The sequence below is a fragment of the Strongylocentrotus purpuratus genome, unplaced genomic scaffold (genome assembly GCF_000002235.5).
Source record: "Strongylocentrotus purpuratus isolate Spur 01 unplaced genomic scaffold, Spur_5.0 spur5_scaffold_12, whole genome shotgun sequence".
In the NCBI taxonomy this organism is placed as follows: Eukaryota; Metazoa; Echinodermata; class Echinoidea; order Camarodonta; family Strongylocentrotidae; genus Strongylocentrotus; species Strongylocentrotus purpuratus.
This window is the reverse complement of record NW_022145597.1, coordinates 11,997,446-12,048,001: the sequence shown is the minus strand read 5'-3', so window position 1 is coordinate 12,048,001 and position 50,556 is coordinate 11,997,446. Positions and strand designations below refer to the sequence as shown.

The following is a 50,556-nucleotide window of genomic DNA, read 5'->3' as shown; positions in this document are numbered from 1 at the left end:
GAGCGGTTCTAGAACTAAGCGATTTTTAAAATTATTGTTATTTATGATAATATTTTGTTTGGAAGTGTCGTGGTCGAGTGGTTTAAGGCGCTTGACTGGAGATGAGAAGGTCGAGGGTTCAGAATCCCGACACGGCACTAATAATCCTTTGGCAATATATTAACCTGCACTTGCTACTCTCCACCCAGGTGTCAAATGGGTACCCAGTAGGATGCGGCCGTCATTGTTGGTCAAACAGCTTGTGAGCGTCAAGTAACGCCCGGCTGGAATGCTCCCCAGGGAGTGGAGATTGTGCACACAGTGTGTGCGGGAAAGCACTGAATCCAGTGACCGGGGTAATAGTATATTTGTAAGCGCTTAGAGACAGTTGTATTAAGCGCTATATGAACATTGAATATTATTATTATATTATTATTATAATTATAGGCCTATATAATATTATCAATATTATCTTATATATATATATATATTTCGGGGGGGGGGTGGGGATATGGAGGCTTGGGGGTTCTTGCATTCATTTCCTACTTATAATCAAGGCTCTTTCTGGGGATGTGATCCCCAAGCCCCCCTCCCCTCTAGAAGCATTTCTTTATTAGGATTGAACATGCAGGACACAAATCGACCATGAGTCCACTAAACTGTCAAAAGTCATTAAAATAAGAGAGATCAATTCGGAGGTCTGGAGTAAATACACCTGCGTCCCCTGTTTGACAAGCAAGAACATTTGTCTGGTTGTACTTTATTGCGATTCAATTGTTATAGAAACACATTTTACCAGGCGTTAACTCTTTACTTTTCCACATTAAAAGACGAATTGTTAGTGCAAAAGCTGCTTTAGGATTTGTTATTAATCTCACAGACATTCTAAAAGAGTAATTTCAAATTCTCTCTCTTGAACGTCATTTTCTTTTTGTTTATTTTTCGAATGCTCAAAATGTTCAGTTTTCAGCAGATTACTCATTATTTTCTCAGCCTCACTTTTGAAGGAAAAAACAACAATGCCAAACGAACAACTGCACTTCCAACTGCTGTTAAAATAATCGGGATGAAATGAGAAAACGGCTACTTTTTGGAAATGCATCATCGATAGCTTAAAAGCGCTGAATTGTGTTCTTTTGCCAAGAGAACCAGTATACTTTGTCTTAACCCCCTATTAAGGAGGTGTCAATTGTTTATTTGTACAGTTTACCGGGCTGGTTAAATTGTTTCATACACGTGAATTGCTAGAAAACACTTCGAAAGTTTTCAAAGAAGCATCATTTAAAAAAATGTATAAGTAAAACTGAAAACTTTGGCTGTTTGCCTACAGCGCTCTAAACATTCATTACTTGAAGATATAACGCTCCCATTTCCCTATAGCTCAACCAATAATCGTACCACCCCCTCCCCTCCCGACCCCCTCATCCGTGTCTATTAAATTCCTATTTTACATTACCTTCCGAGATTCGGGTACAATGGTATTCATGTGCGCTGAGCCGTTTACCTTTCTTTTAATCGAAATGCAATAAAGGCAGAGCCACATGAACGAGTAGCATTATATTTTTAGTTCGATTAGGAGGAGTTATTATACTACAAAGGGGCTCACGAGTACAAAGAGTGGTAGTTACTTCTTCTAAAGAGTGGTGGGATGTAGGATATGTTATGGACTTTCTGCATACACGGAACAACGTGTAGATTAGTTGTGCCCTTTGGAATCCTTCACATTGTGCAGAAGCAAAGTTACATGTGAGTACAACTTACAAGTAGTTTTATCCCCATTTTGATAAAAAAAACCCATTGCATTTAAAGAGAAATATATGATACTTGAATATACAATACTTCTCTGATAATATGGTGTAGGCCTATTATGCGTGAATTTCCTGACATGACTCTCTGTATGGTTAAGTATTTAGAATTGTTCGAGTCCCACTCCAGGACGTTGATTTCCTTCAGCAAGAAATTCATCCACATTGTGCTGCACTCCATCCAGGTGAAGTAAATAGGGACCTGGCAGGAATTTATTCCTGAACTTACGCAGACCGCGTGGGAGCTACCTTGCTAAAGCCAGGGTAATTGTGCCGCATTATTGTAGAGCGCTTAGAGACTTCTGATAAAGTAAGTGTTAGGCACTATATAAAAACATATTATCATTATTGTTACAGCATCATGTTCGCTGCCCTTGTTTATTGGAATTATTAGGAATGTCTAGAGTTCTCTTTTAATCACAAAGCATGCGTCTTCCTGTCTGAAACATTTCAGCTAAATTAGAGCAGAAATATGGGAGATTATAACATTTATTTTTTGACCAACGTTATATGGCTGCAGTAATTATTAAAACCATATAATTGAAGAAGAAGAAAGAACTTACTTCTGGCTCTATCATGTATCAACACTTTTATATTGATAATTTATTTTAGTAATTTTTGTTTGAATGAGTAATTTCTTCGCTGAATGAATATCGACATCAATAATGCAGAGCATGCATTATAACATGTATACTTTTTAACACAAGCTAAGATATGAGGTGATAACATGAACCTCGATCGTTGACACCCTTCGTGCCTTATACAGGCGTGTATTGTACAGCTATATACATGCCTGTTAGCATTGATCAATTCAATCATTGAATCGTATCGATTCCGTTTTCGAAGTCGACCTTGAATAACGAAAGAGAAGAAGAGCTAATGATAAAGAGAGGAATTAAACAAAAAAGGGAAGGGAATTTGAATAAAAGTATATGAATTTAAAAAAGGTTGGAAACATACTGCAACAAAATATATGATAACAAATTACTGAGCTGTAATAAATAAATAAACACAAATATGTCTTCCTATTTTTAAGGGTTCCTATATAAAATAAAATAATTATAAGTTTAAATAAGATTGACGGGGGGGGGGGGGGGGAGGGGGAGGGGAGGGGGTGGGTGCAAGGTCGCTATAACACCTAGAACCCCCAATCTGTAGATCTTTGTTACGATGTACAGTACATGTATCTGTCTTGATTACGAGCTCTATCTCTAAAATCGACCGGCCCGTTTTCATTTAGGGGGCATTTGTAGTTCACGCATGGACGCATGGATAGGCGTCATATTGTGTAAACGTATCCATGGTGACAACAAAGAGGATTACAAGGTGTAGGACGATTAATAACTGGGAGAAAAAGCTAATGTTCAACCGGATTACCATAAGCTCTTGTCAGGGGCCTAGCTACAGGATACAAGGGACGGGGTACATACAATATAATAGGCATGGGCGTCAATCCTTACGTAATACCTATTGTTCAGGGGGGGGGGGGGTGAATGAATAGATCACCCCCCCCCCCTGAACAATTGGTATCAATTACAGATTTACGCCCATAGGGCACTAATTGGAATGAATTGGAGAAAACAAATGGGGGCCACATAGTGTGTGAGCCGCCACGGAAAAATGGCAGAAGTGTAGGGAAGTGATAGAGAGGAGAGGGGGACTATACAATTTTTGGAGAACATCACCCTACACCTCCTACACTTTCGTACACCCTGGCCCCTGCCGTTTTTGTAACTAGATTTATTACAGAAGCTTCCCCCTACTCCCAATGATTCAACCGACGATATTCCAAAGGCTCTTTTTTAATAATGCGCTCCGATAATGTCATCAACTCCAGTGGAAAAAATGAGATCAATAAAATGGAGTGGGAGAGAAAACACATTTGACACAAATAATGATTATGTCTCTTTGGACGATAAGAAGATAGACCAGGGGAATCTGGAAGAAGAAAAAGAGGGGAAAGAGCAATCCTTTTTCAGAGAGAATTTTAGCTACTTTCTACTATTTCTACGACCTACTTTACAAACATACATGCAAATAATGAGAAAACATGATTTCCAATTTTACCAGAATTCATACTTTAATGGCTTCTCATGCTATGAATTGATCAGCAAGGAGTTGCTCGCCTCGTAACCATGGTAACACCTTGCTATAAGAAAGAATATCACGGTGGTGTTTTTTGGTGACAAGGACGGCTCAGGATATGCTCTCAGATTCCTCATGTCTTGCAAAGAGTTTAACATTTCTGACGCCATATTGTGCATGCCCTTTATGCGCACAGTGGCATTAATTTGTACATTTTAGCAAGATTCATAATTTTTTTGTAAAACATAATCCCAAACTTCATATTATGCAATTGTTATGAAAATAAAAATAAAATAAAAATAAAATTAATGTAACCTTTACCATTTATCTTCCTTTCTCTCTTTCTCTCTCTCCCTTCCTTTCTCTCTCTTCCATCTCTTTCCCTTTCTTCTTCCCATCTCTCCCTCTCTTCCTCTCTATCTTTCTTTCTCTCTCTCTCTCTTTCCTCCAAACAATGTGTACTCAATGCATTCTCAGCCCTTCGTTCATTATGTAGAAAAATGACAGATAAATGTTTTTGACTCATCTATCTGTTTCTTTGTATTTTTGAAGGGGTGGGATGGGACGGGGCTTTAAAGGGGTGGGGGATTCGTTCTAATTTGGCATGATCCTCGCTTAATTTATTTTATAATAAAGACAAGAGATGGAAGCTTTAATAAATTGTAGGGTGCCTTGAGCCCCCCCCCCCCCCCCAATAACCGCCACTGATGCTCTTTAGAAGAGCACTTTACTTGAAGATTATCAAGTCATTATTGAACGAGAATTTTGTTGAAAGGTCGTCAATTCACATGTGTTTAGATTTCACTTTTGATTTTTGACTGATTGCATTTTGCAAACTGGCCAGCGATTGTCTGACAGAGATATTTTCTCCATTGAAGATCGACAAGGTTTTTGTAGAGAGGTCAACTATCCTAAAGGGAGAGGGGTGGGATGGAAAGGGGTGTGGGGTGGAGAGGGGTTAGGCGTGAACGAATCGGGTATGCGCATTCAAAGGGAATGCTCTAAGTAATTTGAATTACTTTTGTTGAGAGAGTGTTACATGTGTTTACAAAAGGCTGTTATATATGCCGACAACATGTCTAAATTAATTGAAGAATAATAATACTAGTGGGCTCTTAATGATGACGTATAATACGATTCACATTTATGTATCGTATAAAACAGAGCACAGTAAGTACGCGCATTTTACTCTTAAAACAAAACCGTAACATATCAACACAAAATTGGCGGTTTACCTTGCCAAACCTGAACAAGCCTTGAGTGTTTACATATGGAATATGTCAGACTTGGCACTCATGGCGCTCCCGTATATTCACTTGGGCGATCAAGGAATTATTTCCTGCTAGGTACTTTACTTGGGTGAAGAGTGGCAATTGTAGATAAACACATTGTCAAAAAGAAGTTGGTGATGTATACGTGATTCAAACACAGTGCCTTGTTAATCCACAGTCCGGTGACTTATCCATTATATCTTCATCTGATGACTGAAGATAGGATTGCCATCATCTCCACCCCCTTCTTCGTCTGCACCCCTCCTATGCACCCCTTTTGCCTCTCTCATTGCTCCTACAGTTTGTGATGATTAACTATGATTCATAGTCCTCACTGAGATGCAGATTTTCTTGGCATCGGAGTCTACCAAACTCACCGACCATATGTCTTTATGCCACACTGAATTTATGGTGGTGCATAAAATGGAGTACCCCGCAGCTCAAGATTATTTTGTGGAGAAAACCTGATTTTCTGCTCCATCACAGTCGATTCACGTTACATTCCCTCGTGAGTATTCATCGTTTTACATGTTGGTTCACATTCAGAGGAATGGCTCCCAAGGATCATTTGTGGCATATTATGCATATGAGAGTCCACAGCAATCAGCTTTTCTGAAATATGATAGCTGACGGCTCCGGTATTAAGCTGACTTTTAACTGTGCTTGCAGGCAGTGGAACTTTTAGAGGGGGGGGGGGGGGGCTTGGGGAGCTTAAGCTTCCTCCTTCAAAAGAAGACTTTCACTAAAAATTAAAAAAAGTAAATAAAAAATAAATAAATACATGAATGTAAATAACATATGACGAGGTACTCCTTCAAGTTTCAAGTTTCAAGTTTCAAGTTTATTTTTTTCACATTTCACAAAAAAAGAATTCACATGATTGAAAAAAATTGAACATAATATGAAATATACTAAAAGTGTCATATTATATGATGAATTCTTTGAAAAGACGTCGAAATTAATTGTAATGAATAGAAGGTTATACAGGTACTCGTAAAACGTGAACGCATGATTTTCCAAGCCTCAAAACCCCCCACCCCAATTTTTTTTAACTGCTTGTGCCTTCAATCCTGACATTTTAATAGAAATAAAGAAAGAATAGAAAGAAAAGGAATATACGAAATGTTGGATAAAATATACATACACATTGTATGTGTGGGAAAGAGTCTGGCCTTAGGGTGAAGTGACTTTCTTCCCCCAATTAATGAATTGAAAATGTTAGACCGATCGCATTTCCAGTTAAATGTCGGATTAGATGATGAGAGAGAGAGAGAAAGAGAGACAGAGAGACAGAGAGACAGACATAGAGAGAGAGAGAGAGAGAGAGAGAGAGAGAGAGAGACATAGGGGGAGAGAGAAGGATGGTAAGATACATGTCCCGTTGCATGGGGGCATTGTAATATACGTAAGAACAACTCGACCCCTCCCCCTTCGTTGCACTTTGTCAATATTGATACATTGACAACTCTTGTCTTTATGATCCTCAACCCGCGGGCTAATTACGTCCTGTCCTGGTATTTTTCTTCAATAAACAACCATTTTGATACTGATTTAGAATGAGCTCCTAAATATCCAAATACCAAGGGACGGTTGAAGATTTCTTTGGTTTTTCTAGTACTTGATAAAAGAGAGCTTTGTATCTTATGCAAAATCCTACCTCAGTTTAAAAAAAGAAAAGGAAAAGAAATTGAGCCAAAATTTTATTTTAGGGGTAGCTATGGGGACATCATACACCTCAATTTTTGTTGATTGCACGTCGGTGACGTACGGGGAATTTGAACAGGCACTTGTTAGCAGTGCTTTTATCAACATAATTTGCACTGGTTGCTGGGTAATGACCGCGGATGCCTTGTGACGCGAAAACTATACTATCGATATAATAGGGAACTCGATCGCATTTGTGCCCAAGTTCATGGATCGTCTGCGCGGTGCTCATATCAGTCACGCAATGTAGAGACATCAGATCCCACGTCACTATCTACATCTCCGAGCTAAATTGGGTGTTCTCTTTTACATGTCTCGAGTTGATTATACCTGTTGAAACACTGTTGAATGACACACTGTATGTGGATTTTTCTTTTCCATCATTTCAAGCCTTGGAACCTTTAGAATGATTTAATTACTGCGAGTGTACTACGTAATTCATGCTGCTTCATAATCAACTTCTTTGGGTAGTATTTTATCATAACTTTTGCGAGACCATTCCACCCCTCTTTTTCTTAAGGAGGATATCATGTTATCACGTGCTATATTCTGGAGTTCGTCGTCTGTTATGCGTTTGGCAGAATACACTGATTGAAATGGTAAGAACACAATTATACTTTCACTGGATTAAATGTTCTTCAAACCAATTACGATTTACACTGTCGTAAACAGATTAGAGAACGGCGAAGATTCCCTCTGAACGTTTTTGGTATTTATGTTAGTATTCACGGACTGGCTTCTCGGATGGATTTGTGATAACGTTTTTAATGAATACGAGCTTTTGTATTGGCTTTCAATGAACTAGTCAACTCGATTTCGTAATGTAATCAATTGTAATGCCCACATCTTTGTTGAGCGCTTCCTTACAAATTATTTCATTCACCTGTTACGAATTATTGTATTCCAATAGTCTGCATATGAATTGCGTAAGTTGTTAGGTAGGGCCGAGCAGTATGGCTTGTTTTACCTAATATCACATGATTTATGCAACTCGCATTCTGACTATTGAAATACGATTGTTCGTTACAGGTGAATACGAAGCACTTAATCAAGATATGTGCATTCAATTTAATTACATTACGGAAATGGTATGTTGAAAGGATGAAGGGAAAATTGATCCAGAGATTACGCGCCACTCGGTATTGTCCATTCATCGGTCGTTTTGATAACCAAACGAACTGTAGGCTTCTCGACGTAAAAGGGGCGAGTTTTTTTTAATTCATGACAATGTTAAAATACAAAGCAATTTGCCCATTTTCATCTCCGTCATCAACATCATCATCATTAGCAAAAACAACATCATTATTATCGCCTCGGCTTCGTCATTGTCATCATCATTATCATTATAATCAGCAGCAGCAGCATATTCATCAGTGGTACTCATCATTTTTACCATCATCATTCATCATCATTATCAACAAGTTACAACGACAACTCTATCATCATTATCATTATCATCACTGTTATCATCATCATCATCATCATCATCATCATCATTACCATCACTGTCGTCATTATCATCACCCATCATCATCATTATCATGATCATTATCACCATCTTCACCACCATTACAATCATCAACACAAGTACCACGAACACCGATCACCATCATCATCACAACCACCACCACCACCATCATCATCATCCCCGTTTTCCGTTTGACAAAGCTATAAAATCGGAGATCATTGTTGTGAAGGGCTACGAAGTATGATTTTCACGGCATGGGGTCGGAGGGTTGCAATTGGTGTACATAAATTTCATCGCTGTTTACATGGTTACGCGGAAACATGTGATATATTTGAGAAGATGAGTAGTCTGGCAAAGACTTTATCATGGATCCAACATTGACATCGCCGCCAGAGGTAAAATACATCATATTCAAAGACTGCATTTAAAACATATGTTCTGCTGTACGTGTAGGTTGTAAAAAAAAAGGGAGATCAGAGTATTCTTTCTTACAAAATGTCGACCTCTTTGAAGCAACAGCATTAAAATGAAAAATAAAACAAAGGACAGCTTATGTCATGGCTCTAATATTGCCAGAGACTGTGTTAAGTTAAGAGATATTTGCGAACAGTTTTCTAATGTAACCTTTTAAAAGATCTCGAGATCAGAAAGAAGAATGGAGAGAAGAAAGCGACAGAGTCAACGTGAGGTTAGAGAGAGAGAGAGAGAGAGAGGGGGGGGGGGGGGGGGGGGGGGGGGGGAGAGAGAGAGAGAGAGAGAGAGAGAGAAAGAGAGAGGAGTGACAGAAGGTGGGGGGGGGGGTAGAGAGGGAGATCAAGTAAGACATATAACAATATCGTAGTACATGTACTCTTTACATCCTTCAATACATGCATTGATGTCAGCGTCTATTTCTGAAAGGAGGGCGGCAAGATGCAAGATAAATGCATGTAAATGTACTTCAATCGAACGAGAAGCACTATAGCCAAGATTGTTCGGTCAACGAGTTGGATAGCGTAAATAAGAGAAAGATACAAGAGAGGGAGAGGAGGGGGGGGGGGGGTGTTGGGGAGTGGGGGAAAGGGTCAGGTGACAGAGAACGAGTGAGGGGTGAATGGGGTAGGATGCCTTTTAAACAAAGCGATAGGCAAGGATGATGGGGAGAGAAGACGGGGTGGGGGGGGGGGGAGGGAGGGAGGAAGAGGTATATCTTTTTTTAAACACAGGGAAAAACAGATAGAGAGAGAGAGACAGAGAGAGAGAGAGACACACACACACACACAGACAAATAGACAGGGAGACTGACAGCAATACATAAACATCGGAAGACGGGGGGGGGGGGCTCGCAAATAAAACAAAACAGGAAGAAACTCTTCTGTTTACACGTATGCCTACCTGTATCGGTCCATTAATTATCACCACACGACTACAGATGGACTACAGATCGGACACTGACAAGGAGAAGTGCTCTTGAATATTCATTAGAGCTAAAATACAGAGAGTGCTACTCCTGCAATTGCTGCTGCTTTCAATACTCTACACTGCTGTCATCAACTTTGGACTAAACATTATACTTACATTATACGCTACCACTAATCTTAAACTTACTCAAATAAAAACTGCAACATTATCCTATGCACGTATCTTGGACGAAATAAACCCCGGAGGCAACTAGTCGCCAGCGAAAATGTCGGTTACCTGTATGACATCTAATCGTTTTTCGCTCATCTTCTAACATAGAAAGAAAGAACCGAAACGTTTGAAGATTTGTCGCCTCGATCTATTCTCCTCTTCACTTCTCTTCAGTATCTGCTAGTAGTAATATACTGTACTTCAGGCGTACGCAATGCAAGCACTTACATGTGTAGATTCATGAGGCCTCGGTTAGGCTCCTTCCAGCACCATGACACCTTTAAACTGTGTGGGAAGTCTTTTTATATGCTTATGTTCAGGCAAAAAAAAAAATCATACCTTGGTTTCTTGTCCTCTCGTCCTTCCCTTTTTCGGCCCTCGTCATTTTGTTATATTTGTATTTGATATTTGTGTTGAACATGTATGTTTAAATTATTATGTATATACCTCTAAACAATAAGTGAACACAAAACCATTATTGTAATGAAATGTCAGTTTGTTTGTTCTGAGCCTGTGTGCATGAATATACTTGAATTTAAAGATAATTTGTGCTGGAACTGGCCCAATAGCTTTTTTATTTCAATGAGAAAACCCTCCTTAAAATTTTTTTAAAAATCCAGACGAAAAAAAGAGAGGAAATATTCATTATCTTTAAACTTCACAATCTTATGTTGTGTTTGTTGCGTATTAAACCATTATAATTCTACTATGAAGAACAAACCGACTTCACAGTAAATAACCCAGTCACACAGGTAAACCGAATCCAAACCGATCAAAAACCGAGTGACTCTTTGCCATTTGGGCCAAGTGTGACTGAGGTATTATGCAGTATTATTATGAGGGATGATGAATGACAGTACTTTCATCAAACGCGTTCTAACTTTTTATTCACCCGTTTGATTAATGTCCCAATAGTACACCATTGTTGCATCGCTGTTTCCATATGGATGAGCAATATTTTTCCCGAAAACGTGACAAATGATTATAGAATTGATTCACAATAGACATTATGCTGGTCTTTTTGATGCACGTAGGTCGAAACCTTTGTGATAACATGTTATAGTTGTTACATGCAAACGAAACTGATGCGGATTACGGTATGGGCGCCGGGCGAGATTCAATTTTTCTTTTGCAAATGTTTCGTTTGTGTTGTACCCAATGTTATACATCGATACAACAGTTCTACAGTGATACGCTAAACTTGGGTTGGGGGGGGGGGGGGGGAGATGTTATGTGATCTGAATCAAACACGTTATTAATATTTGATAATCATACTATTTCAGAGTACTAGAATAGCAGATATTAAACAGAGGTGTCTGGTAAAATTTTTGCAAAAAACGAGGAAAGATATGGCATCAGGAGGACTTCATGAATGGAATTTCCATTTCTTATATTATTTTCTATGACATATATTATTGGTTATAACTCCTCGTTGTTATCATTACCGTGTGATATTTGGTCCATCTTACGCATAGTCTATGTGCATGCACCCATGTAGAATTGTATTTGTAAACCAATGGGAGCAGAATTTTACATGAATGCATTAATAAATTGAATTCATATCTAAATGAATAGATCCTCGTAGCGTCTAAACTATTCGCGCCTGTAATCTGTGGCTGAATTTGAAATATCATCGGCCTTTTATCTGACCAATTAACACTTCAGTCAAACACTGGAGTAGCCAAACTTGTCAAACAGGGGAGGGGGGCACATACGGAAGTGGGGCGAGAATGACACACATAATAACTGTCTTACTTTTTTTTTTTCAATAGTTTTTTAAAAATTGATTCCAAACAATACAAATCAATCTTAGAAATAAAATGAAGTTGTTTTTCCTTGACATGAATTCAAAACATTTTCATTTATAGACATAGTCTAACGCGCATTAACACACCCACACCCACACACATACACGCACACAACCATGCGATAGGCGTAGGATTAAGGTCTTGACCCCCCGAAGTTCAGCCCATAATTAACAAGAGGGGGAGAGAGCATACCCCTTCCCCTACGCCTATGCCACACACATACTTGACACGGCCGACATCACACTTGACATAAGACCGCAAAAAAGATAACTTTACTAAAATTGGTCGGTTGCAGTCGGCCTATTTAATGGTGTGAGAGGGGGGTATAGCAGCCACACCAACGAGACCGACGTTAGATCGAATAAAATTGTACTTTTTTGACGAATTGCTATACGAATCGGTCATTACATTTTTGGAATAACGTTTTAGTCACTAACAAGACCACCGACAGACCGACTAAAGACCGAACAGAGCAGTACACTATCCCAATGGCAAAAATAGGTCGGTTTGATTTTGTTGTGAAGTCGGTTTGGCGGGGTGAATACTCTAAATGCAAGTATTGGTCGATTGAGAGACTATTTGCATTCGACTTGTTGTAGGTTAATGTTGCGGCTGCGATGAAGGTGTCATTTTTCCTTTATTGAGCGGGAGCCCCACCGGTATGCACTTTACTAGAAATTATCAAGCCATCAATTTAGGAAGCGTATATGTAATGGCTATACTGTGGACACTGTGGCGTTCCTCTGATATAACCGTTTTACAATTGGAACCATATTGAAGAGTGCTTTTAAGAGTAATGGAAATAGCATTTGTAAAGTGGTTGAATAGGTACAGGCATCCATTTAATTCCAAGCTACGTATGTTACCGACTATCATTTTCTCTTCCTAACTCTGTCTCTCTGTCTCTCTTTTTTTTCCCTCCACCTGATCTTTCTTTCTCTGTCTGTCTCCCTGCCTCTCTCTTCGCCACCTCTCTCTCTCTCATTCTCTTTCATCTCCACCTGAGCTCTCTTTTTATGTCTGTCTCTTTCTCTCTTTCTTTCTCTCTCTCCCTCTCATTCTCTTTCATCTCCTCCTGAGCTCTCTTTTTATGTCTGTCTCTTTCTCTCTTTCTTTCTCTGTCTCTGTCTCTCTTTATTTCTCTATGTCTCTGTCTTTGTCTCTCTTTCTCTCTCTCTCTCTCTCTCTCTGTCTCTGTCTTTTTTTTTCTCTCGCTCACTCTCTGTTCACGGTCTCTCCCGCTGTTCTTTTCACCCGTTTCTCTGGTAAACGAATGCCAATTGGGCACACACGTCTTGATCTTGAAGTCAAATATGTGTTTTGAAAGGCAGCGGCATTAAACGTTAAATATTCCACTGTTACCGCAGAAAATGAAGATAAATGGGGGAGAATCCAAATTCATACATTTCATGGACACTGCTTCAATTTGAAATGTCAGATGCCTGAAGCAGTGAAAATGTAAAGCTTTAGTTACCCTTGTCCATGCAATCTTGGCTTTTACAATTATTCTTTGATCCAAAGATCTCCTTGCTCTCGCAAATGGGGGAATTTACATTTGTAAAGCAACTTAAAGGGATAGTTGAGTTCTGTTTTCAGACCACAAATGCCTACAAAGTGCATGCTTATTGCTCTTATTCTTATCCATGACATTTCAAGTGCCCTTTCGGGACCTACATTGCTATCAAGGTAATTTAAGACCCCAAAATGTGTAAAATTTAGCCAATACGATCATACCAATTCAACTCCACTTAAAAAAAAATACGGTGACCGTTAATTAATTAATTAATAATAACAATACATGGGCCGGCTGGTTGTGCGTAATATAACCAACACGACAAAGCCAACAAAATAAAAATCGAACATCGACATTGGCTGAAATACAACGTAAAAGGCGCTATTTCGTTTTTCAACTGCTTTTTCAAATTATCGAATTTTTGTGGTGGTACACAAATATTATAAATCGTTATATGTATGGATATTTCAGCCGTCTCTGAACCGATTTTGATAAAACAAAGATGATTATGTCGTTTAAATTGTATGTTCTTTCAAATTTGACACTAGTTTTTCTTTATCTCACAGAAAAATATTTCGAATAGCGCCCTCTGCAACAGAACTCAACTATCCCTTTAAACACCCCATAATAATTCACAACTCTCTCTCTGTTTAAAATTATTTATATGTCTAGTTATATGCTGTCTTACTTTTATCTGGATTTCGTCAGTTGGGAAAGCTGCATGCGCTTATGGAGAAATTTGCTCTGATTTTTAAAAATAATTTTGTTTCTTTTCTTCAATATTTCAATTTCAATAAAAGCAGAAAAGAATGGAAAGTGGGCTACTTAACGTTTGAGAAAAATCCGTTATAGAAGAATACATTTATTATTTTATTTTACCAAAAATTGTCCTACAGTTGGCAACTTTACATTTTTAGTGTGCAGCCTATTCGAATCCATTTAGCAAGACATTAATCAACGTTTACCACTCTCCACCCAGGTGTAATAGTTACAGGGCCCTCGTGAAGAACAGCATCGATGCCGACGAGGCAGCCCTACGTTTACAAAATCATCATCATACTATTATAAGGTGACTTTTCATGCTCTATGTGGTTCGGTTCGCTTGTTACTCTCGTAAATTTGTAGGGAAAGATTTTGCTTTGCGAGTTGCGATTCGATCCAGCCTGGATCGGTCTAGCAAGTGAGTGAGAACGGGGTTTTAGACCCCGAGTGACAGAGGGAGACAATGAATAACTTTTCATCTGTCAGGTCTGACAAGTCGTTCTCCCAGACTTTGCTTTGGCCTTCTTGCTATAGATAGCTGGAGACTGGAAAAATGATAATTTGTCCCCCTTCTTATTTTTGCCGGTGTACGTCATCGTCCCAACTCATCGCCAAAAGATACTTCCCGTTTATATAAGGCTTTGCGAGTTGCAAGCTATATAGTTGATAAGCAGGAGAAAAGATAAAGATTGTCAGTTTCTCTAAGGGTTTCGGTATATCCTTTTCATAATCCATTGCAAAAAAAAAAAGCCATTCTGAATGGTTAATATGCAGCACGAGACGAGAAAAATATCCCCCCTAAAAAAAAAAAAAAATTATCATTAGGGTTTTTAATGAGTGTCCTTCAGGCACATTTTCAGACATCAGGTGCATTACTCGAATGATGAGCGTTACCTTGTACCCAAACTTACATTAATGTGAGGGTTCGTGATTACAAAGATGGAGGGTGTAAAGCTAGAGAGAGAGAGAGAGAGAGAGAGAAAGAGACAGATGGTGCAGGAAAGATAAGAGGATAGAGAGAGAGCGAGGGGGAGCGAGATGTTGGATAAGAGGGTGAGAGAGTGAAAGAGAGAGAGAAAGAGACAGATAGTGGAGGAAAGATAGAGGATAGAGAGAGAGAGAGCGAGCGAGAGGGAACGAGATGCTGAGTGAGAGAGTGAGAGAGAGAGAGATAGAGAGAGAGAGAGAGAAATTACGAGAGAAGGAGAGAATTAATTACCTATAAGGTGAGAGAGAAAGCGAAAGGGGGTATACATTATGGTGTAGAAGAGAAGTAGATGGGGCATATCATTATTAGCGGATGAATAAACAAACCATGATGACTCATTCTTTCTTTTTTCTTGTTTTAATCTCTCTTGCAACATGTCTCGAGACTTCCTGAGACTTTCATGCATATCATTTAAACCAGACCACATTCATGTAAAAAATTGCTCTCTGCCAAGTTGCACCTGGCTAGCAAAATGTTGATGATATACGTAAATGATTCCTGCCAAATTAGTTGGTACGCGATCGTTACGATTCCGTTCGGCAATCTGAAAATCAGGGTTTCTCAAAGATTGAAATATGTATGCGTGGAAATGCATCACTGTTATACTTTACACATGAAGCAAATATTCATTATTACAATGGGCACCAATCAATAGACGGATGGTTTAGAACAACACAATAGCAAAGTTATCCACTTTCCTCTTGATTACCATGACAACTACATCAACACATCAACACATTATAGATGAGTTTTACACTTGAAACATTCAACAAATCTTGAAGCTTTGAGTAAAACCAGAGAAGTCTCTGGTAAGTAGCTTATGGAAAAAAGCTACAATGAAGCACAAAGAAATTATTTTGCGTAGCACATGAAGAATTAAACTTGGGTCCCACGCACATTCAATTCATATAAACTAGAGGGATATTTAAAAGTCTGGAGCCCTGGCCAAAGAAACAGGTTGGTCTCTGGGAAATATTTATGCCGTCATGCGCAATTGCAACGGGGATTAAAATGGTCCCTTTAAAACGTAATTCACTTACAAAGCCCTTAATCACTGGGCAGGTGAAAAAGCAGCCCCCAGTGACTTTCCAATTCGACTTTAATTACTCTTAAAAATGCGCAAGTTTCCAGGTTTTATCGAATGAGTGAGTGATTGCGGCGCACACACAAAAAATGATGCTCAGTGAAAATGCAACACAACGCTCAGTTCCCCCCATCCTTCCTATATTTTAAAGTACATGTATTCGAGAATATCAAAGTACTGTTATATTATGTTTTGTTTAGAGGTGTCGTGGTCGGGTGGATATGTCACCGGACTGTCGATCACAAGGTCCGCTGTTCGAGTCCCGGCGCGGCACTAATGTCCTTTGGCAAGATATATTGATCTACATTTGCCACACTCAACCCAGGCGATATAAATGTGTACCTGGCATCATGGACCTATTACGGATGGACATTCAACGTGATTCTTTCTTTGATCCAATGATAGTCGCCGCCTTCTGATTACACTATGAACATGACTGACAAAGAAAGCGGACAAAATATACAGTTCCTCAAGTAGACAAAGGAACATTCCTTCACTGCTATTATGTAAAAAGGTGAATATGCATGTGACACCTGTTCTACACATTTTTACATAATAACAGTGAAGGGATGTTCCTTTGTCTACCCGAGGAACTGTATATTTTGTCCGCTTTCTTTGTTAGTCATGTTCATAGTGTTATATGCATCCGTAAAATAGGTCCATGCTGGCATGAATCTAATTCATGTTATTCTCACAATTCTCAAATCGGCAACTGAGCTTTGTAATTATGTATCCAATACTTACTCCCGCCGCCCTCCCCCATCTATTTAAATTAATGCAAATGCAGAACAGGAGTACGGTAAAAAATACGTACCCATCACTGTTCCCCTGGTTATACAGTATTACTATATGTCTGGTGTTTGACATCTCTTTTTAGTATAGTAATTAAGTTTGCTCTCTTCTTCCCTGGCCGCCATCTTTTGCACTCAGAATTTTGCTACAAAAATTTGTATGTGCACAGTTTTGTCATTCCAATTTTGTATGTACCATGTTTATATTGTTATATATCTTGAAAGTGCCGAATAAATAATACAATACAATAAAATACAAAAAGTAGATCTAATAGGCTCATGGAAATAATATAAATCCTTCCCTATCCCGTTTAGCTATAATGTTGACCCCGCCTTTTTCCTTCGCCCATACCCTATTCACAAAGAGAGGGAGAGAGGGAGAGAGAAGGAGAGAATAAATAAGAGAGAGTGAGAGGGAGAGAGAGAGAGAGAAATTAAGAGAGAAGTAGAGGAATAATGATCTACAGAGAGAGAGAGAGAGAGAGAGAGAGAGAGAAAGCGAAGGGGGAGGGTGGGGGGGGGGGTCTACACGATGATGTAGGAGAGAAAGAATGAGGGGAAGATCATTATCAGCGGATGCATAAACAATCCATGATGATTCATTCTATTTTTTCTATTTTTTTAATCTATCTTGCAACATGTCTCGAGACTTCCTGAGACATTCATGCATATCATTTATACCAGACCACATTCATCTAAAAAATTGCTCTCTGCCAAGTTGCACCTCGCTAGCAAAATGTTGATGATACACGTAAATGATTCCTGCCAAATTAGTTGGTACGCGATTGTTACGATTCCGTTCGGCAATCTGAAAATCAGGGTTTCTCAAAGATTGAAATATGTATGCTTGGAAATGCATCACTGTTATACTTTACACATGAAGCAAATATTCATTATTACAATGGGCACCAATCAATAGACGGATGGTTTAGAACAACACAATAGCAAAGTTATCCACTTTTCTCTTGATTACCATGACAACTACATCAACACATTCATAGATAAGTTTTACACTTGAAATATTCAACAAATCTTGAAGCTTTGAGTAAAACCAGAGAAGTCTCTGGTAAGTAGCTTATGGAAAAAAGCTACAACGAAGCACAGAGAAATTATTTTGTGTAGCACATGAAGAATTAAACTTGGGTCCCACGCACATTCAATTCATATCAACTAGAGGGATATTTAAAAGTCTGGAGCCCTGGCCAAAGAAACAGGTTGGTCTCTGGGAAATATTTATGCCGTCATGCGCAATTGCAAAGGGGATTAAAATGGTCCCTTTAAAACGTAATTCACTTACAAAGCCCTTAATCACTGGGCAGGTGAAAAAGCAGCCCCCAGTGACTTTCCAATTCGACTTTAATTACTCCTAAAAATGCGCAAGTTTCCAGGTTTTATCGAATGAGTGAGTGATTGTGGCGAACACAAATTGTGTTCAGTGAAAATGCAACACAACGCTCAGCTTCCCTATCTTTTAATACATGCATTCGGAAATATTAAAGTACTTTCCTGATATACAATGTTTTGATAATAGTGCAATGGGGCTCTAACTGGAAAATCGGCAAGCCACCCATGTAGAAATTATTATTCTCACAATACTCAAATTGGCAACCGAGCTACATCATTTTAGGCTCATGAAAATAATATAAATCTTTCCCTATCCCGTTTAGTTATAATGTTGACCCTACATTTTTCCTTTGCCCACACCCTATTCACAAATTTGCAATCTTTTTTTTTTTAAATGAAAATTATCTAAAAAACTTTATACTGTACAGTACATTCAGATAAAGTCTGATTTAATTCTTTATACATCGATACACAATTCTAATGAATGTATATATTTCATTTTGTTTTGTTTTATCAGGTCTTAGGTGCAAGGCTGTTCATCAAACACAGGAAAGTATTTCTTCTAGAAGAAAGGATTTGAAAACGACTGTTTATTTGCTGGCCCCGTCTGACTACGTTGGAAGATATCTAAACACCTTGGTAATCTGACCGTAGAAACATGAATTCACCGCAGAGTCCGAATAGTCCCAGAACCCCGCATAAATTCCTTCAAACTCTCCGAAACTCGCCTTCGTTATTGCGAAAACGATTCATGCATTCAGATGGTGATTTAGGCGGTGAAGGAACAGCAACCAAGGAACGGTCATTCCACGTGCGTTACGGGGGACGCGTACCGGTGGGGTCACTACGGGTCTGTGACGCGGTTACTGCGGTCGAGAAGTTAGCGCCGTTAGCCAACGCCCAACAAACGCATCACCAACCAATCAACACATCGTGTACAATGCGCGTGGACAAATGCACGATAACGTTCGAGGACGCGTCTCGCGATGTGCTGGAGTCGTTACCGCTGTTTTGTATCGCGTACTGCGCTACAGATCTCAGGCATCCACGCGCTGTGGCGCTAACGTGTCAGACTAAAGATTCGATCCATTGTTACGTATTTGAAGCGACGACGCGTGAGAAAGCGTCTGAGATCGTAACTTATGTTAGGAAAGCTTTCGAAGCCGCTTGGGAAGACTGGAAAAGAAGTCACCCGGATGGTGGAGATCCGAGAGAAAGGCAGATAAATCTTTCGCCTCCAGGACACGTGCCTCTTTAAAGTGGACGATATGGTTTGTTTTAGACGTGACTCCGTAACCACCTCCAAACCCTAAAACACTGCCTCCAAACCAATTCAGCCAAATGTGTAATGCCTATTGGCAATCGCCAGGGGTGAAAATACCTGAATTTTGCAACACATACTCCCGGTCTTTGAACTTTATGTCTAACGCCCCATAACGCTTGCATGTTTCATTTTCGCCATCAGTTTTTAAACGAGTCGTCGCTTCACGTCTAAATAAGCCTCGATACAGCAACGAACAAATCCTTGACATTGTTTTTTAACAAGACAGTGTACTTTTTTCATCAGGAAATGCTACATGACTGCTCTTTTCGAGCATTCCTTGCCATTGTTCTTCTTCATAGATTATGCCGTTATAATCTTTTTACATTTTTTATGTAAAGCTGTAGATGGCCGCATTATTCAAATCTTGTATTTATATATATAGATTCATCCTCAGATTTGTTAGCTAGTTTTTTAAGACTTTAAGACAGAGATGGTCATGGAAATAGTAACGACGAAGAAGAAATTTCATTTCATCTATTCAGAGGCAGAATGGGATTAATAACTCTGTGTTAAAGCCATACTGAACTAGAAGCACTACCGCAAAATCCCTCTAGCGCCATCTCAGGTCAGCTGTAGCAGTATTGTCGATGCTATAAATCTAGCTGAACTTTTTACAAGTCATGAGATGGCGCTGTGCAATTAACAGCAAGCCAGAGCAGAAAGATCATCAGTCCAGTATCTCGTTTTATAGGCCCCTAGAGTCGGTATAGAAGACAACTGACATTGAGAGATAACGTTTATAGTTTAAAACTGTGAAACATCAGCTTTAAACGTATTTTGTTCAAAAGTGTGTTGGATATTAAAACTATCTTTCCAATTTGAGTATTGGCATACCGTATAGGCATGGGAGGATAACAGTTTTAATTTCACGTATTTTTAGCGACTGGTGAGGAGTAGCTGCAATGTGAAGGTTTGCAATGCTCCTGGCGAATGAATTCCTCTTCAAACTTTGTATTTTGTTATGAATTACTGATACGTCATAAAGGTCTGTCCCAAACTGTTGTTAATCAGAGTTAAATAGAAATATAATGTACTTAACGCTGCTCATTTGATTTTAACACCAGTTTATTTGTTTACTATTCCGTTAAAGGTACTGATATATAATATCATTTTATCACTTTGCACTTACATGCTTTAGTACATAAAGAAACGAAGACGAATCATTTCATTTTATTATTCTCTTTTAATCACCAATACACTGTATATTATTCTTGAACCAGCATTTATGAAGAAACATGGAAATGTGTACTCATTTTGTTTCAATGTATTTATTTTTTAAACTCTATTCTTTTCACTGTAAAAGAAACATGAATGTTTATTAAAACAACAAACTCTAATGTTGCGTTAATGTGTTAATATTGTCTTTATAACCGTAGATAATATAATAAACTAAGATATAACCTCTGTTCTGAGGACTCCACTGTGTATGGCTGACGGGGAGGGTCATCGTTTTCTTTCACATACTGTACACTAATACTTGATTTTCCAGTATACATGTTCACATTACAAGAGGATACCCCATACAGAGGCATATAAACATTACTTTGTCGTGAGGGGGGAGGGGGTGGGAGAGGTTCAGGTCTCTTGTCGGAACATCAACTTTTCAGTTTTTACTTACTTACTTAATCTTTTATACCAACAAATATATGATATCTTATCAAAATAATGAATGACAGCAGATCACAGCACCGTCTGTTTGTGAGGTGAAGGTTGCCTTGGTAATATGAAGTGACTATATCCAAAATATTAGCAATTTAAAAATTCCCAACCTCCCCCATCCCCAACCTCCCTTGTATGGCAGCTACGCAAGTATAAAACATATTTTGAATAATCAATGCAGAATTGAATTATTAAACCTACAATCAACAAGTTGATAATTTTAAAAAGTGTGCTCGTTCTTTTAATATTTATTCTAGTAAAGATATAAGAGGGAGCCGATGGGGTTTGAAAAAAGAGAAAGAGGACAGGGAGGGCAAGAAAGAGAGAGAGAGACTAAAGAGCATTGAAAAGTGAATAAGATCGGACGTAATTATTATACAAGAATAATTACGTAATCAATTAATGCATATAAATGACAGCAAGCGAAAGCAGTAAAATGAGCGATAGTATACGATAGAAGAATGTGACAGAAAGACGATAACGTTAAAATGGGCACAATATCTCTAAAAGTGCATTCTAATTCAACAATTTCTCCAAATGTACAGCGTCACTGGAATGAAGTAAAATTCACGTTGGAATGACATAAAATAGCGACCGCAAAAAAAATGTTAAAAATAAACGGAAATCGATGTCTTATACGCGTTACACGATAACCTCATCCAGACCTAACAAAGTATAAAGACAACGTAACATCTCGAATGCTATTCCCCGGTTATTTCCTTGTTATCAGGTATAATGTAACGAATTATAATACGTACTAATTATGCCTTTGCACAGTTTTTTTTCTTTTCAAGTATATTTATATTTTTCACACATCTGAAACAATTCTTAACACAATGAGTGCAAAACATATTACAATGGAAAACATAAGTGTCACAGATTATAACATCTTAATAACTATAACACAATATAAGAAAACAAAATTGGAGAGGATATTAAGAAAGAATGATATATATTACATCAATGAAAATGTTGGTTTATACAAGCTACATCATATTATATGAATATCACAAAAAATACTCAAAACAATATACCAATAGCATTTCCAATGTACATTTACATGCAAATATGAAGTAAACTGAAACACATTTATACATGTTCAATTTATATATAACCTGATTAGATTGTAGCAAACTTTTAGAGATACGGCACATTTTCTCTTATGCCAAAGCGACGCACAACATATATTTTCTTGCAATATTTTGTATCAGCTTATCTTCACAATCACAATTACGTGCTCAAAGGCGGATTAACACATTTTAAAGAGAACACGACAGCGACATCATGTACCATAAAAATAGAACTTTACACTGCATGATGTATATGATATAATGGTAAAGAGTGATTGTAGGAAATATAGATAGTAGAGTAAAACTATATACATATCTGAATAAAGATACATTGATACTAATATCCGAATGTTTTTAATTGGAACAACATAGAGTAAAGTGAAACGTTGCTTTATGTTACGTTTCAGCGTTACCTTTCGTCATTATTTATACAATAATTACTACTTTATTTCATGACAATATCCCTCATTGAGATAGTGTTTTAAAGCAAGTTTAATGTCTTTACTATATGAACATACATACAATAGTGTAGAAGGACTTCATGAACAACTTCATGAACATAACTGTGGGGCATCATACATCAAATCATGTTGTATACAATGTTATGGCTTGTGTATTCCTATGTCTATGATAATTAATTCATGAAATATAATTGTAATACAATTAAAAAATGTTCGTGATTTTTGAACATTCTGTTTCATGTAGATGTAGTTGACATGTTTACATATTGTATCATATAGTTTACATCCTTTAATATATAAAAACATAGAGTTGACTTTATTTTTACATTCTGCTACATATTATACATGTAGTTGACTTGTTTCTAAATTCTGTTCCATATACATATAATTGACTTGTTTATATTTTGTTCCACATAGTTGACCTTTCTACATTCTGTTCAATATAGTTGCCTGTTTTACAATTCGTTCCATATAGGTGACTTATTTACACTCCGTTCCACATACATGTAGTTGCCTTTTTACATTCTGTTCTATATACATGTAGTTGACTTTTTACATTCTGTTCCATATACATGTATTTGATTTGTTTTTGTTCCACATACATGTAGTTGACTTTTTACATTCTGCTCCAAATACAAGTGGACATGAAATTTACTTTTTTTACATTCTGTTCCACATACATATAGTTGAATTTTTTACATTCTGTTTTACATACATATAGTTGACTTTTACATTCAGTTTAACATACATGTACTTATAGTTGACTTTTTACATTCAGTTCAACATACAAATAGTTGACTATTTACATTATGTTTTATAAACATCTAGTTGACTTTTTTCATTCCGTTCCATGTAGTTAAATTGGTTACATTCTGTTCCACATACATACAGTTGACTTTTACATCCTGTTCCATATATTTGTAGTTAACTTTTTTACATTCTGTTACACATATAGTTGACTTTTCTGTTCCACATACATGTAGTTGACTTTTTACATTTTGTTCCATACACAAGTGGACATGAAATCGACCTTTTTACATTTTGTTCCAAATACAAGTGGACATGAAATTGACCTTTTTACATTCTGTTTTACAAACATATAGTTGCCTTTTTACATTCTGTTCCATATAAATGTAGTTGATTTTTAACATTCAGTTCAACATACAAATAATTGACTTTTTACATTATGTTTTTATGTAGTTGACTTTTTTCATTCCGTTCCATGTAGTAGACTTGTTTACATTCTGTTCCACATACATAAAGTTGATTTTTAATTCCTGTTCCATAATATGTAGTTGACTTTTTTACACTTTGTTCCAAATACATGCGGACATATTGTTGACTTTGTTCCTTTCTCTTCCACATACATATAGTTGATTCTTTTACGTTCAGATCAACATACATATAGTTGACTTTTTTACATTCTTTTCCACATATATATTTTTGACTTTTGACATTATGTTCCATGTAGTTGACTTGTTAACATGTTGTTCCAAATACATGTGGACATATAGTTGACCTTTTTACATTAAGTTCAACATACATAAAGCTGACTTTTTTACATTCAATTTCATATACATAGTTAATCTATTTACCATTCTGTTCGATATAGAATGCTAATTTACTGAAGAGTGGGATTTGTTTTCTCATTTGCAATTTGCTAAAAATCAATGAAATGCAAATTATTTTGTTGTTGACTTTCTTCACTTTGAAACAAGTGGAGAAAATCTATGATAGGTTTAAAATGGCACATGCATTTCTCTTCAGAAACATTTACTTTACGTTGGCTTTCAGTGTAAAGTTTATACAAGTTTATAACCATTTACGACACCTTAGAAAAGGCATCTAAAATTGATTTGTTAACAAATCTCAAAAGGTCCACTAAAATCCGATGTAGTAAAGAAAACCAAAAATATAATATACATGATGTATTATTTTCATTACTGTTACCACTTATCAAATCTCTTTCGAATTACTTCGCCAATAAGTGGTCGCATCAAGTTGTCTCTTTTTCAATTGAGTTCAGTGATGCATAGAGCAGATAATTGTTTTGTGTTAAATAATACAATGAATACTGGCTAGACTATTAATGTCCGCTGGATTGATATGATTTTCCCCTTTTTTCTCTTGCGTACCAATAAAGACATTTTCGTATTATATGCTCAGATTAAATCAGTACTTTTATCCTGTCAGCTTGCACAATATTATTACAATAAATTATTACCATACATAATAACGACAATCGTAATGTAATTACAAGTAAGGTGAAATATAACAGAATAATAGGATAATATAATTCATTCCACTTATACAAAATAGTTTGCTTCCTAATCTTGTATAATGTATATTTGGATAGCACATATTTGTCAAATTCGTATTCATGGTATCGGCGACATCACACATACTTGAAATGCAAAGTGTTAGTTGTGACTCAATCTATTTAGTCTTTAGTTTACATCTGATCTTGGACAGGGCGTTCGTAAATCCAAACTAAATTTCGGGCAAGAGCACCTCGGATGCATAACTTAACCCAGCTTTCTCCAAAGCTAGACGAAGTTTACTGACCTGCTCATTCGGTCGGACACACCGTCTCCAGTCACAAAGCATCTCCCTGAATCCTGAACTTGAGACGCTGCTGCCAGAGGAGTCTGCTCTGTCAAGGTATTTCTCTACCGTTGAATGGGAGAAGCCAAGCTGATAGCCGAGGTCACGTGCATCCTTTATTGCACAGACTACACCAGACAAGACCTTTAGCATGTTGTCAGATGCAAACTTTATCTGTCCAAATCTGAAGGAGTGAGAATAATATGAGAAGCAAAGTAAGCTGGGATGGCAGGAACAATATAATACATTGGAGAAGATGATATTGGTACATTTTTTCTACTTTCATTAATATTATCCCAATGTACACCCAACTCTTATTCACCGCCTATGGACACTTTCTCACGAGTACAATATAATAGCCATTTTTTAAAACTACTTCGGGCAAATATAATAACGTTTTTAGGGGGTTTGTGCCGATTCTTGAACTCAACGATAGGCATATATATATATATATATACGTTTGCAACTCTTTGATGAATTATAATTATGTATAATTTTGAATATTTTCGAGCTATTACTTGACCTAATTACTATGTTATGCATTTTGACCAACAATTGCTTTACTTACGTTTGGGATGCTCCATAATCTGGCTCAACTGTTTGGATTAAATAAGATAAGTGTGAGTTTTAAACTTCAACTGTTCATTTCTTAAATTGTTATACGTGAAGTATCACGCTCTTCACTTATTACCATGAACATTACTTTAACATACAAATTAGATATCCATAGAGTATGAAATATGCCATTTTTCTTTGTTTATGCTTGATATGGTTTCTTGCACAATTTATTTGTTTGAGATTTGGGATTCTAAAGGTAAGATTTAAGTTTAGGGACAGAGAAACGATATAACAAGGAATCGAATGTCGATTTCGTGGGCGTCCAGCTTGTCTAATTTACGAATGAATGAAGCCGGAGTATATTTCGTTCTCCACGTTTAAAAATAATCAACAAATTGCGTGTAAACAATGCGATAATAACTTTACAACAGGGTATCACAATAAAGAGGTATGTGTCTACACCGCACTTCAAAGCTTGCGCCTGTGGTTGAAATAGATTTTGTATAAAAAAGTGTTTACCTAGTTGCCAGCTACATTAATCTATGTGGGCCTACAATTTACTTCCATAATTGGCTAAATATTGTGCTTAACATTAAAAAAAGTATATTTTTTCCTTAATTTTCCAACACAAGTGACTGTAAATGGATTTAATGTACTACGGCTAATATACATTATATTCGTTTCATTTATTGTCCCCTTGTCTAGATATTATTTCATTTTTGTTTCATTTCATTTATTTTCCACATTAAAAACCAGAAGAATATACAAGGTAAGAAGGTTTATATCGCGTGAACTTCTTTCAACCGTAATGGCGAAATAAAGTTCTCTGAATTTTGTATAAGCCACAATTGACACACCTTCCATAGAGGTGGGCATGTGTTGCTCTGCGAGTGTTGATGTGCCCTGCTCAATACGTAGACAGATACTCTTCGCCCCTCCCTCATCAGGTGAGGACATCAGCTCGAAGTCAAGAGTGTTGCATTCTCCCTTCAGTAGACCACGAACAGGGACCTGGTAAAACATTTTCAAACAAAAGTATGGATAATGGAATGTCAGAGTCGGAGATTGTCAAATAGTTGATGTCCATAACATTTGGTTTTAATTATCAGTTTTGTGAAGAAATCTATATCGGTGGTAATTCAATGATTAATCTAAATCGTGTAGTTGGAGAGGTTGATAACAATATCATTTGTGTGAGGAAACCTCGCGGACAGTGACTGTACATATTTACATTGGTTCTGGGACACCTACTTCCTGGACATCCATCCCCAGATAACAACTCCCAGCAACTACCCCCTAGGATAACTATTCCCCTGGGACAACTACCATCTAGGACGACTACACCCGGAATAACTACCCCCCGGACAACTACCCCCTAGGACAACTTCCCCTTAGGAAAACTTCCCCCGGAAAACTATCCCCTGACAATTACCCCCAGTCAACAACCCCCTACGACAACCATGCTCTAGGACACCTACCCCCCGGACAACTATTTACATTAGTTCTGGTGCGGTACTTACAGTTTCCTGGACCTTTTCTGAATCAGAAAGACACAAAAGCTTGAGATCATCTTCCTTTGATTCAAGAGAAAACTTGATCACGGTCGCAAGCTGGTAGAATGGTTCCGACAAGCTTTCCTGTCTTCTGCGCATCTCCTAACAACAAAATGTGATTGATTTTGACTGAATTGTATACCTGGATTACAAATCTGAGCAATTTAACAAACGTTTGGCAAAGTCATAGAAGTTGCTTTATTTCAAATTCTTTTCTTCGCACGACTTTAGGCCAACTTCTCTTTTAATTTAATTTTTAATAATCTTTCGGAATTGGAGATGATTGCATGCTGATATATTGTATAGTAAAGTACTATTTGCAGAGATATCCCTATATAGATCAAGTTTCTGGTGGATATTTTAAAACAAAAACCCTTTAATAAAATCTCATCAAAACAGCTATACATGAAATGGCATGTGATTTGAAGACAGATGGCAATAAACTATTCTATGCACAGATAAGTATGCTTACAAATGAATTTCATTTGGAATTAGATTAGCATTTTATTATGCATCCTTAGGATTACAAAACTGTATTGGATTTATGACAGACAGTTAACAACTTAATTATTCATACCCTTGGAAATCTGATGTTTGAAGGGTGGATTGGTTGAACTACGGCATTTGTTGAATACTTTTAGATGTAAGCTTCAAATCAATATGCCACATACTTACGATATTACAAAACCTGGTATGGCTATGAAAAAATTGAGTTCTGAACTATGTCATTGATAGTTTTTAAGGAAAGATTACATTAAATCATTAAATGTCCATCTTTTTCTCCCCAGTAATTTCCTTGAAAACAAAAGCATATATTATTATTTATATTCTGCAAAGACAATACAAAGAATACAGTGAATACAAAAGAACAGTACAGTTTTAAGTGAGTCACATGGATGCCGGGAAAGAGAAAAAGTAAAGCTATGGTCACAAATCAGAGGAGCGATTAGTAGCCTGCTCGGTCGCCGCTGAAATTTAGGCATCGCCCAACGATATTTTGGAGAAGTCTAACAGGCTGTAGAGCCCCAGTTATGCCTGGGCGGTGCCCTGTCGATTTCCCGTCGGTCGCCGGTCAATTTTAGGTCAAAACTTGGCGAAGTCGGAGAACTTCCCCGGGCGGCGTCCCGGCTGTGACCGACCGATGACCCACCAAAACCCGAGCGGTCTCCCAACGGCCACCGGCTAATTTTAAGGAAATTGCCCGGCAGCCGGCCGGTGATCGGCGGGGCGCCAAAATACGCTCGGTGCCCGGGCGTTCGCAGCCCGGAAACCGACCTAATCGAGCGTTCGCCGTCGAGCGATTTAGGTCAAAAATCAAAGCCGCTAGGTCAAAGGTTGCTGACCGATTTTGAACTCGCCGCCCAGTGACCGACCGATCTCCCAGCGGCTACCGGGCGGCGAATGCTCAGCAGCCTTTGACCTAGCGGCTTTGATTTTTTACCTAAATCGCTCGACGGCGAACGCTTGATTAGGTCGGTGCCCGGACGGCGACCGCCCGGATTTTAACTCCGCGCTAAAATTTCAGCAGCGACCGAGCGATGCCCTAAATACAAGCGGTGCCCGGGCGGCCGCCGCTCGGTGCCCGGACGAAATTGGCTCAAAACTCGCTTCCCGGCCGCCGAGCAGGCTACTTTTAGGTGATGTGACCATAGTTTAACTAAATATTGCATAACCTGAAGGTCTTCTTTTCTATGTGACTTACACGTGTTGAATAGCACACACTATCAAGATACATAAAATAATGAGTTGCAAGTACAAGAACAAAATAAAATATAAAACAGATGTCGGAATTTTAGTTCATCAGGTGCACATCTTTAGGTAAATGTGACTTCTTTCCTCCACTTCACCTACATATATTGGTATTATCCTGTGACAAAACGAATAACTTTTTACAGTATGACAACTCGGTGCTCAATGACCATGTAAACCAAATGACCTAGTTTTCATAAAGATGTTGGTTTAAAGATTCGTATTAAAGACAAATGGGACATGGAACTAGAAAGACCTTTCCGATGTCATAATTTACGTATATGTGTTGTGGTGTAGCGGATAAGATAACATATTTTTGGATCGCGAGGTACAGAGTTCGACAGATATGAGGGCTATATTAAAAGCCATTACTATTATACATACCGCGGGATATCTGTTGCAGGGATGAGCTATGCAAATACGCAGTGTAGATTTCTGTGAGGGAGTCATGAAGAGAGGGAGATGTACTTCACAGGTGTACTGGACTCCACGAAAGTTGCTTGATGATAACGCACATTGTTGAAGGTGATGCGTAGGGAAATCAACCACGTCCTCTGAGATGTGGAAACCTCTTGGTGTATTTGGAAGAACGCTCCTGTGACCAAATGTACCTTGGAAAATACAAGAAGAGTGAAAATGAAGAAAAAAAATAATACCGTATGAATTTTACACAAATTAAGCTTTAAATATCCAAGTAAAAGAAATGCCGGCCCTTAAAGACAAGTCATGTGAATTTGCACCATTATTTTAGAAACGTGTTAGGATTTACTTTACTAAAACTATTCACATAATTTCAAGATAATTTATATATCGTATTATGATTTAAGTGAGGGTGAACATTTTAGAAGGGCTGAAATGTTAAAAATGACAGCCTTTCTTTTGTTAATTTAGAAAACAAAAAAGACCTTCTACAAAGTTGAACGTAATAATTATCGGCCTACCTGGTCCTAACTTGGTGTAAAGGCTAACGCGTAAGTCATCTTGATGTTGTTCTGGATGGATAAATTGTGGAAGAGCTACAGTCGCAGGTTTTAGAAGTTCTTGAGTGAAAGAACATTCAATAACTGGAGTAATGAGAACCTCTCCGTCCTTAAGGGGAATCTTAGATAAGCAACAGCTAGGTACACGAAGAGTGACCATAGATCTCGTCTCTTTAGGGATTGCTCCTGCAGGGATAGATACTCTCATGTCCAGTTCATCTAGCTTCAGCTCCCCACCGTCGTGATCAATGATGCCATGAGAGAAGGGGTCCAAGAAACCAGGGTGGCGTTCAATTTCTACCGATGGATGATACAAAGAAAGACGCAGTTGACACATGAGATATGTTAGGTTTCTCCACAGGTTATCCTTATCAGAATTAAATACAGTTTTTCAATTTTAAAAAAATGTTAAAAAGCACTTGCAGTATAATTAATACCTCCTTGATAACAAGAAGGTCGAAGTGTGACATGATATTCCAGATATTTTATTCAAAAAATAAATAAGACCTTCAACAAAAATGTTAACTACAATTACCTGTTGCTATTTTGTCTGCTGCATCATTGAAATGAAAAGCTTGAGAAATTTCGAGAAGCCTCTGTCTTGTTCCTCCACGTCGTACCCATTCTTGAAGCATTTGTAGAACAATGTGTCGTATTGAGGTTGGTGGAAAGGAAACACAGGTGGACATGACCTGCACGACTTCCGAAGCTGCAAGATTAAGGCGTTGGGAGAAGTCTAGTAGATCTGGAGTTGTGCAAATCTTTCGGGAGATTTCATCATGACCTTGAAACAAATATAAAAAAGCGAACTTTAAAACTTTTATCGTCAATGCCAATCTTTATTTCCCTTCTCAAGCTGGACTCAAAATTCTTATAATTCTAACATAAATAGTAATTAAAACTATTCTTCATCCTGCTCATCTCTTAATACAACTTACGCACTGTCGAAAACATAATATACCATCCCACTTGATTTCTACCTTAACTTCTCATGATTGGGAAAAGACATTACCAAAATAGGGCTTAACATTTTACATAATTGTATCAAACCTGCATTGCAATCCTGGATGTTGTAATCTTGAAGAAGCTTTGTCATCAGAACTGTCTTCTCTTGGCTTCCTACACGTTTCCACCACTTTTTGAGGAGTTGCAATGCTAGTTTGTTCATTGCGGCAGAATCGGGTGGTGCCACGTATCCTACAATGACGTCATCATCCAGACGAAGGGCTTTCCCCAGTTCCCATGCCAAAGACAGACAGTTCACCGAAAGAGCAACGCTACATTGCTCGCCCGTACTCGGTGAACCTCCACATAGGTCGATGTCTTCACCACTTTTATCTCCATCTATGATTTTATAACAAAGAATATTTCATACATCTAGAGTCGGCCAGCTGTCGGTATTAGCCATGCATATCAAGAGAAATGTGTTGTAGAACCTGTCTAGAACTCTCATAGCAATACGACGTTGGGTCGATGTGTGACCAACGTGTGCTGCTACGTTGGCCCAAAGTCGCCAAGATGACGTTCGGCCAACGTTGGCTCGACATTGACACATTGATGTTGGTCTTGATTTAGGTCAAGGTTGTATAATCAACCAAAATCCACCGTTTATCAGTGAAAAAATCGTGGAAATGGCCCAGTGTTTAGCCAACGTTGACTCGTCGACTGCGTCCGTGCCGACCATGGCCGACGTTGGACCAACGTCGTATTGCTATCTGGGAAAAACCGCCTATCTACAGTAAACAAAACAATTCATGTTTCCCTTGAGTGGCCTCCAAAGACAAGCTTGACTGTATATATATATATATATATATATATAAATAGATATACTTAAGTTATCGTAGACGCTAACGTATTGATACAACATAATGACAGCCATCGTTCTGTGACAGGCCATCCGTAGAACTATAACATACATGTACCTGAATCCGAATTTCTAAAGATCTCCATATCTTCAGGCTCTACAGCATTCACTTGCTCTCTTCTTTGATCAGACGGTGAAGTAGAATTCACTCCCATTTCTTGAGAAACCTTTTCTTTTTCTTCGTCTACAAGATATAAAGTATTAAGCCATTAAGACCATAGAATAGTATAATATGGTACATATAATGGTGCTTCATTTAAGTCACTCATAAGACGTATCCAATGGTTGCTGCTCTTACTTAATAAATGGCTTACATAATGTTCAAAGAGACCAAGAGAATAATGTCCAAGTTTAATATCTTGTATACATTTAATGTTGCGGAAAACAGTAACAAAAATATCAAATGGCTGCACTTAATATATATAACCGTGGAATACAGGAAAGTGAATTGATTGAATGTTATCATGCATATTCATAAGGCAGTGACATTAAATCAAGTTCTATCTATTCCAATATATGATGATAAACTTGAATGATTCTCTCTTGTGTTGCACTTGAAAACAATATGTTTGATACCTTCAGTTTGCTCCGCTTTCGATGCGTCCTGCAGAGACTTCCACACAAGCTTCAATGTTTGCTTCGCTTTAGGCCCAGAAGTCTGTGATGCCTTCCACCTTGAAAGCATCTGGATGTTAGCGTCTTTCCTATTGTTTAATGTCCGATGTTCGATGTGTTGTAACTCTGTCTTGTTGAATCCCAGCTTCTCGCCAATCTCATAGAACTTCTTTGCGGATGCGATCTGACGGCCCAACTCAAGCAATGTCCTGTCAGGAATGTCTCTGTATCAGCAGATAAAGTTTAAGTCACACAACTAATAAGTACTTGGGGGGGGGGGGGGGGGGGGGTCACTTCTTTTTTGAAAATTAAAAAAGGTCCTATGAAATCACCTTAAGATTCTAATGAGTGTTTCTAGGATTTAGTATGTGGGGGCGTTGTGCGTTTTTATTTTTTATTTTGCTCTCTCTGTAAGCTAGTTCCCCTCCCCCTCCGTCCTTCTTTTCCTACCATCTTTCTCTTTCCTCATCTTTTGTCCCTCGCAATCTGTATAATTTCAAATTGTATTAATTCAGGTGTTTGTATTTGTTCTCTTTCATCGCCTTTGGCTCTTATGGGGGTTTTGATCTTAAAGCTATGCCCCCGCACTGAGCAATACAGTAGTATTGCTCAGCACAGCCACTGCCATTTTCTTTTCATTTGGCGTATTTAAACACCACTGGAAAACAGTTGGACCTGATAACGAACCAATTGAAACGCTGCAGGTTTTGCTAACATAATCTCTGACAGTCTGTGCAGAAATTCCCGAAGATTTGTGCAAGTAATCTTCATAGCTCTACCCCAAAAGTCAGATACTAAAATGCGAGCTGCACAGGACAATCGGTTTGATATTAAGCCATGTCACAAAGCTCATACTGAGAGTTCTCCTTATGAGAGTAAAATCATGTATTCCATCAGATATATCAGAAGTGCAGTATGGTTTTACAGACAGTATGGGAACTAGGATTGCTATGTTTGCCCTCCATGTACTAACTGAAAGAACATTGGAGGTACATAAAGATGTTTATTTGAGCTTTACAGACTACACCATGGCACCAAGGAGTATGGCAAGGCTGCGTAATGTCACCAGACCAATTCTCGCTGTATAATGAGAAGAAAATTTGTGAAATATCCGACATGAAGGGTATTATAGTTGGCAGCCAGAACGTAAACAACCTAAGATAGCAAATGATAAACTGTCCAAGTTGCAGGAAGCAGAGATGAGATGCAGAATAAGGTAGTCATCAAATGGGAAACAATTTGCCTGTCACTGAAGCTGAAGAAGTTTTTAAGAAGAAAGATGTACCCAGATGTAATAGTCAAATGCACGAAGAAGAGGAACAACAAGTAGAACAGGGTGGTGTTTCACAAAGACTAAGATCGACTTTAAGTTGGACTTAAATATGGCAGGCTGTTCATCTTGCCACTTTTTGCTCTCACCATTTACTCCAGCATAGGTCTCTCACAGGACGTACAAATCATGGTCACAAATCTACAGAATTTACATTTTTTGATAATTCATTATTGAAGGAAAACACAATACAAAAAAAACAAAGAAAATGCAATAAATTATCAACGATTTATTGCATTTTGTCCCTACCCCGAACATAAAAAAATCCTCTATATGGGCATACCATGAACCATAATGCATGACCCTACATAGGAATTGTTCCTGTTGGGGACCGGGGGGAAATGCAATGAATTATTTTTTACTTAAATTGCATTTTCTTTGTTTTTGTGGGGGCGGCGATGTACCCTTACCCCCTGCTGCGTACAGTCATAATTCAGTGGCTAAGCAATTGCCTCGTTTCTATGAGGCCCAAGAATAAAAACCGTGTCGATCAGCTATATTAATGCCCTTTTGTGAGCATTAATCCTCATGACTGTCAGTTATGACTTAAGGGCGTAGGTCCCCTAGTTGATTAGCATAGTAGCACACAAACAATTTAACAGTCACGCAAAACAAACACTCGCTATATGACTATATGACCAACCGTATAGATACCTTTAGGGTTAAATAAAGAAGTGGATAAATTTGAATCTTACCCGGTAGATCCAACGTCTGATGCATGTAGATCTAGCCCAAGTAAAACATAAATATATCAACATAAATACAAATATGAAAGCTATTAAATGAAATCAAGCTAGTTGTTAGCCACGTTTAAACAGACCAAGCCTTTACTTTAATATCTCTTTCACCCTCAATCCCTTCTTCCGATGTGGGAATACAAGTATTATGTTGACTACCCACCCCTATTTGTTATATAAGAGACAGGTTTAATATGTTGCAATATCTTGGCGTAACTCAAATACCTATTTCTCCCTACATTACACGCCTTTGGTCATTCGCATTATTAATAGCTCTCCAACTCTAATTTACCCCCTTGGCAGTAATTGAATTATGCTCCATGCGTGTCTCGAATTAGGTTCAGTGGACCTTATTCCTAAATCTATCCTCAAAGCTAACTTTTAGCGGCGAACATAACTGAACTAATAGTTGAAAGTGGTGCTAATATGCCAAGAAACTATATTTATTTTCGAAAGTGATCCTGATTATTGAACTTTATCCCTCTAAATTGCTTGAAAAACAACTCTAATTACTAGTATATACTAATCTCTAGGTTATCAGAAAAGTCGAAGCCTAATCTTTTAATGATTTGGGTTTGATGTTGGTAGGATTTCAAAAAACAGAGAAATTGTCTTTCACTTGATATTTCCAGTGTTTTACAGGCTAGTATTTTCCTCAAAATGGACATTAACTAATATAAAGACAAAGAGACACTTTTTTTTCGAAAGTCAAACCTGAGATGGCCATTTCTTCTACTGGTGAATCTATGAGTGAGAGAAATATGTCCTTTGCTGCTTGGCCAGACGACTGTCTCTCTCTCCATGTCACCAGCATGTCATAGATGGCCTGCTCTCTGTCATGGAACCTCCTGTATTCTATGACATCCAGTTCTTGTATGGTGAAACCAAGAGCTACGCCTAAATCATAGAACTGGTCTACTGTCATTGTTTGGGCTATTGTAAGGACATCAATGTCCGGCAGATCACTTTTCAAGACTTCTTCCACTGCCCTGCAAGACAAGGTGAAGGTGTTTTAGTACATCGATGGCTTTGTTAACCTTTTACTTTTAAACGATGGTTTATTGGTTTAAACAACAGCCTGACGCTAATGAAAAATTGTAAAAATCCTTATGCTTGCCCCTATACATCATACTTGAATTTTTTGTCTTGATTTGAAGTTGGGCATTCACGTATTGAAACATATTGAACACGGTGCAATTGTTTTCGAGAAATTTCATTCCTGGGTAATAACAATTTCGATACCCTGCTCGGCCCTAAAGATATCTTTGACAAATTAGAGCCTAGTATCGGAGAATTTTTTGCTGAATCAATTTTTAAAACACATTTGCAACGTAAATAAAATGAGATGGGGAAAATACCCCTTTTCATTTCTTTCACGTGATCTGTTTGCATTTATAATTATTTTGTTTTAAGTCCTGAAATGAAAAATAAATAATGTATTGGTTTGACCTAACCCACAAGTTATAGAGAGTATAAAGTTTCATTCCGACGAAGCTGATATAAATGCAGCTTTTTTAAAACGGCATTATTATCAATGACTTATTATTTGAAACTTACCGCAAAAATGACGGGGGCTCAAAAGGAAATCGGTACCCCTGTCCATCTATAACAAAAATTGAAGGCAAATTAAAGAGAAAATACAAAATTGACTTCTATTTTTTGTATTACTATTGTCTCTTTTCAAACAGTTTGCTGAATCTTTTGTGTCATGATTAAAATTACGGAAGATTGCTTGTACAAGAGTTTATTGATAATGAAGATTACAAGAACGCGAAAATAAATATACCCACATTTCGAATTCTATGACGAACTGTCGGCGAAAAAATCCAATTAAATAAAAGTAAATATTATTCTGAACTGTAATTTGGATTCATTTTTCGTATAATCTCAATTTTTCATTGTGTATTGATATGCAACACTCAAATGCAATGATCTCTAGGCTTTAGTTAATAGTTTCTTGTGAAATTCTCAAAAAAGTTCACGTTCTTTATTTCATCATACTTTAGAGTTTTTACCACGAACTCACAGTGACTAGCAATTTGTTATTAAGTGCACAAACATATAACAAACAGAGACTACACATACCTGTGTATCTTATGATACAAGCAATGGATCTAGAAACCCCTAGCCTTCCAGCCTGTGTAATCGTAATGGTAATCTCTGTGAATTCTACATCGTCCTCAATAGGAGTCACGGACAGCGTTATGTTGTGGCTCATTTTGCCATAAACATCCTTTAGAGAGAGAACCTGTGTTGTTAAATAGAAAACAAATAACAATATTACATTAAAACTATGCTACTATAAGGAAAATTAAAACAACATTGAGACGTGTTAATGTGTTATAGTATCTGTTGTTACCAACAAGATCACATCTTTTTTTTAGATAAATCAGCTCAAAGTTAATTTCAATACATTACGGTATATCCAATGTAAATTATGTTCATTTATATCATTGTAATATTCGCACATTTCAATAGATGACGTACAAGGCTATTAAAATTGCTTTAAACGGTTTGCTTGTTTTGCGATCGTGTTTAACATGGATGTATTCCCCTGGGGGGTGTTTCACAAAGATCCTAAGTTGAACTTATCTTTAAGTTGGACTTAAAATTTATGGGAAGCCATTAGCATCCTTGAAAACATTTTGTATTTTTTTTTTAGAAGGCATAAAATGTTGATTCAAATCATTTATATTTTCTATTATCATGGGAGATTTCATGTTCTTGATGTGGAATTGATGAAAAGTCTAAAATACTCCAATTTTTGCTTTTGCATATATTTCATTTTAAGGCCCCAATGGCTGTCCATACTTTTTAAGTCCAACTTAGTGTTAAGTTCTACTTAGGATCTTTGTGAAACACTCCCTAGATCAGAAGAGTGCATATGAAAAACATTTAATTCATATTATAGGTCATATATAAATGCCCCCTTCCTCCTCCTAGTTGTCAAATGTATATCCATCAAACCTTAAGCATCAATTATAGGGTGATGTTCATGTCGGATAACTTCATCAAACATGGAATTAAGTTAGAGTGCCCGGTAAAAATGTCACATGTAAAAATGTGAGATGTCAAAGGTAAAGATATCAGTGAACAAAGATGTAAAAATGTCAGATTGACAAAGAACAAAGCACAGTCCCAGGGTAACAATTCCAAAGGGAAAAATGAAAGAGGTAAACGAACAGGTATATGCATAAAGAAATAATGCTAGAGGTAAGAATGATAGATGTCTTTCTCTCTCTTGTTCAAATATGAAATGGTTACCTCTGATATGTTTTACCTCTGGCATTTTTTTATCGAACGTGGATAACTTTTTTATGAAAACAGAGAAGAATTTGATCATTATAGAGCATTTGCTATGAAAACTAAAAGATTATATGTTGGCTATAGATTAGTATATATAAAAACTTAAACATCATATAAATGGTTTTAAATTTTGATCACCGTGCTTTCAACTTGGAGGCCTTCACGATGACACGTCACGGTCACATCACCAGACTTAGATTCAACACTGAAGGGAACGGAGCGATGGTTCTTACGGTACGACTGCTGCTTCTTCTCAACTTGTATATTCTATTTCAAAGGAAGAGATGAAGCACCGTCGACTCTCATTAATGCAAAAACATATTTTCCTTTCAGCAAAGAAAATGTTTCAACCTCAACAGAAAAAAATAATAGTTTTTACAGTGATTCTTGGTAGTGAGCAATCACGGTTCTTAAAAGATCCATACTCCACGGAAAGTGTGAAGGTTCTTCTAGTATCAATTAATTTTCTTTAACCAATACTAAAGGGTTCAAAGTGACACAAGGGTTCGTTTAAGATCCCTAGTGTTTGGGAAAATTATTATATTCTACCTATTGCGTGAAGATGTATGTAGTTGATATGACAACAAGGTATCCTGTGTGGCGCATTGATATTGAGGAAATTGGTTGTCTACTAATTAAAATTCCCTAGAATCATACCTTGGAAGCTATACACAAGTTATTTTCTCCTCTGCAACGATAACGATGAATTAATTTCTATGTGAATGGCTTTATGTAGCTTTTGAAAACCATGGCAAATCATTGACTAGTTTATTGAGGTCAAAATTATCAAAACTTATATTTCAAGGCATGGAAACATTAAGTTTCTACTTTGCAACATTTCTTCCAAATTGTTCATCTCATTTGAAGAAAATTACAATTACTATGATTTCTTTATTGTTTCATGAATATTGTAATTCATCAAGAAGCATTAGGATAGGCTTCCCATAAAACTGGAATCGGACTGCCTGAAGAAGCCAAAATAAACTTGTGAAATGTCTCGGAGTAATTGTTAGTAATACAATCTGGAAATTGGTTACAAATTTACTCAGGGGCTTTTCACTAACCTTTTCGATCCCAGGAAGGTCCGCATGCATCTGGAGATGAACCTCAAACGTTTGTCCCCTCTCTATCCTGTCTGGGATGTAGGGGGTACACACATATTGGTGTCGGATCACCTGTTGTTCGAAAGGAATTAGAACCCACCATTCAGCACAGTGATCAATGTACAGCTCAAGATGTCTCTTGTACACCCTGCAGTATGGTGGTACGTCTGGCGTGCTGGAGGATCTCTTTCTTGATGTTATTGGTAGATCTGGTGTTAGTGGGTAACAAAACAAAATACGTTTGTTCTATTCACTGTTACACCTCCGATATAAACTGTTATCGAATATTTATATTACTAGTGGGTGTCCTTGTAAAGAATAATCAATTTAAGTAGTTTTTAATTTAATAAGCCATATTTAATAAGCCATATTCAATGATTTTAAATAATTATATTCTGCTTAAATAGCGCTTGATACATCGGCGATTTTCGAGTTTCTATGCGCTTTACATTATTTCCCTGGTCATCGGATTCTGGCTTGCCCGAACACAATGTATGCACTTTCTCCACTCCCTTGGGAGCATTTCAGCAAGAGCTACTAGGCTCAAATTGCTAAGCATACTACATTGGCCTTCGCATCCTACCGGGTACCCATTAACACCTTGGTGGAGAGTGGCAAATGTAGATCAATGTCTTGCCGAAGGAAATTAGTGCCGCGAAATGACTCGAACCGCGGAGCTTGCGATCGACAGTCCGGCGACGTATCCACTTGACCAAAACAACTCTACGAAAATTTAATTTATTTAAATCCTCAACTCCCTTTTTACCCCTTCCTCTCTTTTGACTATTTCCAAGGATACATGTTAGTTGCAAATTGTTTCTAACGACATTTTGGCATTGTGATGATAACGAGATTAGAGCTTCAACTACTAACCCACGAGATCACTTTGAAAGCGTTGGAAGTCAAGGCCAATCGTCTCTATCAATACACCCGATGGTGGTTTGTACAACTAGCGAAGAGGGACAAGAATATAATAGATTTTGAATACAATTTTTCAATGGTTTTAACATGATGATGACGATGAAGGCTTCTTGTATAGCACCGGTGGCCACTTTAGATGGCCGCTCGTTCCGCTTGCTCTACAAATACAACATGGTTGGCTTGGTACGCTTAAAGTCGATCTCGGTTTATCAATTTCCATTTATCCTAGCATTAAAAATTGTTACTTTTCTGAATGTGATCGACCTAATAAAGTTACCTTTGACTGAATCCCATGCACGGGAAACGATGTCTGGCTTCACTAGATCAGAGTTGACGACCAAGGAAGAGTGCGGTATAATGATCTTAACAGGTTGGTGAAACATCATGGTCGGAGGGTCACATCTGATCCCAAAACAGGCTATTGATTCATCATCTCGGATGTCAACATTGAGAGGGTCTCTTAAGAGGGTTATGGTGATATTGCTCGAGTCATTCTGATGAACAGCCTTCGGAGGAACAAACAGTGATACGCCATGGTCTTCTAGTTTGATTTCCTGACAGGCATTCCTTTCGACTTGAAGAGAGGCCATGACAGGTGCTGATGGCTCATCTGTTGTTTATTTCAACCATAGTCAATGACAATATAATCAAAACATTACATAAACTACTAAGTAAATGGATCAGCAGATTGGGATAGTCATGGAGTTAAATACCAATATATAAATATAGTTTTCCTCTCAGTATTGTTCACACTCAAAATATACAAATAGTACTTGTTTGCGAGTGCATTAGTGAATATGCACGCAGGTTAAGTCACATTAGGAGAATTAACGAGACTGTCTTGTCGAGTTAATCGTCCGTTTCATTGTGACTTAACCAAGTGCAGTGCATATTACTAATGCACGAGCTAAAAGTGTGTATTATTCTTTATAAGATGGGTCTACAATACGAGTCGAGGATTATCAAACTTCCTTATTTTTTCGAGAAGGAAAACTAAATATAATCATCGATAGACTTTAATCTGTAACTTAATGGATGAGAAAAAGATAGAAGTACTTGTTGAGAATTTTACACTGAAAAAGGCCGTTTGTGTTTGAAGGATTTCTTACCTCGATAAGACTGGATTTCCTCTACAGAAGGTAATCTGAAATGAATCATTTTAAGATAAAATATTTGTTATACAATGTGAAAACACGTTCAAGTTTGCACTTATAAAAAATGAAATAAATGACATGGACAGGAAATTGAACAACTATTGAGCGTCAGACACTTATGAGGACCAGTTATAACAAAACTGAGACTCTAATCATCGCATTAGGTATGTAAAGAAGAATATAACAGATATTTTGCAACTGGTAATGCCTTAAAATACCATTCACACATTATCCAAACATTAAACAACAACAGATAGATATAATATGTTATAAACGAATTTGTTTAACAAAAATATATAAACTGTCTATCTCATGAAAAAGAAAACAAAGATGAGACTTAGTAGTCGACCCACTGCAGTAGGTTTAACTTAGTAGTCCCAAACAAATTAATAGTTACAATAGACAGGTTTACCAACTTATTTTTTTCTTCTTCAAATACATGTAATGTGTAATCAAACTTTAAGATTTACAATTAAGATCATAGACTTTCTATTAAAATGTGTCATTCAGTTACCAAATCTCAAAAGATCAAGATAGAAGCATGCATTATTTAATTTTCGTTTTGATAATATTTGCCTAACAATTGCCTTACAACTTTTAGACTTTATAGAGTCACCTGGACAAAATCATCTGTTTGACCACTTCGTCCTTGGCGTAATGGATTGGTAGGTGTCCCGTCTCATCCTTCACATCTGACTTGGCTCCATTATCCAGGAGATAAAACACCAAGGCCTTCTCAGGTGATAGGTCGCCCTTGTAATACTCATCAGAGATCTGAAAAGTACAAACATACATGTATACCGTTTTTCTTAGACCAGTGTCGTCCATCAATAGTCAAGTTGGATTTTCATCACAAACATAATTGTATGCTGCCTCTTAGATTCACAGTAGTGTAAGTCCCTATTGACGTTCTATGTAAACCCCCCCCCCCCAAAAAAAAAAAAAAAAAAAAAAAAAAAAAAAAACTCTCACACATACACACATATTCTTGGTAAAATCATGGGTATCCGTTTCTCAATTTAGAAGCATTGTATTTCATTCACACCGCCTTAACGTTTTAATGTAAATTAAAAATTATATATATATTTGGAGGTTATAGGAAATGTTATTTGTTACTCAGACTGTGATCATTTGGGTGTCTGTCTCATTGGCGTTACTGGATATGACTCACCTTTCTAAGTGTATCAGTTTTTTGCACAATTTTCCTGCTCTCATAGCAGAGTTTAATGGCTTTATGGAGACACGTCTGGCCATCACTTGACTGGACATTGAGGTCACCTCCCTTAGAGACTAACTTCTCAATTGTAGAGGTATGTCCGTGTTGCGTAGCATGATAGATATACGTAAATTTGGTCTCATCGAGCTGAATAAAAGAAAATACACAGCATCAAAACTAATTAGTAATTGAAAAACAGTTGCTATGAAACCCCCATTTCTGTGATGAAAAGTACTGACTTGTGATCAAATTAAATGCAATGATATGAGTACCTTTCAACCAACCATGTAACTTAAAAGAAAGTGTATGCAATATGACTGAGGTCCAACTTGCTTAACAATATAAAAGTGGTGGGATATGGGAAGTAAAGCTGGAGCTAGTCAAGTCTCAATACATGACGATAGGTGACCTAAGCCTTATACCAACTAAAATAAATGTTATAACTTGTTATTTGACATGTATGAATTGTATGGTGTAAAATCGAGATAGATACATTTGACATAAAGCATGGGGTTAAAATATTTACCTTGGAATTCAAACGGTCGATGAATAGATCAGCGATACTTTGGTACCCAAGGATTAAACACAGTTGTAGAGGTGTCTGTCCATGAATGTCCCCTTTGTCAAAACGTGCTCCTCCTGCCAAAAGGACTTCAACAACTTCAAGGTAACCTTTCTGAACGGCATAGTGTAAAGGTGTCCTACCATCCTTATCGTTCTTTGTCACGTCAGCTCCTTGACTGATCAGATATTTGGTGACATCAAGAAGACCGTGCTGGGCAGCAATGTGTAATGCATTCCGACCGTCATCCTTTCCCCTGTTCACATCAGCCCCTTGACTGATGAGATATCTGGTGACATCAAGATGACCTATATTAGCAGAACTGTGTAGTGCTGCCCAACCGTCATTATTTCCCCTATTTACCTCAGCTCCCTGACTGATCAGATATTTGGTGATATCAAGATAACCGTTCAAAGCAGCACTGTGCAATGATGTCCAACCCTCATTATCTCCCTTAGTTACCTCAGCTCCTTGACTGACGAGGTATTTGGTGACATCAAGATAACCGTTCCAAACAGCACTGTGCAATGCAGTCCAACCGTTATCCTTTCCCCTATTCACTTCAGCTCCTTGACTGATGAGATATTTTGTGACATCAATATGACCGTTCGTAGCAGCACTGTGTAATACAGCCCAACCATCATCGCTTCCCCTATTCACTTCAGCTCCTTGATTGATAAGATATTCGGTGACATCAAGATGACCATTCTTAGCAGCGCTGTGCAATGCAGTCAAACCGTTATAATTTCCCCCATTGACTTCAGCTCCCTGACTGATAAGATATTTGGTGACATCAAGATGACCGTTCGAAGCAGCACTGTGTAATAAAGTGCAACCCTTATTATCCTCCTTATTAATCTCAGCTCCTTGACTGATCAGATATTTGGTGACATCAACATGACCATGCTTAGCGGCACAGTGCAATGCAGTCCAACCGCTAGCTTTTCCCCTATCCACTTCAGCCCCTTGACTGATAAGATGTTTGATGACATCAAGATGACCATTCTTAGCAGCGCTGTGCAATGCAATCCAACCGTTATAATTTACCCTATTCACCTCAGCGCCTTGACTGATCAGAACTTTGGTGACATCAAGATGACCGTTCGAAGCAGCATTGTGTAAGAAAGTGCAACCCTCATTATCTCCCTTATTCAGCTCAGCTCCTTGACTGATCAGATATTTGGTGACATCAAGATGACCGTTCGAAGTAGCACTGTGCAATGGAGTCCAACCGTCATTATTTCCCTTATTCATCTCAGATCCTTGACTGATGAGATATTTGGTGACATCAAGATGACCGTTCGAAGCAGCAATGTGCAATGCAGTCCAACCCTTATTGCTTCTCTTATTCACCTCAGCTCTTTGACTGATGAGATATTTGGAGACATTAAGATGACCTTTTGAAGTAGCAATGTGTAATGCAGTCCAACCGTCATTGCTTCCCCTATTGACTTCAGCGCCTTTACTGAATAGATATTTGACGACATCGAGATGACCATTCGAAACAGCACTATGAAATACGGTGCAACCGCCATTATCTGTCTTATTCACATCAGCTCCTTGACTAATAAGATATTTGGTGACAGCAAGATTACCGTTTAAAGCAGCACCGTGCAATGCAGTCCAACCGTCATCATTTCCCGTATTCATCTCAGCTCCTTGACAAATGAGATATTTGGTGACATCAAGATGACCGTTTGAAGCAGCAGTGTGCAATGTAGCCCAACCCTCATTATCTCCCTTTATCACGTCAGCTCCTTGACTGATCAGATATTTGATGACATCAAGATGACCATTCTTAGCAGCACAATGGAATACAGTGCAACCGTCGTTGTCTCCCTTAAACACATCAGCTCCTTGACTGATGAGACATTTGGTGACATCAAGATGACCGTTTGAAGCAGCACCGTGCAATGCAGTCCACCCGTCATTATTTCCCCCATTCATGTCAGCTCCTTGACTGATCAGATATTTGGTGACATCAAGATGACCGTTTGAAGCAGCACTGTGCAATGCAGTCCACCCGTCATTATCTCCCTTATTCATCTCAGCTCCTTGACTGATTAGATATGTGGTGACATCAAGATGATTGTTTGAAGCGGTACTGTGCAATGCAGTCCAACCCTCATCACCTCCCGTATTCACCTCAGCTCCTTGACTGATGAGATATTTGGAGACATCAAGATGACCGTTTGAAGCAGCAGTGTGCAATATGGTCCAACCCTCATCATCTTTCGTATTCACCTGAGCTCCTCGACTGATAAGATATTTGGAGACATCAAGATGACCGTTCGAAGCAGCACTGTGCAATGCAGTCCAACCCTTATTGTTTCCCTTATTCACTTCAGCTCTTTGTCCGATCAGATGTGTGGTGACGTCAAGATGACCATTCGAAGCAGCACCGTGCAATGCAGTCCAACCGTAATTATCTCCTTTATTCACGTCAGCTCCTTGGCTGATCAGATATTTGGCGGCATCAAGATGACCATGCTTAGCAGCATTGTGTAATGCATTACAGCCGTTATCCTTTCCCCTGTTCACCTCAGCTCCTTGGCTGATCAGATATATGATGACATCAAGGTGACAATTCTTAGAAGCATTGTGTAATGCAGTGCAACCGACATCGTCTCCCTTATTCACGTCAGCTCCTTGACTGATCAGCTTTTTGGTGACATCAAGATAACCGTTACTAGCAGCACTGTTTAATGAACTCAAACGGTTACCCATTCTACAATTCACTTCAGCTCTTTGACTGATCAGATAAGTTGTGACATCAGGATGATTTTTCTTATCAGTATTGCGTAATGCAGGCCAACCGTTATTATATCTCCCTTTATATTCACCTCAGCTTTTGTTTTATCAAATATATGGTGACATCAAGATGATGCGTTTCTGCTGCGAGTTGTATTGCAGTCCGTACACTTCTTGTTATGTTCTTGATTCTTTGATAACGATGATAATGATGGTGTTCACTCTGCAAATTTATAGATAACATAATCAATAATGAATCACTTGCTTATAAACCAAAAAATATATAGCACAATCCGATCTCATCTACGATAATGGATGCACTGTATGCTGACTTGAACAAAATATGTATATCCGATAAATTTCTGATCGTATCACCAAATATTGCTGCCTAAAATCTATATCCTATATATCTGCATGGTATATTGAAATGCAGGAAACCCCAGTTCATTAAATATTCTATGACATTAGAACTAATAACTCTGGCATAAATAGCCTTAACACGAATGAACTTATCTGTGCTTAACTCATAATACCTTTATGAGTCAGTTGGTACACAATAACTATACAAACTATATCATTGATCTTGTGTTTACCACGCGCGATGATGTCTTGCATGGCACAAGTCCAACCCTGTCGCTGTTCAAGTTGTTTTTCGTTTATTGAAGCCTGCCCCCACGCCTTCAGTTCTACCTTCATTTGTCATTTGAAATAGGCAGATTTTGATCATCTTCGACGTATTTTACATCTTATACCCTGGAACTCACTTCTAGATCCGTCAAACATTGAAGAAAGATACGAACTATTTCTCGACTTATTTCATGCTGCTGTTAACGACGCTATCCCTCGAACTTTGAAAAAAATCCAAATGTTCCCCCTGGATCTCAGTTCAATTGAACTAAAGAAGCCCATATATGGTACAGAAAATGCATTATTTAGAATCACTAGAAGGACAAAATGATGATTGGGTTGCTTTTAAAAACTTTTATAAATAAGGTAAGGATATAATCTATACAATCCTACTGGGTTTATGGAAACTCTCCCTATGCTTGTAAAAATAATAGGCGTAAACTCTGGTCATTTGTACGTAATCGGAAGCATGTAGGACCACATGTTATGCATTCAGCTCTTTTTTCTCATCTGTTTTTGGTCCTTCTTTACCTCTTCATGATGCTCCTTCTACTTGCTCTTTGACTATTCCTCCTGTCCGTCTCTACCTTTGACATTTATTCTGCTCTTCTTGGCCTATCCAAGAACAAACCTCCAGGACAAGACGGCTTACTACCCAGTGTTCTCAGTCACATTGCTTTTGACATTTCACACCGTCTCTCAATATCGTACTATGCATCTCTTCACAGTGGAACTGTCCCGTCTTTTTGGAAATGGGCCCATATTACCCCTGTGTTTAAGACTTGTGAAACGTCCTCTATTGCCATTACCGACCAGTTGCATTAACATCTGTGTTGTGCAGAGTACTTGAGAAAATTATCGTGGAGGCAATTGATTATTCTGTCGGTTCATATCGTCTCCTTAACATAAACCAGCATGAGTTTACCAGAAGGACGAGCTGCATAACTCAGCTTGTGAATGTGCTCCATAGGGCGGTCCCCACCACGAATTGACGCAGTGTTTCTGGACATGTCGTAAGAATTCGACAAAATGCCTTACAATGTCCTTCTTGCCAAACTATCCTCTCAGTTCAATATTCAGGGCAACATGTGAAGGTGGATTCGCTCTTTACTTTCTAACCGTTATCAGTCTGCTCTCTTCTCTTCTCCTTGGATTCATGTTCCCTCTGGGATTCCACAAGTGAGAGTACTGGGGCCCAAGCTCTTTAACCTCTTTATTAATGATATTTCTATTTCTCTCTTATCTGAAATTGTTTTCTTTGCAGATGATCTCTTGTTATTCCGTGTAATCTCTTCTGTTGCTAACCAAATCCTACTTCAAAAATACTTGGACACCTTGATACAGTGGACTGCCAGCAATGGTATGTCTTTCAACCCAAGCAAGATCAAAATAATACATATAACCAGCAAGAAACAGACCCAACACATGCATATCTTCAGTACCTTCTTTTCAATACTTAAGCATAACAATTAGCTCAGACTTGTCTTGGAACTCACATATTGATTATGTTGTTTCTAGGACCAACCGTCTATTTGGTTTTATCCGAGTAGTTGCACGCGGTGCTTCTACTAATGCCATATTCACATTGCATAAAGTTCTCATCTTGCCATTCCTTGAATATAGCATTCCGGCCTGGCACCTGATGACCCGAACCCAAATTAAACAAATCGGGAATATTCAGCGTACGGCGACTCGCTTAGCGCTGAAGCAGAGGCGTGGTGAGATGCCGTACGATAAAAGACTTCTGGCACTCGACTGGTCTTCACTCTCTTCTAGGAGGGACTACGTGTTATGTGCATTTGCTTATAAGAGCCTTTCAGGCTTATGTGACTATAAATCCCTTCAAGAGAACTTACTCATCAATCCACGTCGACTGGAGGATCTTTCTTTTCGACATCTTTCTTCTGGAAAACAATCCCTTTAGTTTCCCCCTCCAGAAGACTACCTCGACTATGGGACACATTGTCCAATGACATCAAGTTCAGTAAAGTTCTCTCTCCGTAAAGAATCTTATTTCCTGATTAGATTATATTGAATCTTTTGTTTTTTCTTGTCTGCTCTATCACATTTAATAGATTACACTCTATGATTTTACTTTTCTTGATCACTCTTTCCCACTCCTTCTGTTCTTTTACTTTGCTCCTATCTTCTATTTCTCCCTCGAATGTCATTGCCTGTCAGGCGTATATGATAACATTACATTTTAAGAACATGTATGTGGCTTCCAAACTATTTCGTGCTTGTAAGTTTTTATCCAGTATAATGTGTACAGTGATCATTTCCTCTTCTTTTTCCTTTTCCCTCTCTGTCTCTCTGTCTCTCCTCTCTTTCTGTCTCTGTCTCTGTCTTTCTCTCTGTCTCTCTCCTCGCGCTCTGTCTCTCTGTCTCTCTGTCTCTCTGTCTCTTCTTAGCTTGATTTCTTTTTCTGCCTCTCTTTCTCTAGTTTTTCTCTCCTCCTCTTGCTGACTCACCTCTTGATCACTTAAAGTTATATCTTTATCCATATGCCTACATTAATGACCACGCACTTGTCCACTGTATCTTAATTCTTTCTTTCTTAATTGGATATCCATGTTGTGTTGATTCTTTTTACTATAGGTTATATGATATTAAGATGAACCCCCATTTCTTTTCCATTTTTTTCAGATTCCTTTTTTAATAGTAATATATACACATATTTCATCTTGCCATTTTATCTATACCATTTCTGTTCACAGTGCATATTTTGGAAGCCTACTTTGCTTATTGAATTTCATTCTTTATTATTATACATTTTAAAAAAATACCTTGCATGCTTCCCCTTTTGAATTGTGATCAGGATGATGCCTATATTGCCAGTTATACATTCTTTGTTCTCAACTTTCCGATATTCAATGTTAATTGGTATTATATATATTTTTTTTATAGTAATTTGTATTATATTTTACTTTTATCATGTGCAATATTCTATCTATATATAACTTTTAATTATTTACTGAGAGTAGCATGTGTGGGGCACATACCTCCGGGCAACAGTGTTGAACTTCACTTTGTTGTTGTTGTTGTTTTTATTTCCGAAATCAGATGAAAATATTATACAGAGTAAAAAATACAAAGTAAAATATGTATACATGTACATAGACAAAAATCGGTGGATAGCCCAATTCAGCAGTGTTTATAGAACACTACTGTTCTTCCTTGGGGTCCTTACACTACACTATTAACATAAAAGCGACATATTAAAAGCAGGATAGAAACATAACATAAATACAACTTTTTAAATACCAAGGTAACAGAATATACAAAAATAATATTATACGTGTACACACACACACACACACACACATAGTTATGCAAAATCATTTGAGTTTAAGGAAGTGTGTTAAGAAAAAATATCAGTTATTAGGGTATGGAAGGGTCTTAATGTAGTTACATTTCTGATGTGTTCTGGTAATTGGTTATATTGTGTCGCCCCCCTATAGAAGAATGTTCTTTTGCAATTATTTGAATTCGGTTTAGGGAGATCTAGATTTCGGGATGAGCGAAATGAATAATTATACGTGCGTAAGTTGATATTATTTGACATATAAGACGAGTGTAATTATTTAATATCTTAAAAATCATAGTACATACATGCTTTTTGTAACGGCAGTCTAGAAAGTCCCAATTTAGAGAATCATGAACATGTTGATTGGATGTATGAGAATAAGGATTTACTTTCATTATCACACGGCCCGCCCTGTTTTGAAGCTTTTGTAAAAGTGAAAGGGAGGATTTAGTTGCGGATTGCCAAACCATGTCTCCATTGTCGAAATGTGGAATAATTATGGATTTGTAAATTAGATTCAAATCAGATTCATTTATAATATGTCTTAATCTACCAAGAAAGCCAATAAGTTTACTGATTTTCTGACACATTATATTTATATATCCCATTTTAATTTATTGTCTATATTGATACCGAGGTATTTTGTACTGTCAACCTTAACAATATTTGTATCTCTTATTTTCACATTAAGTACATTACACTTTGATAACTTATTACGGGTGCCAATGAGCATGGTAACAGTTTTTGTATAATTGATTAATAACTTATTGCGAGACATCCATTTATCAAGATATTCCATTTCATCATTTAAGACAGATTCAACAACAGTGGGACATTTATGCGAAAAATAAATTACGGTATCATCTGCGTATAGATGTACGTGACAAAGATT

The 50,556-nt window shown here is 37.7% G+C and overlaps 3 protein-coding genes and 1 long non-coding RNA gene across 4 annotated transcripts; 1 reads left to right on the top strand and 3 right to left on the bottom strand.

The window, feature by feature from the left end:
• The first annotated feature begins 1,485 nt into the window (after positions 1-1,485).
• On the top strand, positions 1,486-20,874 carry LOC100892560. Its single transcript, XR_971861.2, has 2 exons — positions 1,486-1,725; positions 18,731-20,874. It is a non-coding gene; the product is annotated as an uncharacterized LOC100892560 (long non-coding RNA).
• Positions 20,875-25,173: 4,299 nt separating this feature from the next.
• LOC105440953 lies at positions 25,174-34,410 on the bottom strand. The gene is made up of 11 exons (XM_030981371.1): positions 34,391-34,410; positions 32,612-32,874; positions 32,094-32,219; positions 31,222-31,515; positions 30,707-30,955; positions 30,133-30,468; positions 29,576-29,802; positions 27,410-27,544; positions 26,747-26,900; positions 25,900-25,927; positions 25,174-25,515 (listed from the first exon to the last, which is right to left on the bottom strand). Exons 1-11 carry the CDS (start codon positions 34,408-34,410, stop codon positions 25,218-25,220), a joined length of 2,130 nt encoding a protein of 709 aa, XP_030837231.1. The 3' UTR covers positions 25,174-25,217.
• An 886-nt stretch (positions 34,411-35,296) lies between these two features.
• Positions 35,297-36,956, bottom strand: LOC115922857. The gene is made up of 3 exons (XM_030982596.1): positions 36,803-36,956; positions 36,275-36,320; positions 35,297-35,706 (listed from the first exon to the last, which is right to left on the bottom strand). The coding sequence occupies exons 1-3, from the start codon at positions 36,933-36,935 to the stop codon at positions 35,385-35,387; spliced, it is 501 nt and encodes a 166-aa protein (XP_030838456.1). The 5' UTR covers positions 36,936-36,956; the 3' UTR covers positions 35,297-35,384.
• Positions 36,957-38,146: 1,190 nt separating this feature from the next.
• On the bottom strand, positions 38,147-45,706 carry LOC105440954 (serine/threonine-protein phosphatase 6 regulatory ankyrin repeat subunit B-like). The gene is made up of 7 exons (XM_030981370.1): positions 42,911-45,706; positions 42,373-42,564; positions 41,818-41,975; positions 41,157-41,191; positions 40,325-40,657; positions 39,088-39,335; positions 38,147-38,290 (listed from the first exon to the last, which is right to left on the bottom strand). Exons 1-7 carry the CDS (start codon positions 45,704-45,706, stop codon positions 38,147-38,149), a joined length of 3,906 nt encoding a protein of 1,301 aa, XP_030837230.1.
• Positions 45,707-50,556: the final 4,850 nt, after the last annotated feature.

Coding starts and splice junctions, on each gene's coding strand:
- LOC105440953 (XM_030981371.1), bottom strand. CDS start 34,410: ATGACTGTACGCAGCAGGGG. Junction 32,220..32,611: donor GAAAGCGGAGCAAACTGAAG/GTATCAAACATA, acceptor TATATCTTGTAG/ACGAAGAAAAAGAAAAGGTT. Junction 26,901..27,409: donor CAGAAAAGGTCCAGGAAACT/GTAAGTACCGCA, acceptor ATGTTTTACCAG/GTCCCTGTTCGTGGTCTACT.
- LOC105440954 (XM_030981370.1), bottom strand. CDS start 45,706: ATGGGTAACCGTTTGAGTTCATTAAACAGTGCTGCTAGTAACGGTTAT. Junction 41,192..41,817: donor AAACAGATGATTTTGTCCAG/GTGACTCTATAA, acceptor GATTCATTTCAG/ATTACCTTCTGTAGAGGAAA. Junction 40,658..41,156: donor GGAAATCCAGTCTTATCGAG/GTAAGAAATCCT, acceptor AATAAACAACAG/ATGAGCCATCAGCACCTGTC.
- LOC115922857 (XM_030982596.1), bottom strand. CDS start 36,935: ATGAGCCACAACATAACGCTGTCCGTGACTCCTATTGAGGACGATGTA. Junction 36,321..36,802: donor TTGTATCATAAGATACACAG/GTATGTGTAGTC, acceptor TTTTTGTTATAG/ATGGACAGGGGTACCGATTT. Junction 35,707..36,274: donor GAGCCCCCGTCATTTTTGCG/GTAAGTTTCAAA, acceptor CTTGTCTTGCAG/GGCAGTGGAAGAAGTCTTGA.